The 72,089-nt window shown below is 34.4% G+C and overlaps 1 protein-coding gene and 2 pseudogenes across 1 annotated transcript; all 3 read right to left on the bottom strand.

The window, feature by feature from the left end:
* Window positions 1-8,403: 8,403 nt before the first annotated feature.
* LOC148193612 (WAT1-related protein At1g25270-like) lies at window positions 8,404-14,415 on the bottom strand (annotated as a pseudogene).
* Window positions 14,416-28,562: 14,147 nt separating this feature from the next.
* LOC124841397 (WAT1-related protein At1g25270-like) lies at window positions 28,563-35,313 on the bottom strand (annotated as a pseudogene).
* A 15,366-nt stretch (window positions 35,314-50,679) lies between these two features.
* LOC124823039 (WAT1-related protein At1g25270-like) lies at window positions 50,680-52,667 on the bottom strand. Its single transcript, XM_088098999.1, has 7 exons — window positions 52,474-52,667; window positions 52,319-52,381; window positions 52,112-52,228; window positions 51,680-51,935; window positions 51,445-51,603; window positions 51,201-51,352; window positions 50,680-51,054 (listed from the first exon to the last, which is right to left on the bottom strand). The coding sequence occupies exons 1-7, from the start codon at window positions 52,665-52,667 to the stop codon at window positions 50,877-50,879; spliced, it is 1,119 nt and encodes a 372-aa protein (XP_087955125.1). The 3' UTR covers window positions 50,680-50,876.
* Window positions 52,668-72,089: the final 19,422 nt, after the last annotated feature.

The following is a 72,089-nucleotide window of genomic DNA, read 5'->3' on the forward strand; positions in this document are numbered from 1 at the left end:
AAAGGTTTAAGCACACGTGTGACCGCTCGCGTCTTCCTTGTGCTAAAAACCTTTTTCTTCTTCTTTAAATAAAATTTACAAAAATACGTTTTAAAGGTTTAAGCACACGTGTGACCGCTCGCGTCTTCCTTGTGCTAAAAACCTTTTTCTTCTTCCTTAAATAAATTTACATAAAAATTAGGTTTTGAAGGTTAAGTACACGTGTGACCGCTCGCGTCGTCCTTGTGCTAAAAACCTTTTTCTTCTTTTCTTAAATAAAATTTCAAAAATACGTTTAAAGGTTGAACACTCGTGTGATCGTTCGCGTCGTCCTAGTGTTCAATACTTTTCGCTCTTATTTACGTAATATTAAACGAGGGTATGAGTGCTCGTGCGATCGTCCGCATCAGCCTAGCACTCAATACTCTCAAGTTTTCTTAAATAAGTAAATAATGGTATGTGTGCTCGTGCGATCGTCCGCATCAGCCTAGCACTCAATACCCTTAAGTTTTCCTAAATAAGTAGATAACGGTATGAGTGCTCGTGTGATCGTTCGCATCGGCCTAGTGCTTAATAACGTTATCTCTCTTTTCAAAAATAATTAATTAAAAGTATTTAAATATCATTTTAAAGGAATGAGTACTCGTGCGACCGTTCGCGTCGGCCTAGTACTCATTACCTTCTTTTTCTCGAAAATATTAAAAACATAAAAATCTCCAAAAATTAAAAACATCTGCTTTTTCAAACAAACAAACAGTCTTTCAGCTAGAACTACGTAACCCTGATTTCTCATTTTGAATGAGAATACGTAGGAGCAAGGTCAATCCTTGTCGGGCCCAAAAAACTAAAAAATATATTTTGTTTATTTATAATTTTATTTTAGGGGATAGTTAAACATTTTGAAAACCACATCATATTCGCGCATTTAGTTAAAGGTACTGCCTTAGGGCAGGCGTTGTAGGGTGCTAACACCTTCCCTACACGTAACCGACTCCCGAACCTAGAATATGGTTTTCGTGGACTGTGTCTTATCATTTTATGGTTTTTCCGTAGTTTTTCAAAATAAACTATGGTGGCGACTCCAAATCTCTTTTTAAAACCCGTTTCTTATTTGGATCGTCGTCCCGTCGCGATTCCGGTTGCGACACCTTGTTTCTATGCTAGATTTAAAGTTAGTTGGTTTAAAGTCTCACGATTTTCATGTCTTAATGCAAAGACTTTTACTAGTAGCTATTCGAGTCATATTACATGGTTCTATTAGAGGTGTTCTTACACGTTTGAGTTTGTTTTTAACATTATTTGTAAGAAAGTTATTGATCCTCGACTGTTAGATAATTTTCAAAATGAGGCCATTAGACTATTGTGTCAATTAGAAATGTATTTCCCACACTCATTTTTTGATATCATGGTTCATTGATAATTAATCTAATGAGAGATACATGAATGTATTTCCCACACTTATTTATGATGTTTAGATTCAATATTGATTGGAATATTCAATTATGGAGTGCGACATTGTAGAAGAAGCCATTGAGTTCGACTCAAGTTATATGCTAAGTTGTGAACCAGTAGGGCTTCCAAAGAATAGACATGAAGGTAAATGTGATGTTAAGGGTGTTTGAGGAGTGAAGATTGAAAGTGTTAGTAGAAAAGAAGTTAATCAAGCTCATTTGTACATCTTTAACAACACAAATGATTTTATTCCTTACATTTCGTAACACATTGATGAAATAAAGTCTGCACACCCATAGATGAGTGAAAAATGGTCACTTCATAAACATAATAGAACTTTCTTAACTTGGTTTAAGAAAATGATTTACATGAATCCAAATGTTTGAGAGTCTATATAGGTTAGGTCGTGGACCTAACACCAATGTGGTCACATACGACGAATACTAAATAAACAATTATTGTTTCTATTCAAAGCTGGAAGATGACAAAAGTAGGATGTACACTTTGCTAGTTCTAAGGATAAAAATCCAATTACAACATTCATGAGTTATTTCGAATTAATAAAAGAAATATGAGAAGTTAACTATGTCAGTTTTAGAGATAGAGTTTTCGAGTGTAAATGGGTTGACAAGAATTCTAGTGTGGTGACAGATGACCTCAAGGTCACTTTGGTGGACCTTAACAAGATGAGTTACATCGATAAACCATTTATTACGTCTATTCAAGTAAGATAAATATTTTGTCACTGATCCAGCGAATTATAAATGGTTAGTGGTATTGGAAGGTAGAATCATGCACGTAAATGATGATGAAGACTCTTGAGATATACTTGAGACAATGTCTTTCTCATTAAGAACCATTGAAAATAAGGTTGATGACGTAGCTGATAAAATCCATGCAATTTGAAGTGATTATAACAAAGTCATATGAGGAAAAACAATTCCCTAATAGGTGTTTTTTTATTATTTTTGCCACATTTACAATTTCTTTATTTTGTCTGTTCTAAATGTATAGAAATAATTTGTTTTTTTCATCATGTATAATTTACTAACATTGTGTTTTTAGGTATGACAAGCTCCAAATTAAGAAAGAGTGGATATGGTAGATCCGTGACTTGGTTACCTGATTTCACATCCTATCAGATTGCCATGAAGATGTTGGTTGATGAAGATTGCTTTAAGGAGGCTCCTTCAACATAAGATGATCTCGATGATGAGTTGATGAAGCTTCTTCAAAGAGGTAGACTCCATGATGATCAATGAAAGTACTGGAAGAAAATAAAGATGAAGAGATGAAGATCTTGGTGTTGTATGGTCTTGGTAGATGTTCCTCTACGAGGTTAGGTGTTGTATGGTCTTGGTAGATGTTCCTCTACGAGGTTAGGCCAACCATGAAGGAGGAGGAATGAAGAAGTCTAGAAGAAATATCCATGAAACCTATAAATAGAAGATCTCTCAAGAAGAAAATCAAGAGGATAGCTTAAAAGAATATAAAAGAAAAGCTTACAACGATATATTCATCCTAAAAAGAAGAGAAAGAGCTCAAGAAAAAAAATACATTTGAGCTGTAGAAAAGAAAAGAGAAGAGAAAAAGAAAGAGATACTCTCAAGCTTCATTGTCATATTGCTTACCATTGTAAGAGAGAAGAGAGAAACTACTGTGGGTGTGTAGACTGTTTTGTACTGTACTCAAATCCTCTGTGTGAGAGAAATAGTCTGAAGTACTTGTAAGCAATTGTTGATTCGAATTCTGCAGAGAATTAAAACAGTTATAACTAAACTCTATTTGAGTTGAAGAATCTTGGCAATGTTGCTAAGTACTTCCAAGCTTTATATTTATGAACTTACAAGCTAAATGATTATAACTAAACTCTATTTGAGTTGAAGAATTTATGTAAACCTTCAATCCCTAGGTGTGTCTTTTCATCCGCTCGGTGAAATGCAGTTATGGACGTCCATACCTCCTCATTCAACTTAAGATTAACTCCTTTAACTCTAGAACATAAGATGTCATCAACAATCTTAAGATTTGCATATAATACATTGACTAAATATGGATACCAAACACCATCGAATTCTAATAAAGTCTTGAAACCTTGGTGCTTCAACCAATCTTGAAAGCTAAAGCCTCCTCAAAATTATTATTCCAAAGTCATATATTAGAGTAATTTGACTTGTATCATAGCAGAATTTGATTAATATAGTAATGATAATGTCATGGTACTAAATGCTAAGTATGTCAAGTGATCTTTGCAATGTTTAAACCAAGTATGATTTACAAATCTAAACATTGAAATTACCATGTATTATGTAGCAGAAAACATGATAGATGTACTAGCAACGTTGCAGCAGAGTAATAAGTGCATAAATATAGTCAAAATGATGCATATTACACTTTATACCATGGTATTCAATGTGAATTTGTGCTATATGCAACAAATAACATGAATTTTACTCAAAACATGAATTTAATACAATCTTAGACTTGTGCAGCAGACCAAAAATGCAGCTAGATGCACATTAAAACAGAGTTTGTCACATAACCGATTACATTATTGATTTAACATATTAAATTCTACAATAATGGCCATTTAATATATTTTAATTTGTTAAAAAGTGCAGTAATGGTCTGAACAAAACATAATGATGTCTGAGTTTATTTCACTCAAGTTTTGATATGAAAAAACATCTTTCACTATACTGAATCATGTTAGTAGCTTAAGAACAAGTATGTAAAGTAGTTTTTGCTACTATGCATGAATATTGCATAACAATGAGTATTGAGTCATATTACCAAGTGCTAAAGAACAAACTTACCATACTATAAGAGGACAAACTTGATAGTCCAATATATTTAAGCAAGAATAAATCAGTTCACTCAATCATACATGATAGTTAGTATCAATTTGAGTTGGCACAACTTTCAAACACAATTCTTTCTGTTTTAATCGATTATCAAACTTATGTAATCAATTATATTGACACTTAATCATATTAGTCATCCATTTGCCATCCTTAACAGATTATGTTACTTATATAACATATTATGATTTTCTCTCTGTTTTAATAAGTTATGTAACTTATATAATCGATTATAACAGAGTGATTTGCTCCTGTTTAGCTTTCTAAGTGTTCAGGCTAAATCTAACCGATTATTATACTTATGTAATCGATTATTTATACTAGATTTTTGATTTGTTTTAGTCTTGATTCACTTATCATTAATGAATTCAAACATCTAGCACTAACATAGTAAAAATATAAGCAATTGTTATGCCATTTTGTTGTGCAAGAAACCATTTAAGCAATTTAGCTATTCATCACAATTTACAAAAAAAAATTAAAAAACTAAAAAAAATGTCAAATAAATATAAATATAAAGACTTATGTGTCTAAATATATATATTTTAACAACAATTCTACATAACACAATTCTCAACACCTTTGTCCTCTTTAAGGCGGTTCGCAAGCTTAACTTTTCCGAGCTATATAATAGACAAATGAAATAGTTCATGCATACAATAGATTTGCAGGAAAAAAAATTACTCACTGCTTCTGGATAAAAAGAACTTCAAAATAGTTGTTTTTTTTATAAAATTAAATATCTTTTAGGATATTAAATTTGATAAAGAAATCCATGCATTAAAAATAAATAAAACTGGAGTGATAAAAGTAACCACAGGAACGACATTAAAAAGGGAAGTAGCAAATGTTGCTGATACCCACGCCAGGAAGAGGTGAGAAGTAGAAAATAGAAGTCAAATTTTCTTTCTTGAAAAATGTCAAATACAACTTAAGAATCTCCAAGTGATGAAATTTTTCAAACTTAAAATCAGTCTTTTAGGACGAGTATGTGTAAATATTAATGTTTTAGGACATTTTTAATATATATTAGATAATTGGACTTAAAGTTGTATTTTTCTTTTAATTATTAGTTGTTAGGTTAGTTGAGTGAATTTATAGAAACAGAAATAGGATGTATTAGATTTTCATAGTCTAGCTTATTTTAGTATAGACTTAACCTAATTTTCGTCTTACCAAGGGTAATCTAGTTAGCTCGTTAATAAGAGGATAGTATATTAGTTTCTTTTTGTTGATTTTAGTTTAGGACTTTATCAAGTTTTTACTTTTTTTTATTCGTTCAAAAAGACCATATCCTTTCTAATAGCAAGTTACTTACACTAGTGCAGAAAGGGGAAACAACACCGGTTCTTTTGGGCCATAGACAGCGGTTTCTGAACCGAGACATATCTAGGCGAGATAAAAAGTGATAGCCTATTTGCCTCGGTTCTTGGACCGAGGCATAAAAAGACAGAATTTTGACTCGGTTGAAAGTTAACCGAGGCCGTAGGTTCTTTTGTTTTTATTCCAACGGTCTCATTCATGTGCACCAGCATCCACTCTACTCTTCTCATACTCTAGTGCTGCACATTTCCTTTTTGTCATTTTCCATGTGCCCTTGCTGCTGTTGTCCATCACGTACACACATTTCTGCTGGACATTCTACTCATTTCTTTTTGGACACCATTGTTTGCTGGCCGAAGCTGGAGCTGGAGCGTGAAGTGTAGTGTGCTTGACTTCCACCATGCCGCCACACTCCTTCTTCTTCTCCACGGGACACTCTTCTTCTCCAAAGTTGGCGGCTGCTCTCCCTTCTTCAATCACCATTCAAAAACATCATCAACCAGCCGCTCCATCTTCTTCTAGCCGCTCCATCTTCTTTTGTAATTGATCAGGAGCAATCCAGAACAGAGAACAGATAACTGATTTCAAAATTAACATACCCAATTGAACATCAGAAAGAGCAATTTTAACATACCCAATTCAATTCAAGATCATAAGGAGCAATCCAGAACAGATAACTGATTTGAACATACCCAATTGAACAGATAACTGATTTTAACATACCCAATTCAAGAGCATCCACTCTCCGAGCTGTCTTCGCACTCGTGTAAGCCGCACACCTTCTTTGCATCTTCTCTGCATACCCAATTCAAGCATCTTCTCTGCACTCCCTCATTCCGATCATCGCCACTACACGAACCTTCAAAGTGTCCGGAACCTTCACATGTGCCACCTCCACAAACCCCTCTCTGCTTCCACACCTGGACAAATTGCTCTTCCGCATGCAACCACCCCGACCCATCTTGAAGAAACCACTCCCTCTCAGACCTCGGTTCGAACCCCGACAAACAGTCGCACCGCTTGAAGGTTGATGCCTCCCCTTCTCGCAGAAACGCCATCGCTGTAGGACGTCCTCGTCGCGACCTCGCCGCCACCTCGTCACGACCTCGCCGCCACCTCGTCGCGCTTGCCGCCAACATTGAGTCTGTCGTGGTGAAGAAAGAGAGAAGAAAGAAGATGGAATTTAAACCCTTTTAGAAACCCCACCGCTGCAGAAACGCCATCGGTCCAGGATCCCCTCGCCGCGACCTCGCCGCCACCACATCGCCACCTCGTCGCGGCCTCACTGCGGTCTCGCTATGACCACGCCGCAACCTCGCTGCGATCTCGCCGCCACCTTGCTGCCACCTCGCCGCCACCTCGCCGCCACCTCTCCATGCCTCGCCGCACTCGCCGTACTCGCCACAGGCGCCGTACTCGCCACACTCGCCGCACTCGTCTGCCGTGGTGAAGAAGCTTTATGCTGCTTCTGGGTTTCGTAGAGGATGCTGCTTCTGGGTTTCGTAAAGGAGAGAAAAGAATGGACCCAAGTCGAAATTAGGGTAAATTACCCTTTTGATTTCGGAATATGCCTCGGTTGGTGAGAGGACCGAGGTAGTTGGACAATTTCAAAAAATTACAGGAATAAATTACAGGAATATGCCTCGGTTTTGCTTTTAACCGAGTTAATTTTGCTTTTATGCTTCGGTTCTTTTGTAACCGAGGCGTATAAATTCGTCAAAATTTCAAAAATGCCACCACCTCTATATATGCCTCGGTTTTCTTAAAACCGAGACGTATAACCCGTTTTCATATCTCTTATTTGCACTAGTGTTAGTTCTTTAGATATTCATTTTAAACATTTCTATGATAATCTTCTCTCATGAAAATTCTTCCAACTTTTAATAAGCTTCGATGCAACAAAAGCTATAAATGAGCAACCAGTTTTGGAAGTGGCCAGTGCAACTAAAGCTAGAATTAAATCTGATCAACTTGCACTTGAAGGGAGAAGGCCGTGAGCTGAAGCTTATGCCAAATGACCATTAAAAGGTTGAACCAAGCTGTGGTGACCTAATGTTTCAAGTTAAGGACTCCAATGAACAATTTGAAGAGCTGGAGCAACCTATCACATCCAGTAAATGAAGACAGATTCACTTGCTAGACTTGCTACTCGCTGGACAAGATCAACCAAATGCACTGGACAGAGGAATTTACATTGAAGTCTACCTACTGTAGGAAGTCCTTTTAACCTGTACTTGTAGGTTAAACCATGTTTATAGGTAACTAGCTATAAGTAGTGAAATCTGTAACAGTGTGGAGTTCGGGAGATTTGTCTACGAAGCTTGGGCAAAGAAGGAAAGATTCAAAGTTGCTGAACAAGGAGAGCTAGAGACATACCTTTTAACAGCATTTAGTAGGATCATTTATTTATTTTGTCATAATTTAAGAAAAAAAAAAACGCTGTATAATTGTATATAGCTTACTAAGTATTTAATATAATGCATGCAAAGATTGTTCCATATATTTCAATAAGCTATAACTATTCACAAAATGGTTTTGTGCAAGGTAGAGAAACATGAGAGGCTGCATCTAACTACATCTGAAACTATACATTTTTTTAACAAAAAAATGGTTGGTCCTCAAGTTTTTGACACACTAAGTTGAAACTCTTATTGTAGTATGGCAAGTATGAAGTGTGCTATTAGGGTTAGGACGTATAAGCTGTTTGCTTAAGTAAAAAGAAAAATAATATTTTCACACACACATCACATTCATCTTGCATTACTGCTCCTTTACATGCATGCCTACATCAATTTCTTTCCACTATTATTTTCAATGTCATTCATTTGATGATCTCACCTATTCCCAAAGATTCATTTAAGAGCCTTTGTTTACAGTGTTGCTATTACTATTCACCTGGTTATTGCTAACATGATCACTCTTATCGTTGGCAGAGACTACAACAACCTCAGTCGTACTTAATTCTGTCTCTGATAACACCAAATCAGTTTGTGGTTTAATTTCTTTGCTTTTACTCCACAGCACCATGTACAAGCCACACACAATTAGCGATGCGCCAAGTACACTGAACATATTAAAAAATAAATAAAAATCAGTCATACACACACTAGAGAAATTAACACGATATAATCTTGTATGCGAGTTTTTTTTTCCTTCTCAGCAATAACACACAATATAGAAGAAGAGTAAAATAGCATAAAGTACATAATTATGATGCTACCTTTTAATTAACTACCAATTCATAAATATATATCGTTTTTTATCTTCTCTATTTAAGGTTTACCACAAGTTACCAACAATTTTACCAAACAAGGTCTAAATGTTTATTAAGTCAAAATATGGTGCAAAAGAAATAGTGTATACCTTCCAAGGTATAGTTTCTCTTGTAATAAGAGGGGAGCAGTGGCAGCCACGAGCACAAGCTCAAGGGGATTGAATACAGATACATATAATGGACCTTTCTTCCGTACACACCATGAAGTGATAATATTCACAAATGCAGTGACTGCAATTCCCTGCCACAGAATTTTAGTTTCCAAATATGAAATATAAGTAAATGGCAAATTTCCATTTCATTTTGGAGTTAGCTAAAGTATGAGAAAAACAAGCGGAAAGAGAGCGCAATAGGTAAAATGTGATGAAAATTGAAAATATGAAGAAAATAAAATAAAAATGATATAGAAATTGAATAATTGTTATTAGCGTACCGAATAGAGTGTCGCCAAAATCCTAATAGCTGAAGGCAACTTCCATTGATTCCAATCTTTTTCAACACAAAGGGCAAAGAGTGTGGCTTGTACTGCCGCCATTGAATTCATTAACGATGTACTTGAGTGGTGGCTTGGATATTCCTTACTCAGCTTAGCCTATATTGTACATTCACAGCTTCAGCATTAATATGTATCCAAAACCACACCAAACACATGCCTACTTGTATTAATTAAAGAAAAAAGGGCACATCATATATATAACATGTCTAAGTACTCAACTTACTAGAATGAGAAAAAAACGAGTCAAGAAAAGTAAACTGATGGGTATAAAAGTTTTCTAATTTTTTATGCTCAAACAATGCTACCTTCTTGAAGGAATACCAAACAAAATTACAGAGTGTGTTAGAGGTTATATATATATAGTAGTTTCTTCATGTTTTTTGGTTTAAATTTAACACGGGTGAAAGGAAGTGTTGGTTTTTAAAGTATAAGAGACAAAAGAATGAAAGGAAAACTGATATATTTTAGAGTGTGTTAAAGGTTATATTGTAATTTCTTCATGTTTCTTGGATTAAATTTAACACGAGTGAAAGGAAGTGTTGGGTTTCAAAGTATAAGAGGCAAAAAAATTAAAGGGAAACTGATATATTTTATTGAGCTTAAGTAATAAATATTTATATTACAGAATTTGTAACTGATTTGAGAAATATCTACTAAACCTAATTAATTAAGTAATCCATAAAATCCTCCTAAGAAATAGGATAGGAATATATTTTTATTTAACTTATTTGACTTCTTCAACCAAATATTGTTTGAGTCACAAAATTCCAACAATCTCTTCCTTGACTCAAAGTCAGCATACACTAAGTTTTTTCATCCTTGACCGTATCATCTAAAGTTCCTTCACTTTTGGAAGTCCCAATTACAATTTCTTGCTTAGTCTTCATGTCCTTACAATCTTCCGCAAATATCTCATTTACTTGTAGTTGTTCTTTTGCCTTTTTTGCATTTTCAGCTTCTGCTTTAGGAAGAGTTGTCGTATGATGTTTTTCTTCCTCTAAATTTTCTAGTTTAATTTGACTTTCACCAACTATAATACCCACTAACACTACTTTCTTGTCATTCAGAGGTGGGGTTCTTTTACGTCTTCTGACATCCATATGTATTAACTGCAACTTGTTTGTTGCTCTCCAAGATTTGTCTTTTGGAAAAGGCAACCTTGTTTGTTTTCCATATTGCAAAGTTGCGCATACGGGTGATTTCTCTTCTAGTTTGGGAAGCCCTTGTACCTGCATATTGTCTTCAACCTTGTGCACAACAAACTGCTCTTCATCAATCAAATTCAAAGCAAAGCTCTTGCCTTTCATTTGAACTCTAAATAATTCTTTATTATCTGAATCTTTAATCATGCAGGTTTTATCTTCAAATAGAAGTTTATAGCCTTTCTCTAGAAGTTTGCCAACACTCAACAAGTTTTGGTCAATTTCAGGAACGTATAGAACATCGGTAATTAATTTCAAACATGTGCAACCTTTGATCGCGATGGTTCCTTTGCCTTTCACTGCTATTTTTGCTCCGTTTCCAATTCTGACATTTGTATTGTAGGTTGCATCAAAATCTTTGAATAATTCTTGATCGTAAGTCATGTGGTTTATGCAACCACTATCAATTAGCCAACTTTCTTTTGATCTTGCAGTAGCAAAGCAAGAAACAACAAAAAGTTCTTCTTCTTTACCCTCTTCAACAACAACTTGTACATTCTCTTGTGTTTTTTATGACTTGCAGATTTTCTCCACATGCCCTAATTGTCCACATTTATGGCATTTCACATCTGGCCTCCACCAACACTTTGTATGTGGATGATTGTTTTTCTTACAAAAAGGGCATGATGGAAAAACATGAGAGGATTTACTATCATTTTTGTGGTTGAAAGACTTACCCTCTTTTTTCAGAAATTTAGTTGCCAAAGTCCCTTCAATATGACATTCTCCTCTCATGAGTCTTCTTTACTCTGGAGCCTCAAGTGCGGTCAAAAGTTCTACCAATGTCATTATCAACAGATCATAACTCTCGGTAATTACTGACGGCTTATAGTTGTCGGTAATTATCGACGGCTAGTCTATTAGTAAATGTTTTTCAACAAGTATTTATTGACGAAATTTTGTACGTTGATAATTCGTCTAAAAGTTGACATCAATGACGAATTTTGATAGTTACCGACGAATATATTATGTTAGTAAATCAAGTTTTTTTTGTAGTGTTTCGCATACCAATCTGAGTACAAAAACAATCTTTTAAGTCTTTGAATTTAAGTTTGTTTAAAGGAAACAAGCTTAAAAAATACATTGTGGCCATTTTACAAATAAAAGACAATTATTTAAGTCCGTTAGTCTCGTAAGAAACTTAAATAATCAGTTTTTAAGTTTGTCGTTGAGTAACAGACTTAAATAGTCCCTTTCCAAGTTTGATCAAAGACCAAAAAACTTAAATAAGCGCATTTTGACATTCGTTGATCGCCCAATAGACTTTAATTGATGTTTTCAAGTCTATTGATTCTACAATGAACTGAGGTTGATGTTTTGACTATCTCAAAATTTTATTTGCAACCTTCCACACACAGATTTACACAACACATAATCAACTCCCTCCTATTCACAACACATTTTCAATTATGCAAAATAGATTTGTTAGCTCCATCTCCTACAACAACAACAACATCCACTTCCAACAACAATGACATAGTGAAAAGCGGACCAAGGGTGACTAGTGTTGGTGTTGACCTAAATCGTGGAACTAAAAGGAGAAGAAGAAATACAATGACAAACCATCATATCTCGCTGATAACTAGCTCCGTTTTAGCTGGTGTTGGGGTTTTAGATGTGTAATGCAGCAATGTCGATGCAGGATGAGGTTAAGCAAAGGAGCTACAATGATTGTGAACGAGAAGCCTTACATAAAGAAGAGGCGCCACTCATGCTTCTAGTAACTCCGGTGATGGTAGAAATTTGATTCCAACAAGTCAACAATGATAATGAATCTAGGAGGGTATAACTCGGTAGTTGAATCTCGTGGAATGGCAAAGAAGAATCTCATTTATTTTGAGGAAGAAAGAGAAGACTTAGGCATGAAAAGAAAATAACCCATATATAGCATCTGTTTTATTTTGAAGACTTGGTCAACAATTGACTTAAAATTTAAGTTTGTTAGTCAATAATAGACTTAAAATCTAAGTTTGTCGAATCTAAGTCTATTTTAAAAAATAGACTTGAAAAACACAAAATAACAAACTAGGAAAGTTTGTTTTGGGGTAGCTATACCCAGTTAATGCGAGGATTCCTCATCAAAATAGAGAAAAAGTTTGAACAATATCCATGAAAACATGTTTATTTGTCATTCCTAGTGACATCTCTTGTGATAGATGTAATTCCCAAGCAATCCATTTATCCATCTTGTCTACAAGACGTGCTTAAAATTCTTTCATTTTACTTCTTCTCTTTATTCTTCAGGTTTAATGCAATAAATCCCACCCTATTATCGTGTGCCTTAGTTGTTTGAAGCATTTGAAGTTCTTTAGTTCTTGTTGAGTTCTAAACTTCCTCCAAGGTAGTAGTTTGTTCCTTTTTGAACAACAAATAATCCTTGAAATGCTCAAACTTCTTATGCAAAAATATTGAGGAACAATAAAACCTTGTCTTCTCCATTTCCTCATTCTTCTTCTTCTAGCTTCATTTGGATATTTTCAAGATCATCTAGAACCTTATTAAAATATGTTAGTTGTTGGACCGTCCTTTTTTATTTTTTCATCATGAGAGAGTATAATTATTGTTTTCAAGACAATCTATGCACTATGATTTCATCATATATAATTATTTGAGCTTCATCTATATTGTTTTAAAAAATCTTTCCTTCATGACTTTATTATGGTGTTGATTTCTTTTTATTGATCATACCAGTCATTTCTTTTTGGTACAGAGAAGATGAAATGTTCACCTTGTCCTTTAGTACAACCTTGTTTTATCAATTCTTAATCGTGACTTTTTCTTCTTTTTTATTTCCATAGATGATACCAGTTGTTGGATTATTTGGAGAGAAAAACATTAATATTTAGATGTAACATGTGTATATATATAAAAGCAAAAGGAAACATATACCTGAATGATGAGCCACACTGAAAAACTGAAGCAACATCCAATACCACTTAGAACACCTATCCATTCTTTTCCATCAGATGCTCTTATCTCATTATTGTCTTTTTTATGCATGAGATTAATGTGAATATTTTTCCAAATATTTATTTCTACCCCTTTGAAGAATGACAACATCATAGAACCGCTAACTCCAATTATCGTTCCCATCACCTTAGCTTTCCCTGCGGTGGTTTGCAAATTTAACTTTTCATAGCTACAAAAAAATCAGAAATCACTACAATACTTTTGAATTCTCTTCCCACAAAAAGTAAAATAGCACATGAGTGTAAAAATTGGTGAGTGGTGACTACCTACCCGCACAGGAAGGAGAGGATAAAAGTGATCACAGGAACCATGTTGAAAATAGCGTTAGCATATGTTGCTGATACCAACGCTATGGCGGTGAAAAAAAGATTTTGGAATAAACTCCCTCTGTTCATTTATATCATCAACAAACATTATTTGAATTCAAGTTATTTTATAAATTAATTTAATAATAAGAACAAAGAGGTGAATGCTGAATAGTTTGCATCAATTATACTCAAATAATCCGCAAAGAAATGTCATCAAGAGCACCCTCCATGTCAACTTTGGCCTGTTCTTTCTACTTTGATTATAAAAAAGAAGTAAAAAACATTGATTATCCAAAGATGCATAAATTATGATGTCAATATTATGAAATAAAACAACTTATGGTGTGTTAATTCACCTCTCAAAAATAAGAGCAAGAATAATAGTGATAGCTGCTCCGAAAATTTGACGGTAAGCAGTGAATACTTTAATGCTCATTCCATCAGTTATGGCGAGGCTAGTACTTACAGTATTTCCAGTATATGCAACCTGCACCAGCATCATCAGTAAGAGAGGCTTCAACTCTTGCACCACTTTCAATATACGGTTCATTGTATTGCCTTTTGTATGTTGGTTTGTTGAATGAAAGAAACAAAGAAAATGGAAAAAATAGGGAAATGTGTGTGGAGGTTCTATATATCAACAAACAAAGGTTATATTTGTTCACAGGGATTACTAGTTACTACTCAAACTATCATTCCTTCCATGCTCTTCAATGTATTAATTACACGGCTTATCCTAATCTGTATATGAACATAAAAATGTGTTAATTATGTATTATTAAACATTGACGGATTTGTGATATTACTGTTAGTATTAAAAGGGTTGTCTTTTTAATACAAATTATTGTTCTTATCAACGAATCCGTATATGTCAATCGCATCACACTCTTAAAGACCATGTTAACTAGAAGATGTAATTTTCTAAAATAATTTAAATAAGAAAGAATAAATATTTAAATAATAAATTATACTCTCTTTTTTAACTTTAACTAAAAGTTTAGATATTCAAACTATACGTCGACATACAAGACGCTCCATTATTCTTGTTATACTTAATAAATTAAATGATGAAAGATAAATAAAAATATATGAATTATGGTTTAGAAGATGTCACTCTTTCCTAATTCAGCTAATGAGACAAAATGAATAATGATTTTTGCCTAAAATCCCTTGAATAAGGAAGAAAGAATCATTTTTCTCTTTATCTCTTTAATGAATACCAAACTAGACATATATATATATATATATATATATATATATATATATATATATATATATATATATATATATATATATTTATACGATATAGGTTTTTTTAGTATGAATTTCATCCAACATAAATTAAATTAATTTTAAATTTATCAGTCTTTATTTTAATTTGGAGATATGAATATCATTGATAATATGTACCTATAGGGTCCACACAAGTTGTCTGAAAGCTTATCACAACAAAATATATACAATTTATTCAGAACAGATAATCCTATAAAAAGCAACGAATTGTAAATATCCTCTACAGATTTTCTTTTAGTCAGATATTATCAAATTAATTATTTTGTAATGTTATAAATATTAAAAAATGATTATTTACAGTAAAGGAAAATTAAGTTTATGAACTGGCTGAATGTCAACGTATTCCTAATTAGGAGTTAATGTAATAAGAGAAGAATAAATATGAGAGAAAAATGAATGTTAAATATGAGTGGAAAGTGAGGTTAAATTAGGTACAACAGCAACTCTTAAGATAACGATTACCACAATAATTTACAAAAACAAAAATAAAAAGGCAGTATACTCCTGGAGTTTATTAAAATTTGTATAAACGAGAAGCCTATGGTAACTAACTAGTCAAAACACTAACGTGGAGGATTATTGTAGCTAGCCCCTTCCAAACCCAAAATGAAACCATTTTGGAGTTAATTATGTTATTAAGGTGATGATGCACTACTCTTAAGGACACCAAACCTTTTAAACAAAGCTAAACAATGTTCTTCGCTAAATACAAAGCCTAAAATGAAACTATATTACATATTTACAAGGCTTAAAAAGAAAGAAAAAACAAGAATAAACTTGAAACCACCATCTTTCACAAGATTGAAAGTCCTTAAAGTCTTTATACTACTTCCATTCTCCAAGCACAAACCTAAGGTGTTGCTCCTTGGATAGATCTCCATTAAACTCTTAGGATGGTTTCCATCAATATCTCATCAAGAATTACGATTTCACGTATTTGGGTGCAAAGTGTTTGTCTTGTTTTTGAGCATGTAGGAAAAATAAGCACCTTCATCAGGAAGATCAATATACAGTAGAGAAATGCCCCTTCATAGTAATGTACTTGCTACCTCTTTTGGATACAATGTTCCTCAACAAGTTCATATAACACTAGGTGACAATGTGGAAACGACCATGATCGTATCATGGGTGATCATGGAAGAACCAGTTTAGTACGTTACTAGAGCAAGGATTGTCCATCCTGAAGTTCACCTAGATGCATCATTAACATTTGATATCACTAGGCATCTGCTTGCAACCAAAGGAAGGACGAATATTGAAGTTGGAGTGTTGAAATTGTAATTTAGTCACTACAGTTCTTCTTCTTATAAAACGCTGACAAAAGATAATATAAAAAAGAAAGAAAAAAGATTTCTTGAGGCGTGTAGATCCATTGTCCTTTAAGACTTATCATGCAAGCTCCTTAGGTTACTACAAGAACTTCCTAAGGGATAAGTCAGATGATTTTCTAAATTTCGTTCTGACTTCACATAATCAATGGAAGTAGTTCCCCTCTTTAGCAACTATTTAACCAAACTGTGTCTCAATTGTATATGTATATTATTTCCACTATAATTCTTATTTTTAGCTATAGCTATAACCGATTGACAATCATAGTGCATTGACATTGATGGGTTTGGTTTCATTTCAAGTGAAATGTTTGCAAAGAAGTTTTCCAACCACTAAGCCTCACTACCAGTCATTTCAAGAGCAACAAACTCAGATTCTATTGTTGATCTTGCAATATTTGTTTGTCTGACTGATCTTTAAGTAATTGCCAAGTTTGAATAAATAACCACTAGTGGATTTTGTCTCATCTGAATCAAAATATTTGTTAGCATCATGGTACCCTTCTAGTACAATAGGAAATTCACTATATTCAATGATATAATTTATTGAACCTCTTAAGTATCTTATAAGCCTTGTAAGTGCATTCCAATATTCCTGATTTGGACATTAGTGTACCTACTCGATCTACCTATTGTATATCCAATATTAGGTCTAAAAACGTTTATCAAATACAATAAGCTCTCCATTGTCTGGGTATACTAAGGTTAAGATATATATTCTCCTTCATTTTTCATTAATTTAGAATTAGCATCATAAGGGGTACTCACGGGTTTGAAGTCATAATACCTAAACTTTTTAACAAGTTTCCCAATGTATTGTTCTTGGGATAGTATTATACTATCTTCATTTCTTATGATTCTAACATCTAAAATTACATTGGCTTTATCCATGTCTTTCATTTCAAAGTTCGATCCTAAAAACAATTTAGTTCTAGAGACAATGTCATTGCATGTGCCAAAAATTAACATGCCATCCACATATAAGCATATAATGACACAATCACCATTTTAAGAATTTATCAACATAAATAGGTGAAAACCATCACATAACAATATATTATCAAGTTTTTCATGTCATTTTTTAGGTGTTTGTTTCAACCCATACAAATATTTTAAAAGTTTACATACATTATTCTCTTGACTAACTACAACACACCCTACAAGTTGAGTCATATAACTTTGCTCCTCCAAATCCCCATTCAAAAAGACTGTTAGGGCTAACAATGCTCAACTGGAGGAAATTCTAGTCATAGGGGCAAAGGTGTCAAAGTAATCTATGTTAGGTTTTTTAGTAAAACATTTTTCTACTAATCCTGCCTTATACTTCTCTGTAGATCCATTAGGGTGATACTTTTCTTAAAGATTCACTTACAACCAATGATTTTTGCTCCTTTAGGCAAGTCTACTAAGGTCCAAGTATTATTTTTTTGAATTGATTCAATTTTAGTTCTAATAGCCCCATAGTTTTGTATCAGAAGCATTAGTAGCCTATACAAACCTAGTTGAATCATTATTATCAAGATAAGCATAAAAATAATTACTAACGAAAGTATCCTTCCTTTGTGTTTTACTTCTTCTTAAATCCTCACACAAGGCATTACTATTATTGTTATCAACGGGTTCATACGTCTCACTAACCTTTAAGAGAAACACATGTTTAAAAAACTCAACAGTTTTCATCTCCACTATAGAACTACTCTCAAGCATATCACTTTTAAGAACTAGAAAACCTATAGGCAACATTATGTTCAACATAGCCTAAGAACATGAAATTAGAGGTTTTACAGCCTATTTTCCTTTTCTTAGGATTGAGTAACATCACATTAGCTAGGCACCACCCATACTCTTAGATATTTAAGGTAAGGTTGATAACCTTTCCATAGCTTATAAGGAGATTTACCAGTTTTCTTATCAGGTATTCTAGTTTGTAAAAAGCACATAGTAAGCAAGGCTTCTCCGCAAAGGTTATTAGGTGCACTAGAACAAATAAGCATGGCATTTATCATTTCCTTAAGAGTTTTATTCTTTCTCTTGGCTGCTCCATTAAACTCAAGTAATTATGGTGGGGTTACTTCATGGATAATACCTTTTCTAACACAACATTCATTAAATAGTACCTATTCACCACCTTTATCCGATCTAATCCTCTTAATTTTCTTATTCAATTGATTTTCTACTTTTTCTTTGTAGGTTAAAAGCACATCAAATGTTTCATCTTTATTTTTGATTAAGTACACTTTTGTGCATCTAGAATAATCATCTATAAAGGTTACAAAATAATTTTTACTACCTCTAGACATGGTTTGTTTTAAATCAACTGGATCTGTGTGAATTAATCCTAACAATTTAGTTTGAAGATCTACAAAATAACATGTTTTCTTTATTATTTTATAATCTACACATATGTCATATTTACTACTCTATTTATCATGCATATTAATTAATCCTAGTTGCTGTAATTTCATAACATATAAGGAATTCACATTGCTTAATCTAGCATGTCACATGTCATATGAATCAACAATATAAGAAAAAGAACAAGATTCATAGATATTTTTCAGATATGTTGAGTACAAAGAGACCTTGATCACAATATCTCTTCCCCACAAAAACATTATTTTTTCATTACAATATTGTCAAACTCGAGTGGCTCTTTAACACTTACTTTTTGCAATAGAGATTAAATTAACTCTGAATGCTGGAAAGTATAGCACATCACTCAAGTGCATAGTCTTTCTAGATGTGAGTTTAAGAAGAACTTTCCTTTTTCCTTAAACAGAAGTTATCCTGGAATCACGAAGGTAAACATGTTCTTCACCATCTCCTACACTAGTGTAAGAGGTAAAGACACTTCTATTTGCATAGATATGTTTGGTATCACCAAAGTCTATCACCCATTTGCTCACATTCGTCATCAAATTTACTTGTGAAATGAGCACAACAATAATATCATCTTCTTTCTATCCAACTATATTTGCCTTAGGAGGCTTGTCGTTTCAATTTCTTTGCATGAATCTAATCTTCAACTTGTTTTGAATTTGAAGGGAGATTGGAGACGAGTTTTGGAGATGAAAGAGCAAAAACAACTTCTTACATGTCTAGAAGGATATACACACGCTCTTGCTAGCGTACAAATTTTTGACCAGAAAAGAACTCGATTTTTGATACATCCTGAAAAGATTTCGCGAAGACCGTCTGAGTTTTTGAAATAATATTATGAAGGTTTGAGTTGTTTTTGTTTGTCATAAGTCCTTAAGCTTATTGTTAAATGTTCACAAAAGATAATAAAAAAATCACGAAACAAGATTTTCCGAAGAGTGTAGATCTTGTTATAAAATCTTAATGTTGATTGCAAAAGAATAACCTTAGATTGCAACATTCAAAACTTTAATCAATGTTGAAATTTCAAGCAACGTTAAAATTCTTTAAGTGTTGCAACCTTAAATAATTTATTGTTTTTTATTTTCTTTTAATAATTTTATTCTCTCCTACCTCTATAAATAGAGAGTTCTTCCTTCATTCCAAAATCAATCTCTCTCATTCTCCTTTGTTCTTAGTTTCATTCTTTAGCTCTTTTTCTCTTCTAAAAATATTCTGGGTTATTTTTATACTCTTTTTAGAGATCCTTGTTAGTTTTGATATCCTTAGAAATATTTTTGGAAGTTCCTGGGTTATCCTAGGGGACTTACGCAATACACTACAGATAAGTCCTTAAAGACAGTGAAACTACACGCCTCAAGATACTGTTTTGTCAGCTTTTCTTCAACAATCTTAACGACTTATGGCTTAATTAAACAACATGCCTTCGGGGAGCCAAACCATTTTTTCCAAAACTCAGACAGTCTTCGCGAAATCACTTCCCGACATGTCAAAAGTCGAGCTTTTCTTTGGACAAAACTTCTGGTGCTGGAAAGAACGTGTGTCCATTTTAACGACTTATGTCATTTGAATCTAACAAGATCATTATGACGAAAGATAGTGTTTTCGTGGGAAAGGGATATTGTGATCAAGGACTCTTCATACTGAATGTTTCTAAAAATATTTTGCTTATATTGTTGACTCATATGGTATATGGAATTCTAGATTAGGACATGTGAATTCCTTGTATGTTTTGAATTTACAATGACTAGGATTAATTAATATGCATGATAAACATAGTAATAAGTGTGATATATGTTTAGAGTCTAAAATAACAAAGAAACATGTTTTTTTGTTGAATGTCGAACTGAATTGTTAGGGTTAATTCATACTGATCCAGTTGATTTGAAACAAACCATGTCTAGAAGAGGTAAAAATTATTTTGTGACCTTTATAGATGATTATTCTAGATACACCAAAGTTTACTTAATCAAACTTAAAGATGAAGCCTTTAATGTGTTTTTAACCTATAAAGTAGAAGTAGAAAATCAATTGAATAAGAAAATTAAAAGGATTAGATGAGATAGAGGTGGTGAGTATGTACGTACTGTTAATGAATTTTGTGTTAAAGAAGGTATTATTCATGCAGTGACCCTACCATATTCACCTAAGTATAATTGAGTAGCTGAGAGAAAAAAAAGAACCATTAAGGAAATGATGAATGCTATGCTTGTTAGATTTGGTACACTTGGTAACCTTTGGGGAGAAGCCTTGCTTATTCCATGTTTTTTACAAAATAGAATACCCCATAAGAAAACTGGCAACACTTCTTATGAGCTTTGGAAAGGTTACCAACCTAACCTTAAATATCTAAGAGTGTGGGGGTGTCTAGCTAAGGTAAACTTACTCGATCCTAAGAAAAGGAAAATAGGCTCCAAAACCTCTAATTATATGTTCTTAGGCTATGTTAAACATAATGCTACCTATAGGTTTCTAGTTGTTAAAAGTAACACACTTGAGAGAAATTCTATAATGGAGACAAAAAATATTAAGTTTTTTGAACATGTGTTTCCCTTAAAGGTTAGTAAGATGTCTCAACTTCTTGATGATAACAATAATAGTGATACCATGAATAAGGATTTGAGAAGAAGTAAAAGATAGAGAAAGGAAACTTTCTTTGGAGATGACTTTTATACTTATCTTGTTGATAGTGATCCAACGAGCTTTATAGAGGCTACTAGTGCTCCTGATGCAAAATAGTGGGATAAGGCCATTAATACTGAAGTTGAATCAATTCAGAGAATCGTACTTGAACTTTAATAGATTAGCCTAAAGGAGAAATACCATTGGTTGTAAGTGGATCTCTAAGAAAAAGTATCACCCCGATGGATCTAAAGAGAAATATAAGGCAAGATTAATAACAAAAGGTTTTACTAAAAAACCCAACATAGATTACTTTGATACTTTTGCTCCTGTGAATAGGATTTCCTCCATTTGAGTATTGTTAGCTCTAGCAGTTATCCATAAACTTGTGATACATTAAATGGATGTTAAAATAACTTTTTTGAATGGTCATTTAGATGAGGAAACTTATATGATTCAACCTGAAGGGTATGTTGTACCTAGTCAAGAGAATAAAGTATGCAAACTTTTAAAATCCTTGTATGGGTTGAAACAAGCACCAAAACAATGGCATGAAAAACTTGTGTTTGATTTGTGATGGTTTTTCACCTAATGATGTTGATAAATGTGTGTACTCTAAATCTGAAAATGGTAATTGTGTAATTATATCCTTGTGTGTGGATGACATGTTAATCTTTGGTACATGCAATGAGATTTTCGCTAGAACTAAATTGTTTCTAGGATCAATTTTTGAAATGAGTTTAGGTACTAGAATGATAAGGAAGGCAGACAATATATTATTATCTCAAGAATAATACATTGAGAAACTTCTTAAGAAGTTTGGATTTTATGACCTAAAACTAGTGAGTACTCCCTATGATGTTAATTGTAAATTAATGAATAATAAAGGAGAATCTATATCTCAGCCTCAGTATGACCAGATAATTGGGAGCTTACTGGACTTTATGAGCTTTTCTAGACCTGATATTTCTTATGCAGTAGGTAGACTGAGTAGGTACACTCAATGTCCAAATCGGGAACATTGGGATGCACTTACTAGGCTTATGAGATACTTAAGAGGTTCAATGGATTATACCATTGAATATAGTGGATTTCCCACTGTACTAGAAGGGTACAATAATCTTAATTGAATCTTTGATTCATATGAGAAAATCCACTAGTGGTTATGTATTCACACTTGGAGGTGGTAATGAGGCTAAATGATTGAAAAACTTCTTAGTGAACAATCCAGTAGGAATGAAACCAACCTCATTAGTGTCAATACATTGTGATTGCCAATCGACAATAGTTATAGCTAAAAAAAAGAATTATAATGGAAAGAATAGACATATACAATTGAGACACAATTTGGTAAAGCAGTTGCTAAAGAGTAACTTCATTAATCATGTGAAGTCATAACGGAATCTTGCTGATCCACTGACAAAATCCCTAGGAAGACATATGATATTAAAAACATCGAGGGGAATGAGACTTAATCCACTTGCAAACAAACAAGTGATGGTAACCCAACCTTTCTGATTGGAGATCCCATGAATAACGTTTATATGGGTAAAAACAAGTAACCTTTTAGTTGTAATAGCACTAAATTGATTTTAATCAATTATGTCCCTTCCTATGGTGTGTGTGTTTGTGAAAGTGCTAAAGACTACATTATTAAGAGGTTAAACTTTGTCACTAAATTCTATATGGTGAAAGAATTTTAGCTTAAACAATGTTTTTAATGATTTTCATATCCCTAATGAGTGGTGTATGATTTGAAGCATACACTTGATGAAATCACTTATATGAGTGTCGAGTGGGACCGCTTGCATGAGATCTTGGCATGATCTCTAGTGCACTCATGAATATCGGGCACACGCATGGCCTAGTAAGCACAACACAGCGATAACAACAAGGATTTTGGGGGTGTACTAAACCTCTAACACACGTCAAGTGTCTTTGATTCATATAGCTTTCTATACCAACTACACTGTGTTAAGTTTCTAAATCTAAGACTGGTTCATATAACTTGCTATACCAACTTTGATGCATTACATCCTATGAGACCCAAGATAAAAGTTTCGTATCTTTTCCTTCAACTCTCTTTTGCAATAAGTGGAGGATTGTTATAAAATATTAATGTTGATTGTAAAAGAATAACATTGGATTGCAACATTCAAAACTTTAATTGTCAACGTTGCAATTTTAAGCAAAGTTGAAATTCTTTAACCTTAAATAATTTATTGTTTTTAATTTTTTTATTGATTTTATTCTACCATAGTTCTATAAATAGAGAATTCTTCCTTCATTCCAAAACACACCAAAATCAGTCTTTCTCGTTCTCCTTTCTTCTTATTAGTTTCATTCTTTAGCTCGTTTTCTCTTCTAAAAATATTCTGGATTATTTTTATACTCTTTTTAGATATCATTGCTAGTTTTGAGATTCTTATAGATATTTTGAGAAATTCTTCTTATATCCTGGAAAACTTGACCAATAAGCACTTATAAGATTAATTAAACTACACCTAAGGAAATACTAAAAAATATTGTTGCCAAATTTTCTATAACAGATCTACGGTTCTTGAGAACTTATTCGTAATATATAGCACACTGTAATATAATAGAAAGTTTCCAAAAATTTTGAAAGATATTGTAAGTAACAAAAAGAACTCTAAAAAGAATAAAAAATAAATCCAAAATATTATTAAAAGAAAGAAGAGAAGGAAGAAAATCCACGGAAGAAACCGCACTTTACGATTTCAACAAAATCTATGTTTTAGAATCCCACTTGCAAGTCTTGCGGAAGGGGATTTGACCAACAGAAAAGTAGCCCTCACCAAGCAACGTGCCCGTTGCTTTGGGCTGAGAAGATTTGCAATACAGTTATAACACTTTTTCATGCTGAAATATTATAGGTTTTTAATTTTTGAAGTTATTTGACTGTTTCAATAAATTTAGGAGTACTTCCATATTTTTAGGAAGGTATAAAACATGGAATGTCTGTAGTTCCTATTTTCTGGCTTTCAGATTGAGTTAAGATCTATTTAAAGTCTTTTTCAATTCAATAAAAAAATAGACTTAATATAACAATTTCTTTGTTTTACTTTCTACTAACCCATTCCTTCAATTCTTTTAAAACTCCAACAAATAATGGAAGTAGCAAATGTTGCTGATAGCCAAGCCAGGAGTAGGGGTGGGCAAACTGCACTATCTGTACTGTATTATAACCAAACTATAATTAACTATATAATAATTCAAAGAAACTGAATTGAACTAAAAAGTAGTTAAGAAAAACTGATCTGAACTTAATTTTAGTGCACTTAGTGCAGTACAATCCAGTAAACTGCTTAAGTTCAAAGTCACACTTTTCATCACACGCAATGCCTTCCTGGACTGTCCTCCTCTGGATCCTCTCCTGTTTCCCTGTCACGTGGTCTCCCAGCGCCTCCCCTTCTCCGACCACCTCCTCCTCCCCGCCGCGCCTGCCTCCCTACGTTCCTCGCCGCCTCCCTACGCTCCTCGCCGCCAAAACCATCTTCGTCACTGACAACTCCCTTACCAACTTCTCCCTCGACCACACCCCCTTCACCCACCCCGACCTCTTCTCCGCCTCCTCCCTCGCCGGCGTCCAGTCCTTCCTCGACTACTCTCTCTTCGGCGACGGCCTCCCGCCCTCACCCTCTCCCCCCGCCGGCAACTCCATCGACTCCTTCTGGAACTCAGGTGCGTCCTCCTTCGGCTCCCGTCTCAACGACATCGTTTTGCTCCCCCTCTTCTCCTTCGTTCTTCCACCTTACCATGCCAAGGTTTTTCAATCTCTTTTGAAAGGGAAAGGGAAAAACGTGGGTTTGCAGATTTGCTTCTCTTTCCAACGATAAGTGTTCTCAGAACCCGAGTCTTCGACAACAATGGTGGCAGCAGGAAATTGTGATGGAAAAAGAAAATAGAAAAACCTACGATTGAGAAAGGAAACAGGAAAACTGAAACCATAGTTAACTGTATTCAAAATGAAATAGTTCAGTATTTTTGAACTGTTAACCAGTATAATTAGTTTTTAGTAAAAGTAGTTTTAAGTTTTTTAAGTTTAAAACAGTACAGATAAACTATAATTTAAGTTTCTTAACTTAAATGTGCCCAGCCTTAGCCAGGAGGTGAGAAGTGGAAAATAGAACTCAAATTTTATTTCTTGAAAAATGCCAAATACAATTGACGAATATCCAAGTGGTGAAATTTTGCAAACTTAAAATCACTCAAGAATGTGTAAATATCTTTCTGTTGATTTTAGTTTTAGGACTTTATCAAGTTTTAACTTTTTTTATTTTTATTCGTTCATATAGACCATAATCCTTTCTAATAAGCTTCGATGCAACAAAAGCTAAAGATGAGCAACTTGTTTTGGAAGTGGCCAGTGCAACTAAAGGTGGAATTAAAAGGTTGAACCAAGCTGTAGTGACCTATTGTTTCAAGTTAAGGACTCCAATGAACAATTTGAAGACCTGGAGCAACCTATCACAACCATTAAATACATTTGCTAGATTTGTTACCTGCTGAACCAGATTAACCAAATGCACTGGATAGAGGAATTTACATTGAAGTGTACTACTGTAGGAAATCTTTTTAACCTGTAATTGTAGGTTAAACCAGTTTATAGGTAGCTAGCTATAAGTAGTGAAATCTGTAATAGTGTTGAGTTCGGGAGATTTGTCAATGAATCTTCACTAGTAAAAAATGACGTTTTTAACTCGTACATTATGACTCGGTTTTTACTGAACCGAAGCATATCAAAACGCGGTGGCAGTCTCGTAATTTTAAAAGCATTATATGCCTCGGTTGTTAAGCAACCGGTGTCTAAAAGTAATACTGATTCGGTTATCAGAGTGAACCGAGGCATAATCCTCACGTAGCAAACATACGGCCTCGGTTGGCATGAACCCGAGGCATATTGGACTCTAAATCGGCCTTGGTTGGCATACACCCGAGGCATATTGGGCTTTAAATCACGCTTCCCTGCTCATTTCCCCCGAATTAACACCTCTCCTCTTCTTCTTCTCTGCCTCTTCTCTGCCTCTTCTCTGCGTCTTCTCCGCCTCGCTCCCTTCCTCCGCGATGTGCAATGTGCGACGACGGTGGACGCAACGGCGGCAGCGAGGACGCGGCACCGAGAACGCAGCGGCGACGAGACGCGGCGACGACGACGCAGCGGTGACGAAGGGCAGATCTGGGCGCATGGAGGGCAGATCTGCATCGACGGACTGCATTCTTCGTTGGTGGCGGTGAAGGCGACGGCGAAGCTGAGGCTGTTGGCGAAGAACAGAGCGGATGCAGGAGCAGCGGTGCCCTGATTGGCGAGTTTGGTGCGGTTCCCGGTCTGGTTTCGTTGCTCCGGTGCAGCGATCTGTGGACGGACTGCGGCAAAGACGCAAGGGCGCAGTGGTCGTTCCTTTTCTTGCGGCGGGGCGCAGTGGTCGTTCCGATTCGTCTAAGGTTCCGATTTCAATTTTTGGAGTTTCTGCTTGAGTTTTTGATTGGATTTTTGATTGGAGTTTCATTCTTGTTTCACTTTTGATTGGATTTTTGATTGGAGTTTCATTCTGGTGGAGAATCATTCTTGTTTCACTGAAAATGTGGAATTGCGTTGTTGTGTTGGTAGCTCTGAAAGTGGGAAATCATGCTGGTGGCAGTGGAAGATGGGTGATGGCAGTGGAAGATGGGTGATGCATAAGAACAAACATCAACAACATCCTAAAGCTTAAAAAAAAAAAACAAGTTACTGCCTCGGTTACGTAAAAACCGAAGCATAAATCCTATTCTTTTTAACTCAGTTCACGACCGAGGCATAAAACCTACCCCTTTTTACCTCGTCGGTATATGCCTCGGTTGTAGAACCGGTGCAGTATCCTCTTAGTGTACTAGTGCTTGGGCAAAGAAGGAAAGACTCAAAGTTGCCGAACATGGAAAGCTAAAGACATACCTTTTAACAACATTTCTTGAATTTCTTCCATTGTAGTACATTTTCTCTTGAAGATACATAGAATCCTGGACTACATAGTTAGCTAGGAGTATTTGAACTTCAGGTCTTGAGTTTTTTTTTTTTTTAGAAATAGTTTGCTGTTTTTATAATTTAAGAACTACAAAGTTTGGCTTAGATCATGAATTCAGTTCATTTTATGTGAAATTCGTGATTTCTTCAATCTCTACATTATTATTATTCTTGGTTTCCACCAATTGTTTACTCAAATCGTATTGTTCAACATATTGTAAGGTGACGTTTGCAATTATATACATTTTGACACGAGACTTTCAATGCATTAGTGTAGTATAAATATTTCGAACATGAGACTAGACATTAATATATGGTCTAACAACGATAACATGTAAAATAATATGTGCAACAAATAACAAATCTCTCTAGAATATAATATAACAATGACTCATGACTCTAATATAATGTTAATAAAAGAAAAAGTACATATGAAATTAATTTATCTTATGTTGAATATATAGATAAAATGTTATATTTATAATAAAAGAAATATAGACTAAATTCAAAATAAAAACAAAAAATAATAACAAATTAACTAAAAATAAAAAAATAAAATAAAATATTTATATAAAATATCTAATATTTTAATATATGTAGCAGATAAAAAATTTTGTATAATGAATGCATAGTCATTGTTGTAACAAAGTGATCACATAGATGTCTCTCTCTATCTCTCTCCCTCTCTCTCGTGTGCGTGCGAGCACGTTTGCGCACATGTGTGCGTGTGTGCGTGCCTGTACCTGTGTGCTTGTGCGTGTCTGCGCGTGTGCGTGGGGATAGGGACAACTAAGTAGTGTGTGATATGATTTGTTATGATAAATTTTTTTCTTAAACATGGTTCCCATTTGCGCAGTGCTGTAATTGAATTTAATTTGAATCTGTCCAATGGTATTCTTAGTTGCTTTCTTTGTTGTTGTGCACATGACTGCCAAATCATAAGTTGGAATATGAGGGAAGAAGATGGAAAAGGGAAGAACTATGACTGAAGTTAACAAGGCCATCTGGTTCAATATATAGTACAACATAATATGCAGTGGAAACTCTTAAAATACTTTATAAGAACACACGCGCACACAGATTCCCAAATATTCATTTAAGAGCCTTTGTTTACAGTTTGCTCTTACTATTCACCTGTTTTTGCTAACTCATTCTTATTGGTGGTGGACACTACAACAACCTCAGTCGTACTATTTAATTCTGTCTCTGATGACACCAAATCAGTTTGTTGTTTCATTTCTTTGCTTTTACTCCACAGCACCATGTACAAGCCACACACAATTAGCGCTGCGCCAAGTACACTGAACATATTAAAAAATAAATAAATATCAGTCACACGAGAGAAATTAGCATGACAATTTTTTATTCAAGGTTTTTTCTTCTTCTTAGCAACAAGACACAATATAGAAGAAGAGTAAAAGAGTACATAGTACATAATTATAATGTCACCTTTTAAGTAACTCCCAATTCATAAATATATATTGTTTTATCTTCTGTATTTAAGGTTTACCACAAGTTACCAACAATTTTACCGAACAAGGTCTAAATGTTTATTAAGTGAAAAAATGGTGCAAAAGAAATAGTTTATACCTTCCAAGGTATAGTTTCTCTTGTAATAAGAGTGGAGCGGTGATAGCCACGAGCACAAGGGTAAGGGGATTGAATACAGATGCATATAATGGACCTTTCTTCCGTACACACCACGAAGTGACAATATTAACGAATGTAGTGACTGCAATTCCCTGCCACAGAATTTTAGTTTCAAAATATGAATTATAAGTAAATGGCAAACTTCCATTTCATTTTGGAGTTAAAGTATGAGAAAAAAAGGTCGGAAAGATAGCGCAGTAGGTAAAATGTGATGAAAATTTGAAATATGAAGAAAATAAAATAAAAATGATATAGAAATTGAATAATGGTTATTAGTGTACCGAATAGAGTGCCGCCAAAATCCTAATAGCTGAAGGCAACTTCCATTGATTCCAATCTTTTTCAACACAAAGGGCAAAGAGTGTGGCTTGTACTGCCGCCATTGAATTCATTAACGATGTACTTGAGTGGTGGCTTGGATATTCCTTACTCAGCTTAGCCTATATTGTACATTCACAGCTTCAACAAATATGTATCCAAAACCACACCAAACACATGCCTACTCGTATTAATTAAAGCAAAAAAACATACATCATATATGTAACATGTCTATGTACTTATCTTACTAGAATGAGAAGAAAATGAGCCAAGAAAAGAAAACTGATGGGTATAAAAGTTTTCTAATTTTTCTTCTTAAAAAATGCTACCTTCTTGAGGATTACCAAACGAAATTACAGTGGTAGGGGTTATATGGTAGTTTCCTCACGTATTTTGAGTTAAATTTAACACGGATGGAACGAAGTGCAGATTTATTAGTTTGTGAAGGTATTTTAAAGAGAAGTAGAAGAAATATATTAGGATTTTATTAGGAGTTTCTCTACATTTGTGGGAATTCAAAATGCTTTTTTTTTTTTCGAGTTAAGTGTTGGATTTAGAAGTTTCTAGCTACAATGTGATTTAACTTTGGCTTGTCAAGCTTTATCTGATGAAAAGATACTTCCATGGTCTGTTAGAGGTTATTGCATAAAATGTGTAAAGTTTTGTAATGATATTGATTTTAAAGTGTAACATTTTTCGAGGAGGAAATTGTTGTATGGTGAGTTTAGGCCTTTTATAGGGAATGTTTCGGTGGTATACAATTATACCAAGACTTTTATCATATAATTGGTTATGGTTTTGGTTCTGAGTTTTGTTTGATTCTTGTTTATTTTAATAATATTTTATATGATGATATATTATAGATGTAATTTAAGATATTGTTAATGTTAAGGAGTATATTGATGTTTATCATGGATTTTACAAGTTAAAAAAATATAGTGAAATTACAAAGTGACAAATATTACCTCACGCAACAAAAAGGTTGCATAATAGAACATAATTCTTCACAATATTGTTAAGTGTATAATAAGTTATGTGCTCATTCTCCTTCCAAAGGTGCAAAGTAAGTTGAGAATTTCTAGCTTGAAAACTAAGAGTTTAAAATCTTCACATTCAATCCATAATTATTCAAATCTAAAGTAGTTTAAATTTATTTTGATGTTTTTAAGCTCAAATTCAAATTTATATTCATAAACTCTAGATTTGGTCCATTCAATTGTATATGAATTAAATATAGATTGAAAAACCTTTCTTATAAGTTTGAATCAGTTTATTTAATGAAACATTAGGGTGGGTCTCTATGTATGACAAGACCAAGTGAGCTTACCTCATGTAAGGTCGATTTGGTGACAAATCCTAATTAAAAGTCCAATTGTAAGAAGTATGATTAAGCAAATATAAGAAGAGTTATCAATAGAAGGTGAAGTAAAGCTCTCTTTCTCTTTTAGACCATCATGGGTGGAATAATTTTGGACTTTGTATTATGAATCTAGTAATTGTAGGACTTATTTTTTGATCTTGTATTTGGACCAAGTAAAATAAAGTTTTTGGCCACTTAAGTCAACAAAGGGACAAGGTCCAAAGTTGATCCAAGTGGATGTCAAAGAGCTAGTTTAACCAAGGGGTCAAAGTTTTCAACCTTATTTGGTGAGCAAGTGTATGAGGCATCCCACCTATGTGTGTGTAGTCATGTGTGATGCTCACATTAGAGATGATTTCCCATAGATGGTGGCCACATCCTCCTCTTAATGGAGAGGAATTTTGACACATTTCCTCCTCCTAATGGAGAGGATTTTTCATCTTGTTCTCCAAGCTAGCCAAGTTTGGGTTTTTAGGTCTAGCTTCTACAATTTGGAGACACCCTTAGCCTATAAATAAAGATGTCTCTCACTCCTGTAATCAACTTTGAATTTAAATTATGCTGTCATTTTTGAGCCATAATACTCATCTTAGGTCACCCAAGGTCAGCATCCCAAGTGGTCTTCTCTAGTCACCTTCCTCAAGAGTTGGCCTAACCTCTCTTTGAGCATCATCAAACATCTCTCCCTTCCATCTTAAATCACATAGGTCGAGATTCTTAGCCCTTTCCCCACCAAATTCCGCTCCATACCTTTTGTCTTGTTGAGTTTCATATTCTACTTTTTTATTCTATATGCTTCCTTCTTGAGCTTTCAATTTCAAAATATCAACTCTGTTTTTGTGTGTGGTGGTCTTGTTTTTCACTTAAAAAGAGTGGAAAAAGAAGTGATAAAAGATTCAAAGAAAAGGTTACAAATAGTTCCCAAAGAGCCTAGAAAAGGTACTTCAAATTGTGTGCATTTGATCACTACCACTATCTTGTTTGATAAATATATTTTACTGCACTTGTGCTCTCTATTTTGTGAGTTTTGGGCTCTATCCAGCAGCTCAAACTCTTGGAAATTGATTTTAAAGGAGTGGTCTTAGTGTCCTATTTCCTCAAAGCTTGCCAAAGACAAGAAGCACTAATTTCTATTTTAGTAATTTTTGTTTTTGTGCTTTTATTCTAGTGCCTTTCTTTAGGTAACCTTTTTTGTGTGCTTAACCTTCTTTTCCTACCCTTTAATTTATTGCTTGTCTCCTTTGGTTTTCTTCTTTTGTCATACATAAACTCCTTTTGGTAACCTTGATTCTTTTTTAGACATTTTCTTGCTTTTGGTTGGCCTACTTCTCGATTTTGGTGATTTCCTCGTGGTGTAGGTTATCTATGAGGTGATCCAACATTTGGAGGTAGCATCCTAGGTGATGGATACCTAGTGGGAGCTTCAAAGTCTTGTGTGGTAGCCAAGAAGGAAGTGAAAGAAACACTTAAGAAGAAGATTAAAGTTTGTGTGTATTTCTTTGAGTTATAATCTTGCTTTGTTTTCCTTGTAAGTTTCAGCCTTGTTAGGTTGCTTAGGAGAGTCTTTGGTGCTCAATCTCATTTCCTAAGAAGAACCTCTAAAAGATATTAAATTTCTTACTTTTAGTTGGTAAGTTGGTGGTCCAAATTTCTTTCTCACTTTACCATTAAATAGGATAGTTTAGGTTAATTGCTTTCCTTAGTTGTTTGTATCTTAGTACGTATCTACATTTATTTTAAGTCTAGTTCCCTTTGATATATTTGGTGCAAGAAAACTTGAGATAAACTTTGGCTAAGAAAGACTTGGTTCTTAAGCAATCTATTGTGATTCACCTCCCTTTCCTAGAAGTGAACTTAAGTAGCTTTTGCCTCCTTAAGTCTCTTAAACTCCTTTTGAAATACTAAGCAGTTTGTTTGTGCATAGCATATTTTTGAAAACATTAAGAATGTCTAAGGCACCTTCTTACCAAATTTGTAATGATTCTAGTGAAGAAATCCAACCAAGTTTAACACATGTGGCCAAGGAACTAAAATCACTAAATTTTTTGCTAAAAGTAGAAACCCTCTTTAAAAAAAAAAGAAAAAGTTGAAAAGAAAAAATATCTTGCTTCCTTAGAACAAAAGCTTAGGATTCTTAATGAAAAACAAAAGAGAGTCCAAGAGGAAACAATAAGAGTTCAAAATGGAGTTGAAAAAAAAGTAAAAGTAGGAGTCTCTCTTAAAAAGGATTAAAAAACTCTAACATAAATCACACACACTTTGAAGAGGAAATGTTTACCTTGTCCTTTAGTACAACCTTGTTCCGATAGAGGACGTCTACCCAAAGTAGAACGTCCGCCCGAGGATTGTACGTCCGCCCAAGGATTGTACGTCCGCCCAAGAGCTGGACGTCCGCCCAAGGAGTGGACGACCGCCCAAGAGCTGGACGTCCGCCCTAGAGTGGACGACCGCCCAAGAGCTGGACGTCCGCCTGAGAAGTGGACGTCCGCCTAAGTTGGCGTGTCTGCCAATAATCCGGACGTATTCACGAGCCGGACGCCCGCCCAAGGATTGTACGTCCGCCCAAGAGCTGGACGTCCGCCCTAGAGTGGACGACCGCCCAAGAGCTGGACGTCCGCCTAAGTTGGCGTGTCCGCCCAATAATCCGGACGTATTCACGAGCCGGACGCCCGCCCAAGGATTGTACGTCCGCCCAAGAGCTGGACGTCCGCCCAAGGAGTGGACGACCGCCCAAGAGCTGGACGTCCGCCCAAAGAGTGGACGACCGCCCAAGAGCTGGACGTCCGCCCAAGGAGTGGACGACCGCCCAAGGAGTGGACGACCGCCCAAGAGCTGGACATCCGCCCAAGGATTGGACGTCCGCCCGAGAGCTGGACGCCCACCTAGGGTAACATCCCTGACCGACCATCATTCCCAACCGACGCACGTTGCTGATTACACGGTTAAATGCTAATGACACATTAAAGTCCTTAACGAAGATTAAGGTATTATTGGGCCGTCCCCAGGCCCCCAAAAGGTAAAAGCCCATTACAACTCACTATAAATAAAGGTCTCAGGTATGAACTCTGACCGACTGGAAGAACGATGCATACATGCATCACAATCGCTCTGTCATAATACTGACTTGAGCGTCGGAGTGCCTTTAGCAGGTACCCGGCCCCTCCCCAACTGGGAGTATGGAGCAGCGCTAGGAGAGGGAGGACGCCCGTCCAGGAACAGCGTTCGTACATCATTAGACCGTCCGCCCAATCTGCATCAGCTGGAGAGAGGCGTCCGCCCGTTTCCAACGTTCGTGATCGATCGTCCGCCCGGCTCCAGCAATCGCCATCAGTCGTCCGTTCGTTCATCTTCGCCGCCCGCCCGTTCGTCTTCGACAGTAAGTTTGTGTGTTTTTACAGGGTCCCCACCGATCCAGTCGAAACAATAACTTTTTCTTCTTTTTCATTTCCATAGATGATAGTAGTTGTTAGATTATTTGGAGAGAAAAACATTAATATTTAGATCTAACATGTGTACATATAAAAGCAACAGGAAACATATACCTGAATGATGAGCCATATTGAAAAACTGAAGCAACATCCAATACCACTTAGAACACCTATCCACTGTTTTCCATCTGATGCTCCTTTCTGACCGATATCCTTTTTAGGCATAAGATTAATGTGAATATTCTTCCAAATATTTATTTCTACTCCTTTAAAGAATGACAACATCATTGTCCCATTAACTCCAATTATCGTTCCCATCACCTTAGTTTTTCCTGTTACAGTTCGCAAGTTTAACTTTTCGTAGCTACAAAAAAGATAAAAAAAATCAGTGCATTTTTTCTTAATTCTCTTTCCCACAAAAAGGAAATAGCACATGACTGTGAAAACTGGTGAGTCATGACTACATACCCATACAGAAAGGAGAAGATGAAAGTGACCACAGGAACCATGTTGAAAACAGCGTTAGCATATGTTGCTGATACCAACGCTATGGCGTTGAAAAAAAGATTTTGGAATAAACTCCCCCTATTCATTCATATCATCAATAAACATTATTTGAATTCAAGTTATTGTACAAATTAATTTAATAATAAGGACAAAAAGGTGAAGGTTGAATAGTTTGCATCAACCATACCCAAATAATCCACAAAGAAATGTCATCACGAGCACTCTCCATGTCAACTTTGGTCTGTTTTTTCTGTTTTGATTGTCAAAAGAAAAGTAAAAAATTATCCAATGATGCATAAACTATGATGTCAAGATTACAAAATACAATAAGCTATGATGTGTGAATTCACCTTTCGAAAATAAAAGCAAGAATAAAAGTGATAGCAGCTCCAAAAATGTGCCGGTAGGCACTGAATACTCTAATGCTCATTCCATCAGTTATGGCGAGGCTAGCAATCACAGTATTTCCCGTGTATGCAACCTGCACTAGCATCATCAGTAAGGGAGGCTTCAACTCTTGCATCACTTTCACTATATGGTTCATTGTATTGGCTGTTGTATATGTTCGTTTGCTTGATGAAGGAAACAAAGAAAACAGAAAAAATAGAGAAATATGTGTGAAGGTTCTATATCAACAAAGACTTATATTTGTTCATAGGGATTATTAGTTACTACTCAAACTTTCGTTCCTTCCATGCATTGCACGTGTTCGTTACATATCATAATCTGTATATGAACATAAAAATGTATTAATTATGTATTATTAAACATTGACGGATTTGAGATGTTACTGTTACTATTATTATTATAGTTTCTTTAATCTAAATTATTGTTCTTATCAAAGAATCCGTATATGTCCATCGCATCACACTCTTAAAGACTATGTAAACTAGATGTATTCTTTATAAAATATTTGTAAAAAAAGCAGGAATAAATATTTAAATAATAAATTATACTTTTTGTTTTCTTTTTAACTTTTACTAAATGTTTAGATATTCAAACTAATACGTCGACATAAAAGACGCTCCATTATTCTTGTTATACTTAATAAATTAAATAATTAAAATGATGAAAGATAAATAAAAAAATGAGTTATGGTTTAGAAATGTCAGTCTTTCCTAATTCAGCTAATGGGGTCGAAAATGAATAATGATTTTTGCCTAAAATATCCCTTCTATAGCAAAAAGTTGAAAGAAAAGGGAGGAGGAAGAAATAATTACTTTTCTTTTTATCTCTCTAACGAATACCAAACTAGAAATTAATTAATATATATACGTATGCACATACGTCATACGAAATAAATTTTTTATTAAAAATAAAATATAACTTCTTATGTTATATTTTAGTGATATTTTATAAATGTTATATATATATATATATATATATATATATATATATATATATATGATATAGTTTTTTTAGTATGAATTTCATCCAACATAAATTTAATAAATTTTAAATTTATCAGTTTTTGTTTAAATTTGGAAATATGAATATAATTGATAATATGTAACTAGGCACCACACAAGTTGCCTGAAAGCTTGTCGCAAAAAAATTTATACAATTTATTCAGAACAGATAACCCTAAAAAGCAACAAATTGTAAATATCCTCTACAGATTTTCTTTTAGTCAGATATGTTTATCAAACTAATTATTTTGTAATGTTATACATATTAACAAATGATTATTTACAATAAAGGAAAATTAAGTTTATGAACTGGCTGATTGTCAACGTATTCCTAATTAGAAGTTAATGTAATAAGAGAAAAATGAATACAGAGAAAATTGAATGTTAAATGTGAGTGGAAAGTGAGGTTAAATTAGGTACAAAAGCAACTCTAACGATTACAACATTTACAAAAACAAAAATAAAAAGGTAGTATACTACTAGAATTTATTAAAATTTGTATAATTTATACTATAAGTTTTTTCTATATAAAAAGTCGTAAAAAATTATTTTCTTACAAATTTTCACATGAATTTTAAAAATTCCATGAACTATTTACAGAAATATTTCATGAAATATAATTTATGTGAAGTTGTGGTCTTTAATAATTGATCTAATAATGAATGCAATAGTCTGTACTTCAAACCACCAAAGTGTTATCCCTATAAGATGGCAGTTTAGTAGCCAATGGCTAAACTTATTAAAGTTCTTGAAGTTGAAAATCGTTTGTTTATTAAAAAAGATAGGATTTTCTAATCTAATTAAGCAACTTAATTCTCCTCAAACTCCCCCATCATTCTCTTAAACAAACTTTGACAGTAATATTGTTCTTTTAGGAATTTTTCACTTTCTTGAATTATATTTTCTCATCTGTACACTACAAGAACACTGATAACTCACTTCTAAATCTGTCAAAACGGGTCACCCGGCCCGACCCGATCCGGTTCACTCTGGGTTCAACTCGTATGAGTCGAGTCTAAATAAGTCGGGTTGAAATCTGACCTGCATAAAAAAAATATAATTTTTTTAAATCTAATTCGACTCAAATTCATGATGAGTCAGATTAATCCAGGGATTGTGACCTATTTTGAGAGCTGAATTCACTTCTACGATACTGTGTAGGTGTTGTTGAGATGGACAGTAGAAGCGTCGGTCTTGGAGATGTTTCATGTGCTTGAGTTGGTCCAATAATAACAAAAACTAATTTTTATTTTTAAAACGCTAGCATTAATTAGCTGGTCCATGCTAAAAAATAAAAATAAAAATTAATTTTATTTATAAAAAAACTAGCATTGGCCAGCTCACAATATATAATAAAAAAATTAAGTTTTATTTATAAAGTGCTAATATCACTACAAGAATGATTGAGATTATCGACGGTCATAATTCGTCGGGAATGTATAAAATCCGTCGGTAATTAGCATTTACCGACGGCTTACCGACGGCCAAAATACCGTCGGTAAAAACGTTGTCGGTAAACTTTATCGACGGATTTTTGGCCGTCGGTAATTACCGAAGACTTTTGGCCGTCGGTAAAGCCTTCGGTAATTACCGAAGGATCTAGGCCTTCGGTAATCCGTCGGTAAATGTCGCGACCTGGTTCATCTTCTTCCTCTTCCTTCGTCGCTGTGTAATTTTTTTTTTTCATTTCCACAAACTCCGCCACCAAAACGGCATCACGCTTCCAGCAAGCTTTGAAGAGGCAACCTTGGTCCAACAAGTTTGAAGATGGGGCTGGACACGCTGGCAACAAGGAGGGTGCACACGAAAGTTGAGCTTGCAAGGAGAATCCAGTAGCTTGATTGCAGGTCTAGCTTGACGGTCCAGAAGAGGGCAGCGTATCCAGCAGAAACCCACGTACAACCTTCACGTTTCCAGCGTCCAGCGTTGGGAGTGTCCAGCAACACTTGGAAGCACTTCACGGGCTGAAGGGGATTGAATGGAAGGGGGTGCATCAATTAGAAGAGGGGAGCGTCCTTGGAGAATTGCACGTCCACAAGAAGTGATCCAGCAGGCTGCACGTCCACGAATACCACGGTCCAGTAGAGCAAGGGGCTTCCGCGGGAGAAGGAGAGGCACGTATTGGGTTGCCACGTCCAGCGGTGGTGGAGAGAACGGTGGTAGAGAGAAATGAGAGGAGAAGTGTTTGATACATATATTGGCACTGGATGCGAAGCTGGTTTCGAAAAATTCTGATTTTTTACCGACGGTCAGAAGCCTTCGGTAAATCCGTCGGTAATGTCATCCGCAATTCCCGCTCTTTTTACCGACGGCCCAAAGCCTTCGGTAAATCCGTCGGTAATGCGCATATCACTTACCGACGACCCAAAGCCTTCGATAAATCCGTCGGTAATGCACATAAAAACACTGTCGGTAATTCCGTCGGAAATTAAGATATATCGACGGATATGGATCCGTCGGTAATATTAATATTTTTTGTAGTGTATCGGTCTAACTTATGCTAAAGAAAAAAATAATTTTTATTTATAAAATAATAGTATCGATCAAGCTACCACTGAATAATAAAAATATAATTTTTATTTATAAAATAATATTACTAAATAATGATAAAAAAATCAACATTTTAATAAGTAATAAAAAGATTAACTTTTATTTATAAAGAGATTAGTCAGTTGAGTCTATGCTGAAAAATGAAAAGATAATTTTAATTTATAAAGGAGTAATGTTGCTCATCCTCAAGTTAAATAATAATAAAAAATTAAAATTTTATTTATATAGGAATAATATTGAACAAGTCAATAAGAATATGGATTTTATTTATAAAAGGGTCGCATCGACTAAGTCGACACATAAGAATAAAAAAATAATTTTATTTTATAAAGGATTTGAGTTGAACAAACCTACCTAAACGCTCAACTGAACATAATCACTAGTAAATAAATAACTTTTTAACTCGTACATTATACTTTAGTTTGTTTAAAATCGAAACGTATAAAATTGTAATGGCAATTTTGTAATTTTAGCAACATTATATGTCTCGATTCAGTATGAACTGATGTCATTACAAAAATATATAATTTTAGTAGGAGTTATTTTAACGTTAGCGGAGTTTTAACCTCCAGAAAATACAATTCCCGGGGATACCAAAACCCCTAGAAAAAGTTGCGTCAGAATTGGCAAGAGTTTTGCTAAAACGGTCGGGGTTAGCAGGGGTTTTTCAAAAACCGCTGGGATTAGCAAGGGTTTCTACAAAACCGCCGAAACTATCCTATTTTCACCATTCTTGTTCATCTTTATCATCTTTGTTCACGAAATCATCTCTATTTCCAAAAATATAACTTATATACCATTGGTTGGAAATGATATTTTATATTCATTTTCATAAAACAAGACTAAATAGTTTATAATAATATAAAAAGTAAACACAATTTTTAATAATAATTTGTAACGCATAATAAATAAAAAATGAAAAGGTAAACAAATAATTTTACCCGTAAAAAAAGTGATTTTTTTACTATTTGATTCTCTTCCCATTTAAACCTACTACCTCGGTTCTCTGACTAACTGAGGCAAAAAGTCCTGACAGCTTTCTTGAAATAGGTCTACTGCCTCGGTTCTCTGAGTAACCGAGGCAAAAATCCCTGATAACTTTTTTGAAATAGGCCTACTGCCTCGGTTCTCTGACCAACCGAGGCAATATGTCCTGCCAAAAACTGACAATCTCTGATTCTGAACGTTTCAAATCTATTTCTCAACATCTACTACCTCGGTTCCATTTTAACCGATGTCATAGACCCTTTATGCCTCAGTTTAACTACGAACTGAAGCCTATAGTTAGTAGATTTTTTAAAATTTTCGATTTATACTTTTATTTTGAATTTTTTCTGGAAGGTTTACGCATCGGTTGTATTTATAACTAAGGTAATAGCCTCTTCGATAGTTAAATTCAAGAAGCGTAAAAGAGTAAGCACATTTCACTCTTTCTTCTTCTTCTTTCGCTAGAGAGCCGCTTCTCATCTTGTGCAAACAACTTCTTCGTGTCGCTTCGCCGCCGGTGCCTCTACCACTAGCCGCTGCCTCCATCACTGGTCGTCGATTCTTCCTCCACCACTGACCGCCGCCATTGCCTCCATCATTGGTCGTCACTTCATTTGTCGTGTGAACGTTGATGCCTCTACTTATCCTTGCCACTGGTCGTCACTTCCTTGTTGCCACCGTTGTTTGTCGTCGTCACCGGCCGTTCCTTGCTGCCTTCGACCATTTTGTCGCTGCTTTTTGCTTCGTTTGCCGCCTCTGTTGTCCCATTGAAATAAAAAGAGAAAAAAATTGAATAGGCAAAAGACCCAATTTCTCAGAAAAAAAACATCTACCGCCTCAGTTTCAAACCAACCGAGACAAAAGATCCCCACATACTGCCTTGGTTTAGAACCAAGGCAAAAAGGCCTTTTTGCCTCGTCTGTATATACCTCGGTTCATGAACCGTTGTTTATATACGAAAATAATCGGTGTCGTTTCCCTTTACTACACTAGTGAATATTTGTCATTCAAAATTCACCTAATTTTGCTGATGTTGTTCCTGAAATTGTCGTGATAAACAACAATCTTCTCTTCACTCGATCATTGTCGAAGAAGACGCAAAGATCAATACTTCTCATTGAAAAAGCTTTTAATGAAGATATCAATACATCTTTGATCAACCAAAAGACTGTGGCTGAAGTTCAAACTTGTACCCCTACCCCGCACCCACAAAACCCTCCTAAACCTTCTAATCATACACCTTCCTCATCCACCCAACTTGCTCTCACTACAAAAAAAAATGTAGTTACATATAGTGAAAATCTGTATGTAGCTCTCAAAATTCGTATGCAATGTCTTATATATGGATTACTGACGAACCAAAATTCCTATGTAATATATTCGTAGGTAATGTTACATACGGATAAATCTATACATGTAACTGAGTTGGCAGATTGGCAGATTGGAAGATTAAACTTGTTACAAAGACTACACATACATGTATAACCAATTCAATGATACAATGTAGACAATTCAATGTTACAAAGACACACAATACTGAATAATAGTTTCATATATTGATTTAATAATAATCTTTATACATAATAATTTATAAATTCCAAACATGTTTAAAATGTCTAAGTGTTAATAATATAGGATAACTAACAAGTTACTAATATCAAATGTTTGAAAGTCCTAATACTAAAAGGATTTTCTAGATCTTGTTGTTGGTCTTCATTCATGTCTTAGGGCTGATTTTGTTGGTTTGGCATTGGAAAGAATCTTTGTGTAGTCGTTGTTGCCGAAGGTGGAAGATATCATGTTAATGCACCAATAAAACTTTGTAATGTGTGTATCTGTGTTATTCTTCAGCCCTCAAAGCATTTGTTTCACACTTCTTAGGACTGCATTTTTATTTTGTTGTGTTTTATTTTTTATTTGTAGTTGCTGATTTGTTTTTGTATGCTTTGCCTGAAGTCAATGATGGTTTTGTCTTTAAGTTATAAGTTTTCTAGTATTAGTTTTCTGTATCTTCACACTTGAGAGTAAATTTTGAGATTTGAGCATCTATTATATATGAGTATTAGGAACTATTTGTTTGCATTGTGTCTGCTTTGTTTGGCTTAGTTGCTGCTATCTTGGAGACTGATTGATATGGGATGTCAAAACTGTGAGTTGTCAATATTTACATCATATTGTTTTGTTATATGGTTTGGTATTGTGACATGGTCTTCTTTTAACTCATATCCACCATTTTGGCATTGCAAGGGTTAATGGGTAGACAAGAAACTTAATGGGTAGACAATAGACTTAATGCCTCTGAAGCAAATTACCTAAAGAAGTCATGGATAACTTGTAATTGAAATGACTACACCTCTTGTACTCAGAAAAAATATATATATATGAAAATCAATCAGTGTTAATGAGTTTCCTTGACTATTGTGAATGAACTAGTTATTGTTAAGGAAAAGAAATAAAAATACTTATATTTATTGAATCCCCTTAATTGGTCTGTATCTACATTAGACATTCCATAAGTTAACAAAAAACGTTAATTTAAACGCATACATACTAAATTTCAGAGAAGACAAGATATACAACAAAACGTAAAAAGTCATTCAAATATCACATTGTATAGATACTTATCATTATAACTAAACATAATTACCAGGTTTTAGATCGTGGTGAATAATGTCATTTGCACGCAGATACTCCATGGCTTGAGAAATATCCAAAGCAAAACTTATGGATTGCTCTAAACTAAGAGCATTTGGATAAATGCTCCCTAGGTATTTATGTAGCGAACCTTCCAAAAGTTCTGTAATTATCATCATTGTTGGCTCCACAGAGGCGCCTATAAACTGCAAAATGAGTTTAAATTACTAATACTTGTAGCTAAATTACTTCTCTCTAATCAATCATCCAGTTAACTAAAAAAGTCTTTAAAATTCGATCATTCTAATATCCTTTATGACTAACCACAGTAAATCTTAAGAAGCAAATTGTTATGAAGGTCTGCAGTATAATGGAACAATATATATGTGTGAGGAATTTAAATGTATAGTTAGAACTCTCATATAGAATAAAAATAGTGAATGAACAATATATAAAAGAAAAACTATAAATTGATTACAGGTTTTATAACCATTAGAAGAATAATAACAAAGAGTGCAGAGAAGAAGACAAATTATGAAGCACTTAAGTAAGAAAAGAAATTAAGAAGTACCCTTATTATATTTTTATGTTTAATTTTGGATATCAAGTTAAACTCCCGCTGAAATTTTGCTTTACAAGAAGAAGGAACATTTGATGTTTGCATTGGAAGCATAACCTTTATAGATATTAACTAAAGATGTTGTGCATTTTAGTTAATAATTATATACATTTTTTGGATTTGTCACAGATATTGTAATAATTACATTACAACAAAGTTTGGACAGTGAATCAAAGAGCTTTACTTTGACTATTCAAGTGAAAAATTATTATAGCTTTAGTTTTCATTTCTTTCCTCTCTCTCTCTATATATATATATATATATATATATATATATATATATATATATTTGATTATTCTCTACTCAGAAACAGAATTAGTTTTCATTTTTTTCCTCTCCCTTCTCTTCCCCCTCTTACAAAGGTTTTATTCATAAGTGTTTTACTCAGAAACAGAATTAACTAATCTCTACTTAGTGTTTTATTCAATCAACATTTACTTTTAAGGTTTACTACTTAGTATTAAATTATTCCAAGCAACAATTTCATAACTAAGTAGGGGAACTACTTAGTTTTGAATTCTTCAATTCTATAAACTTAGTACTACTTAGTTTTATAATCAGTTTAGTAAATTCATCTTATGTAGTGTTTCGTTGAATATCGTCACTTATTCTAACCTTTCAATCCTCATGACATGAACAAAGGTCGTTTTAATGGATAAATCATGGATAGACATGCCTCGAAATATAAGTCAATATATGAGAGGATTGGATACCTTCTTGGACTTTGCATTAAGTAATAGTGGTGTTAGGGGAAAGATAATATGTCCATGTCAGAAATGCAATTTTAAGAAATGGCAAAGTCGTGAAGAAGTATATGATCACTTAATTATTAAACCTTTTCTAAAAGGGTAAATAGTGTGGTTTCTACACGGGAGAGAAGAGTAAATACGAAGCGCCTCAAGTAATGGTCGAAGCTCCTCAAGTAATGGCCGAGAAAAAGATGGTGGAAGAGTTGAAATTAATGATAATATGTGTGAAATGATTAATGATGTATTTGCACATCATTGCTCTAACAATGACATGGCGGATGATGACGAGATGGGTGCAAAGTCAAGCCATACTAGAAGTCATGATGGGACCAATATTTTTGAATTAATGCAAGATGGACAACAAAATTTATATGAAGGATGTGATAAATATTCAAAACTTTCATTCTTGGTGAAGTTGTATCACATCAAATGTCTATGCAGAATAAGTGACAAAGCTATGTCCATGATACTAGAGTTTCTAGCAGATGCATTTCAACATGCTAAAATTCCAAATTCATTCTATGAAGCCAAAATAGTCATTAACAAGCTTGGTCTTCATTACACCAAAATTGATGCTTGCCCGAATGAGCATTGCAAGGAAGAGGGAAGAAATGGTGAAGTGTTATTGTTCTTCAGCTTTCTATTTCTCATTATATTTATGACATACTTACTATATATGCATTCGTCCATTTTCATAGGAAAGAGAGTGTGGGCACAAAGTTAGCAGAGGAAAAGTCTGGATAGGTACCCATAAGAAGAGCAATGGAGCTTTTGTTAGTGATAAGGCAAGAGAAATTGGAGTAAGTTTTATTCCTGGTACAGATGTATAACAATTTAGTGCAATAAATATGAAATTTATAGATGTAATTATGAGTTGTTGTTCACATTGATTGACGTTGTGCCATTGAAAATTGCATTCTTAAATATTGAGTTTGTTTGAACTGTGAAACAAATGAGTTAATATGATTAGTAATGCTTATGAGTATTGGTTTAATATTATAGATAACTTGATTATGTATGTCTGGTATTGCATGAACTCATCTTTAAACTCTAAAACTGTGTTAAGTGTCGAATGTATGTTATTATGTGAACTGTATAAATGGTGTAATATGAACATAAGATAGGAAATTGATGGTCAAAGCCTAAACTAGCTTGTGTGTTATCATGTACCTAAGTTGTAGAATGGAAGTGTGTGGTTATTAGAACTTTGTTCTTATGGTGAGTTATAGGAAGTATTATACTGGTGATGAGTGCATATTTATGCCCACATTTATGCTTTAAAATTAAATTTTTTGATGAAATTCATGTGCTTGAATGATTGATTTAAAGAGGATTTGGGATGATTTGATATATTGTGTTTGGAATTAAAAGGGACTTAAAAAGTGATTTTAATTGCATAAATTATTCTTGGAAATTCTTACGTTTATTTGTGCAGCTGAAATTATAAGTTCTATTGGTCCAAATGGCAATTCAAGGCCCAAAATTAGGTTTTATTTGGAAAATAATGTACAGATGGGCCAAACAGATAGACTTTACCCTTGCACCTCCTAAAATCCCTACATACACTCCTATTTCTGAAACAGGCCAACAACCAAGCCCAAACACTAAGCCTTTTCTACTACACCTCCCTAAGTTTCCTATACACACCCCTCCTAAACTAGACTCCACCAGATCATGCCATATGGCAATCTAAAACCTTAAGTTCTATCCAACCACATGCTGCCACATCACCCCCCTCTGCCACATTATCATCTTCTCCCCAGAAACCCTAATTCCCAATGTCGCACCGCCGCTATGAACCCTAGATCTGACCAACCACCTCATCGCCAGCGCCGTCGCACAGCAACCACCATCAACCACCAAGGCTGTCGCCACCAAACCTGTGAGCTCCTCCTCCATTCGCGAAATGGTCTCCGCTTTCAAAACCCCCTAATCCGGCCACCACAATGCCTCAACCATGGCAGTTTCTCCCTCGCCGTCATCTCCTTCACCTTTCTCGCGTACCATCCTTGCCAGAATCGCAAGGCCGCGACACCAACATCACGAGCCTCCTCCATGTGCCGCCGCATGAATCATCCTCACCACCAGTCAGCAGCAAGGTCGTCGCCTAATACTGATCCACATCGCACAAGCCGCCACAACCTCCTCGCGCAGTTCACCTTCGCCAAACCTTAGCGCCGCTGTTCGAAAGTCATGGCGCGGGTCATCTTCTCCTTCATTCATCAGACCTGCAAACAAACCCAGAAACATAGAAATCGCCGCCATCTCCATTCGAAAATTCTGGTGCGAGAGAAGTGGAGTTCATTCAAGCAGGCGGCACAGGAAGAGGCATAGAAGCTCCCTCTCCCCCCAATCTTAAACCCTAACTTTGGGTGGGAAAGGGGCTGACACGTGTTAGTCCCTCATTGGGCGCAACATCTCTGGTCAACAGATTTGAATCTGGTCAAGGTTGGTTAAACAGGGGTTCTGTTTCAATTTTGGGAAATTCAGTTGGGGCTAAAGTGCAGATAGAGGAAATTTCAGGGCTTATGTGTAATTTTGGAAATTCAGAAAAGCTAAAAGATAAAATTCAATTGTTGAATTAATTTAATTTGGGAATATCAACAGAAAATATCTTCCAAATAATGTTATAATTATCTAAATCTTTTAGTTATTTGGAAGATATAAGATAAAAGATTCTATCAACTGAATATTTAGAGTCCAAGCCCAATCAAGCCCTATATATAGAGACTTAGGGGAGGCAGAAGACTATTCATTCATTCATTCATTCACTACTTCTCTCACTTTTCTTTCATCTTGTATTCATCTCCATTCATGGAGAGCTAAGCATCTAGGGCTATTCTGCTGTAATTCCATTATGGATTCTGAGGTTAGGTTGAGTTAATGCAATTGTTTATTTTGATTATTGATTTAAGTTGTTCTCTCTCTATGTATTTCATCTCTCTATCAAATTAAAAGCAAAGATTTTTGCATCATAATGTGTTTGAATCTACATGCATATTGATTATATGAGTTCTAGGGTTTCTAGGTTTAATTGAGAATCTACTTTGATTTAATTTAGGAACTTTCATATGATTAAATGATTTTTATTATCAATTGAGAATGTACTTTGATTGGTAGTAATAATTTCAACTATAATCAATTAAGAATTTACTTTGATTGATTAGCTTTTAATTTGGTCAGGAGATTTAAGAATAGACATGATTAAACACAATAGGATTTGATTGAGAATGTACTTTGGTTGAATTCATTGTGAATAATCTAGAAAGGTTTTGCATTTGATTGAGAATTTACTTTGGTTAAATGCATGATCGTCCTCAAATTAATTAAGAATGTACTTTAATAACCGATGATGAATCTATCTTGGAAAAGCAGTGGAATTAGCTTGTTTCATCATAACTATTTTTAAGTTTCTTATTTGTTCTTTAAACGTTCTCCAAACATACTTTTATTCTTGAGCATTACATTGCATTCATAAGATTGAAATATTGAAAGACAATTCCGTATTCATTGGGAGACGACTCAGGGTTACTTTAACCCTATCTACTTTCTTGAATACTACTTGGCAATACTGAAGTTGCATTGAAAAGTAGTATTAATTTGATAGCTTCAACGACATCCTATCAACTGGTCAAAAGTGACGGATGAATATAATTAGTTAAACCTTTGTCTCACTTATTCTCTCAACCGAACAAACTGTTGCTCTTTTAAACTCTTCTTCTAATTCGTGCATATTTAAGTGATGGATTAAAACAATTTTATATCTGTGGAATAAACAATTTCGATACTCATTCAATATTAAACCATTGCTATCATATCAGTTCATAAACTAAATACTTGAACCAAAGAAAATTGAATTGAATGTCTTCTGATAGTGTAGTAAAAATAGTCCTTTGAAATCTGGTTCTGGAAATTAACATCGCAACTCTTTAATCTGGTGTTGTTTCTGTTTGGACTTAGAATCAAATTGTTTGTGCATTGATAATTGTATATCTATTGATAATGAAATTGGGTGAATTGTTTTATCTGATTTAGATGATTTCACTATTTTATTAAATGTTGTATGTAGGAAAAAAATTCAAGCATATGAATCTACAATATCATCGACTCAATCAAAAGAAATATCCAGTTCAGATTCATTGGCTCATGCTTTAGGAATCAAAGAGCATTGTGGATGCGTTCGCGGTTTAGGTTTGGATCCTTGCCCATCTAAAGTCTTTGGAGTCCATGCTCGTTCTCATGGTGGATCATCTTCAACTCCTGCTTCTAATGTTGAATTACAAACTCAGGTTAATGAATATTTTATCAATTACTTGGTTTGTTCTTTTTATGATCAACTTCTTAGATATCATTTTTCTTACTTTTTTAATAATTTCAACTTTTAAAGGTATCTTCATTTGACAACACAAGTCAATGAAATGAAGACAGTGATATCATTATTGTTGCAAAATTATCCGGGTCAATTGTCTTCACAACTTGCTACATTTCAACCATCATCGGTAAGAATTGCTAAATTTATTTGTATGATCTTTTTTTAAATATATAACCGACTAACTATTATGTTATATTGTAGGTGTTTGATCAAGGAAGTGTGCCAAACGATAGATGTAATGAAGAAGAAGAACCTTAGACATCTTTGTATTTAATTTTTAGTATTGAACATCTTTGTCTTTAATTTTTTATAGCAGAACTGTGTAGAGAATTTGAAATGCCATAACATTGAATTTTGTTTGGAGTGTGGCACTCTCTGAAAACAAACTTGATCGAGAGGCTACTTTCAGATGGTAAAGTACTTCTCTATATATCCTTATCCTCAAAAATGATATTATACAATTAAATTGTGCTATAAAGTTCTTACTTTCATTCTGGTTTGTGGGAACTAAGGTGCATGAAAAATCTATATTGAAAAGAAACAAAAAAGGTAAAAGTCATTGTAAGCAGAAGTATAACGCATCCTGATACATTTAGATTTTTACTGCACTAATGATAATGCTATATATAGTTAGTAATAGAGTATGAATGTCAGATAATTTATTTGTTCCATTGAAGGTTTAGGGATCCATTAACAAAAGGAGATTATCCAAAATTTACAAAGAAGCATTCTAAATTTCTTATTAATTCATTTGATTTTATTAGCATAAACTACTACACTGCTAGATAGGTATCTGATGCATCAAAATTAAGAAATTCTCCAATTTCAACCCAAAAAAAAAATTGTATGCATTTCCGGTGGTTTTGGATAAAACCTCGGATAATTTTCGAACCCAGCTACTTCCGACGGTTCGTAGAACCCCAGTTAGTTCCGACGGTTCTCCAGAAACCCCTGAAAAAGGAGCAGTTTGCAGAACCCATTGGGTGTCGACGGTTTCCCAGAAACCCCTAGTAATAGGGATGGCTTTAGGGAACCCCGATTAGTTCCGACGGTTCCCAAAACCCTTGGAAATTGACAGAAAATCGTCGGTAACTTTGTGACGGTGGTTTCCCAATGGTTCTTGTAACCCCTCGAAACATATTTTTCAGGGGTTAAAATCCCCGGTAACGTTAAAAATAACCTCTATTGGATATTTTTGTATTGGTTACGAGGAAGGCTTCAATCTAATTTGTTAATTAGGAGGAATAATGCTACATAATGTATGGTTGAATTAACTTCTTCTATCGTTCAATATTTAACATAAACACTAGTGCAGTAAGAGGAAATGACACCGGTTACTTTTCCTTATAGGCCCCGGTTCTACAACCGAGGCATATACAAACGAGATAAAAAATAGTAGGTTTTATGCCTCGGTTGCTGGTCGAGTCAAAAAGAATAGGATTGTGCCTCGAGTTTCAGGTAACCGAGGCAATAACGTATTATTTTTTTTTTCAGCCGTCCTCAACCGTACTCAGCCGTCCTCAGTCGTCCAGCCATTTGGGGTTCACAGCAAAAACAACAACATATCAGAAATGCACAACACAGAAAAGCCGTTGGGGGAGAAACGCCGATGGTGGCCGGGCCGGAGGCGACCCACTCGCCGTTGGGAGAGAAACGCCGATGGTGGCCGAGGCGGAGGAGACGAACTCGCGCGAGGTTGAACGCTGATTTAGGGCTTCGCGATTTGGGCTTCGCGATCTGGAGCACTGTCGGAGGCAGAGGCAGAGGCAGAGGTCGTGATCTGGAGGAACCCGCGACGCAGAGGTCGCGATCTGGAGCATTGTCGGAGGCAGAGGCAGAGGCAGCAGTGACGGTGGCGTGGTGGAGGAACCCTATTTCCGGCAGAGGGAGAGGCAGAGGTCGCGATCTGGAGGAACCCGCGACGCAGAAGTCGCGATCTGGAGCACTGTCGGAGGCAGAGGCAGCAGTGACGGTGGCGCGGTGGAGGAACCCTATTTTCGGCAGAGGCAGAGGCAGAGGTCGCGATCTGGAGGAACCCGCGACGCAGAGGCAGCCGTGGAAGAGGTGGAGGAACCCGCGACGCAGAGGAAGAATGGAGAGCAGGAGGAAGGAGAAGCTGAGGAAGGAGAAGCCGTGGAAGTGTTGATTTGACACAAAGACGCTAAGTGCAGAGTGGCAGCGAAAATAAGCTTTTGTTTGGGCACCGGTTAAATGGCCAACCCGAGGTATAAAGCGCTGGAAACCATTTACGATTTCGGTTCCTAATGAACCGATGCCTTTAAGTCTGACGTAGCAGGTAAAGTTGCAGGTGTAGCAGTGATATAGGCCTCGGGTCTCAGATTAACCGGTACAATATCGTTATTTTATCGCGGGTCTTAGCTTAACTGAGGCATATATGTTAGCTTTATTTACGATTCTGCCACCGCGCTTTTATATGCTTCGGGTTTACTTAAACCGAAGCGTATATAGCGATTTTAAATCTTTTTTTTACTAGTGAAACAAAACTAATTCAGTATATAATATAAAATTTTCAAAACAGGAATTAGACAATTAAAAAAACTCACAAGAAAAAATAATATACTGATTTAAGTTACATCATGTGCAAATTTAATGGCATAACAAATGTGGAGTATCACTTTGTCACATCAAAACAATACTGTTGCTGGCAAACTCAATCGTTAAGGTAATAAATTTAAACTTTATTAATCAGATAGCATCAACACATATACTTAGCATGATTTAGGACCTGACACCATGACGAGAGCTGTATATAAATGGATGTCATATTCATGTCCGTTCTCGGATACTTTCATTGTCAACCATGTAACTAATATCACTGTTGGTAATTTTAACTCCTGAACTCGCTTCAACATGTTTCGTTTTTTCCGATGATGTTTTTATTTCTTTGCTTTTACCCCACAGCACCATGTACAACCCAGACACAATAAGCACGGCTCCAATGACACTGAACATCAAACCATCATAAAGTAGAATAAGATAATAATAAAATCTGCAGGTAAACTATGTAACGATAGTAAATTTCGTAAGCAAGTTTAAAGAAATTTTTGGATTGAACAAAGGTGCACTCATATATGTAACTTTTATGTGTACCTTCCTAGATATAGGTTTTCCTCCAACAGCAAAGGAGCAAAAATAGCCACAATGACAAGTGAGAGAGGGTTGAAAACAGATGCATACAATGGACCTTTAACTCCTACACACCAAGAAGTGACAATAACAACAACTCCAGATAGCACAATTCCCTGCCACAGCATTTTTGTTTCTTAATAATTAGCAATTGGAATGTATACTATTTGACCCTCAAATGATAAATACGAAATTAGCATATATATACAGAGAAAGCTGCAGTTAGAAGCCTGATACTCCAACCCAATCTCCATTGGCTCCAATCCTTCTCAACACATAGAGCAAAGACTGTGGCTTGAATTGCCCCCATTAAGGTCATCAATGCAGTACTTGAGAGATGGCTTGGATATTCTTTGCTCATCCTTGTCTGCATCATATACTGATCATTCACCAAATAAAACCACAATTTACTCGTTTATGTATTAAAAAAACAGTTTTCTAACCTGAATGATGAGCCATGATGAAAAACTTAGAACACTTCCAAGACCACATAAAACACCTACCCATCTTCTTCCAGAGTCAACGTGCGATGATCCTAGGTGCCCCTTTTGATTTTTATGTAAGAGACTAGTGTGGAATCTCCACATCTTAATTTCTTCCCCTCTGTAAAATGTCAACAGCATTGACCCAACAATTCCTATTATTGGTCCCAACACCTTCACCCTCCCTGAGGCGGTTCGCAAGCTTAACTTTTCCAAGCTAAAAAAGTACAAATGAAATAATTCATGCATGCAAACTGCTTTGGGATGGAAAGAACTTCAAAATAGTTGTTTATTTTATAGAATTTAATATCTTTTAGAATATTAAATTTGATCAAATAATCCATGTATTAAAAATAAATAAAACTGCAGTGATGAAGATTTGTGACTACGTACCCGAACAAAACGGAGAAGATAAAAGTAACCACAGGAACGAGATTATAAAGGGAAGTAGCAAATGTTGCTGATACCCAAGCCAAACCGATGAAATAAAGATTTTGCGCTAAACTGCCCCTGTTCCATTGTCAAAATCACTTCAGTTAATGATTTTCCATTACAAGGCAAATTAAGGATGAAGAGGGAAGAATCATCAACCATGCATACCCAAATAGACCGCAAAAAAATGCCATCAAAAGCACCCTCCACGTCAACTTTGGCCTGCTCTTTCTGTTTTAAATATCACGTATGCGATACCAGCGTGTGTTCATGCTTCATATCAGAAAACAGAAATAGACGTTAAGGGGATTTTAAATGCATACCTTTCTATAACAAGAGCTAGAGAAAGAGAGAATGCAGCTCCGAAAATGTGACGGTAGGAAGTGAGGACCATAATGCTCATTCCATCATTTATGGTCAATTTATAAAGCACGTTCGCAGCCGCAGTTGCAACCTGCGACAGCACCATTAGCGACGCAGGCTTCAGCTCTTGCACTACTTTTCTATGATATTTCATCTTTGCTCAGCTGTTGCAATAGTTTGAGCTTCAAGAAGACCAAAATATATAGAGGTTATGTGCCATCCCAACCAAGCTAAAAAAATTTCGGATTAATTTATTTGTATATTACAAAAGCCCTAGCATTCAATATCTCAGCATTTCATTTAACCTCATCAATATCAAAATTTCATATTTCTATTTGTTACATTTTTTTTTTCAAGTTAATAAGTAAATTTTCTTTTATTTTCTAAATAAATGTAAGTTGTGTTTAACAAAAACTAACGGGACAAAAAAACTATAGAAATTGAAAAATTAATCGGCTGAAAGAAAGTTGATACCTAACGTTTAAACCACTTAGTTTATAAAATTATAAAATATTTAGTGACATTTTCCGTTAAAAAGATTTACGATGGTGAATAAAATAAAATACTTTTACTCGATATTTTATATAATTTTTAATCTTTATTTATAATTTGAGAGTTGTTCTAATTTTTTGCTTTAAATTAATTTAAACTCCTTTAAAATTTATTTCTACATAAAATGTTTTAATTATATTTATTTTACATTCAATTTGACACTCATATTTTTGTTTACAACAAGACATTTAAAAATATATATTGTGTATTTTTTATTAAGTATATTTTATATCTTGTCATGTTTTTTGTTCAAATTTGAAATAACATAAAAAAAGATTATTTTTAAATGGAAATAAGAAATTTTAAATAAAGAAAAAAATTAGCATACACAATGTGATACCAAAATACTTAAATATAAAAAAATATACCATTAGTTAATATTAATGTATTGCAATGTAATTATGAAATAATAAAATAAATATTATAGATAGTATAATAATTAAACTAAATTACATATTATAATAATAATAACTTGTGTTTATCGTTGTTAATATATTATTAAGTAAAATCACTAGCTTCAAACAAGTCTTCTACATATTGTGTTCAATGTCAGTATTGGAAAAGGTAAACGCTAAAAATGAGTGGTGACATTGTTTTAAATAATTCTTCTATTTAGATAAAGAAAATTTCCATATTTTGACGTCATATGTTTAATTGAGGTTTGAAAAGAGAAATTTCGATGTCAATTAACGTTGAAATTTCACTTTTTGGACATTATATGATTGCAAGAATCATGTCAACCTGTACAAAAATGACATTTGGGTTGTCTAGTAAACAATTAGACGTATGAAAAGGGGAATTCCAACGTCAATTAACACTGGAGTTTCACCTTTTAGACATTAAAATGTGTGGCAGCTAGTTGTAAAAATTTACTACCATAAGAAGTCGAAAGTCCTAGATTCTGACATCAATTACCTACAAGATGTCAGAATTACTCTTTTTTTAAATGTCTTGTAAAAATTTGTAAAAACAAAATTCACGCACATTGTTTCACGCTTTCATTTATACTTAAACCTGAATTTTTGAATACGAGTGTAAGGAAGAAGAAATGTTAATTTTTTATCACTTACATCTTGCAAAAGTGTTTCTCTTGCCTTTATTACTTTATTAGTTTTGACCAATTTATATCGTTTTTTTGATTATTTACGTCCTTACACGAGTTGAAACTCTATACCCCCAAGTGAACCAACTGGTTCGTTTATAAGTGCAAGGACAAAATATGTCAGATTTGTATTATTTACCATAAATATATGTGTTTTCACAAGTGGAGGTTACAATTTTGGTTTTGTTTATTGATTCATTTCGTGTTTTCGTTCTCCATTGAAGATCTATCACAACGAACAACAACGTAGAAAAGTTCTCCTCTCTCCACTGTTGCCAATGACTCTCTTCTATCAAGGTTAGTTTTGTGGTTTTGATAAACATTACAATATAGCCATATATTATTCGATACGTGATTTTTAGTTTTCTTATTATATTTTGTGTGTCGTTTCTTGTATTTGTCTTTGATATTTATCAAAGCGATGCAGTAGAATGATTAGCCTATACAACAAACCAAGATGGGGATGAATTGGTTTCTTATCGCAAATAATACCTTAATTAATTTTCTCATATACTATAAATTTCTTAATAACAATTTAAACAAATAAGAGAGTAAGAAAGAGAGAAAATTGCAAAAGTGATTTTTATAATGATTCGGATTACACAGATTCTACGTCTAGTTATTAATCTTAAACGAGAATTAACGCTTCACTGTCACAAACCAACAAACTGTTACAATAAAATAGAAAATAACATACTTTAAGGTTAGAACACCTCTCTTGTTACCCCCAAGAAATGAAACTCGTTTCCCTTGAAACCCACAAGGGATGAACACCTCCTCCGAATGCTTCACGAATGATGAATACATCCTTTGAATCTTCACAAAGGATGACAGAATTTAACTCAGCAATAACAACAACACTCAATCACAACTCCCATGAAATTTCTCGCTCTATGCCAACACCAAGTTCTCAAAGCCAAAACACAAGGGTTACACAAACCCTAGAACACACTTATCACAACACACAATAAAATATATAAGTTTTTCGAAATTCAACTATTTTGTATGTTAGAATGAGAGTCCCAATCCAATTTATAGAGATCTCACTCAAGGATACCTTCAAAAATTCGTTGTCAGCTATTTAACATGTGATAATTGATTATCCACTTATGGTAATCGATTATGCATTGAATGAAAGTACAATAGTTAAAAACTTGCTTGAAAATTCTCATGATTGCTCGTGATAATCAATTATGGCAAGTCAAAATCGATTACTAATAATCGATTATTATAAGTTGGTAATTGATTATCTTCAGAATAAAATGAGGTTTTTTTTATTCAAAACAAATTTTAACGTAACCTAACGCAAACAATAATAGAATCAAAGATAAACCACAACCTATACAAAAATATACTAAATTACAAAAGTTTTACCACAAGACAAGTCTTCATGAAGGTCTTCCTTATAAAAAATATGTTCTTTAAAAATCTTTTCAAAATCTTTTGATCTTTCTTGAAATGCAATCAATAAAGAATGAATAACAATGCAAGAGTAAAGGGAAAGATAAATTCACACAATGATAAATACTAGTTCGGCCAAGCCTACATCCAGTCTTCTTTTAATCAACCTTAGATTGAAACAAAATCCACTATAATGATTGAGTTCTTACAAGCAAGATACAGAGACAACCTTTTCAATGTACTCTCCTCACAACTCTAAATCACTTATAGCAAATATATCCAGAAAGAACAATCATCTTTCTGTCAACCCTTAGATACCCCACTCTAAGTCACAAGAACTCCTCTAAGTCCTTCTTCCTGACAAGCAGCAACAGGGAACCACAATCACTTGATTGTAAAATGAAAATTGATCTGGTACAGTACACCTTGTTGTGTAGAAAATGATCATCCAATGTAAGCTCTTCAATTCTTCAAAGAATCTTGATGAAATTATCCAAATGTATGAATTCTTGATTCTTGAAGAGAGTATGACCACTTGTAATAAAACTCAACAAACAATGTTAGATATGAAAGTTATGAATCATCAAAGTTGTTGAAAATAGAAAACAATGCATCTATTTATAGGTATATCAGTACAGATGCATTTTAATCGATTAGCTAAATAATGTAATCGATTAAGTAAATCATTATGCTTTACCAGATTTACATTTTAGAGCATTTAACAGATTAAGCAAAGCACATAATCGATTAAGCAATTAATACAAGTCATAAAATTTAAAAATATGACGTTAAGATAGTTATGACTATTCTTGAAAAAAGTTTTCAAACAATACGCATTTTAACAGATTAAAGAAATAACATAATCGATTAAGTATCATACCTAAACAAATTTTGAAAACTTTTTCATTCAAATCACATCAATGCATTCATTAAGCATGTGCAGGCATAACCACAAGTTTTAATCGATTATACCCATAATGTAATCGGTTAAAACTTTTTGTTTTGCCACAATTAAGTGTGTACTGATATTTGATGAATCTAACAGATTATTCAAACTATGTAATCGATTAATTCATACAGATATGTAATGTGAAAATTGTTGTCAACAGAAATTCATTTGAAATTAATGAATGCATGTCACAGATAGTTCAAACACATAGACAGATATAAACAATCAATAGTTTTGTCATGTGCAGGAAACTATAAAACATTTACGTTGTCATCATAAAAAACTCATATGTGAGATATGGGTTCAGCTTTCCATAGCTCCCCCTATCAACAAATATGTCAAGACTTGGACAACATACATGATCATCTATTCATCTATAGTATAATAAGGAGTTATATAGTTTGGACTTGGCATGGAGAAGTACTACACAAGTATACAACGTCAAAAGGAACATATTATATTGATGAATGGATGAGTGATCATTTAGAGAACATGGTACATGATGTTGGTAAAGAAAATTTTGGAAGAGTTGATTTATATGATTCTCTTAAGAACGATATAGAGGAAGAGTTGTATCTAGGATGCAACAACTTTACACGACTGTCAGCAACTTTGAAATTGTTTAGTTTAAAAGAAAGGAATGGTTTGACCGATAAAAAATTCAAAGAATTATTATAGTTGTTGAAGGGGATACTTCCAGAAAATAACATGTTACCTATATGTAATTATGAGGCAAAGAAAATTTATGTCTAATGGGTTTGGAATACCAAAAGAGACATGCATGTTTCAAATTGTGTATTGTATAAAGATGAGTATGTTTCACTAAAGGTGTGCCCAACATGTGGTTTATCATGGTTTAAGAAGAAAATTGATGGAAATAATGGTGATGAAGACAATGATGGTCCATCTGTTAAGGTGATGTGGTACTTGCCTACAATACCTAGTTTGAAACGATTGTTTTCTATTAAAGAATATGTGAAGAACCTTAAATGGAACGTTGATGGAAGAAAGTGTGATAATCTTCTTGACACCTAGTTAATTCCCCACAATGGAAGAAGATTGATGAAACATTTCCAAAATTTGGTGTAGAGCCAAGAAACTTAAAACTTCTACTTGCTATCTATGATATGAATCCTTATGATAACTTAAGTAGAAAACATAGTTCATGGCCATTGTTGTTGATGATTTACAATATATTTCTTTTGTTGTGCATGAAGAGAAAATATATGATGTTGTTTATGATGATGTCAGGTCCTAAACAACATAATAATAATATTGATTTGTATCTGAAATCGTTAATTGATTATTCGGAAATGTGTTGGGAAGAGGGCGTTGAGGTCTTCGATTCATATTCTGAAGAAACTTTTCGTTTGCATACAATGTTAATTTCCCAACATATGGAAACTTGAGTTATTACAGTGTTAAAGATTATTTTGCATGTGTCATTTGTGAAGAAACACTAATTATCTTCAATTGAAGGATGACCAAAAAATTGTATATGCAAGACTCCTTCCTCGAAATCAACCTTATTGTAGTTGAAAAAAGCGTTTAATAAAGTCTTGAAGATGATGTTGTGTCGAGACCTCGTAATGGGAAAGAAGTATACAACTAGGTGAAGAACATTGATGTTGTGTTCGAAAAACATCAAAAGTAAACCATTGAGAAAAACATTTGAAAGAAACGATCAATATTCATTAATCTTCCATATTGTTATAAACTTGATGCACGAAATTGCATAGACGTGATGCATATTGAAAAAAATGTATACGATAGTGTCGTCAAAACTTTACTAAACATAAAAGGAAAGACAAAAGATGGAGTAAAAGCACGACAAGATTTAGATGACATGGACATTCGTTGAGTTACATCCATAATCAATTGAAAGATGCACCTACCTTCCTCTAACTTGTCATACTCTTTTTAAGAAAGAAAAACACACTTTTATTAATGTTTAAGTAGTGTGAATGTTCCACAAGGTTACTCATCAAATATTAGCATTCTTATTTCTAAGCAAAATTTAAAGTTAGTTGGTTTAAACACTCAACCATTTTTACCAAAAAATATCACCTTAAATAATTATATATATATATATATATATATATATAACGTAATATTTTAAAAGCAAAATATGATGTGTTTCAAATTAATAAAAAGACTTCTTTACCAAATAATATTAGGATGTCATACAAATAAAAGTAAAAGTAGTTAGAAGCTAGAATCACATGTAAAACATATATTTTTAAGCATCGATCACTACTTACTTTACTTTCCTTTAATGTGTTTTAAACATAGGTTGAGTATCCATTGTCAATGATGTGTCACATTTTTTTTCTCACTCTTCGAGTTATGTATGTAGCGATAAAAAGAAAGACAAGTCAACTGGTTTTTCTTCCTATTCTTACTACTTTCATGTGTTCTAAACATATTTAATATGATAATATACTTGTTAAGATGTATCAATGTAAAAGAAAGCATAAAGTTGGAAATGGAAGTAACAGATCAGAAAATAAGGACACCTAATTGATAATCAGTACAGAACTGTTGATAAAAGCAACATCTCTAATTGTGGCACAGCAACACCAATCTAGCCAAAGCAAGAGCATTTACCTCGATCTTACGAAAGTTTCAGCTATGAATAGATGGAAGATACGCATACAAATAATCTTCTTCACCTAAAATAATGCAACCAAATGATACGTGTAAACTCACACTAAACTTTATTTTCATCACGAACTTTTGAAAATTTTATATAATTTAAAAAACTTAATAATTATCATTGTTATGATTAATACTTTTATAAACTATTAATTTTATGAGTAAATTTACAGAATGATTTTTAATATTATTACATTTATTTATTTTAATCAGTCTTTACTGTTTTATACGCATAAATACAACTTATCCAAATGAAGATTAATGAGGATTAGTATTCTTAAACTAATATCAACCGAGAAAAAACACAAATTAAATAGAAATTTGTGTTTTTAATTTTTTTTCCTAATTCTTGTACTAAATTAAATAAATACCAAATGTGATATTATGTAAAACATAAGTATACTTCATATACATGTGTATATTGGAATCTATTCTTTATCTTAATGTTCTTAATAATTATAAAATTTAAATAAGGTAAAATACACATAGAAGATACATAATGTCAAATAATTTTTTATTTAAATATATAGTGTTTATTATTATTATTATTATTATATATATATATATATATATATATATATATATATATATATATATATATATATATATATATATATATATATATATATATATATATATATATATATATATATATATATATATGAGTATCATATGTTTCACATTAAATATCATCATATTTTTTTAATTTTTTATCATGACATATTATTGCGTTAAATAGAGTTTGGCGTTTAGTAAACATAATTTATAGTTGATTTTAAATCATTTAATTTTGTAAATATATATACATATATATATATATATATACATATATATATATATATATACATACATATATATATATATACATACATATATATATATATATATATATATATATATATATATATATATATATGAATTTCATATGTTTCACGTTAAATGTCATCATATTTTTTAATTTTTTTATCATATTATATGACATATTATTGGGTTAAATGGAGTTTGGCGTTTAGTGAACATATTTTATAGTTGATTCTAAATCATTTTGTAAAATTTTTAAATTGCGCTTTTAAAATCAATATCAAACCGATTTATAAATATCTTATTATAAAAAAAATTATTCAGTGGAAGATATTTTGTAAAAGTGATAAAAAAAACTATCACAAATAACATGATTTAGGACAATTATGGTGTATTGTCTAAATGACAATAATAGTGAGGTTTTAATTGTTTTCTAAAGAGGTTTATATCCTATTCAAATTAAAATATATTTTTTCTTTTCCTTCTCATATTTTTACATTTTCTTCCTCCCAAAATTTTACACTTCAATTTTTTTTTCCCAAATTCCAAAACAACATCTGTACATAAGCATTAGTTGCCAAATTTCATCCCTTCTACATCCCTCTCGAATTTTCCAAATTTCTCGTCATTTCCTTCTTCCCTCCCTTTGTCCTATTCTCTTTCTTCCTTTTTCAATTTCCCATTTAAATTTTCCTTCTTCCATTTTCCCTTGAACTCTCCTTCTTTCATTTATCCTTCTTTCATTTCTCCTTCTGATTTTCATTCTTCCATTTCTCTTTCTTTCATTTTCCCTTATAATTCTCTTTCTTCAATTTGTCCTTTTGATTCCTAGTTCAAACAACAATCATCGTAGAACCACCACAATGACGATGGAGTTGTAGACGACGATTGCATGGAGCGATGAAGTCAATACCAAAAAGCGGAGCTCTCACTGATAAGGTCACGGTCCACCACAGGCAGAGAGGAATCATTCAAGAGTGGTTCGTACCTAAGGTACAGTCTTTCTAAAACCTCATTTACTCTCCAATACTGCTTTTTTTTTTATATTTTCTTTTGTTTTCCTCATTTGGAGTTCAAAATTTGAAGCCCTATTCTGAAATTCATATTCTCATGTTTTAAGACCCTGAAAAATTAGGAATAATTATAAATAATATTTGTATGAATTTACCATAGCTTAAATGTGTTGGGTGAATGCATGTAATATTATATAAGTGATTACTATTTTGTTATGATGTTGGAGAGCTACCAAAAGAGTTAAAAAGGGGTTATATGTGAATTTGTGCACTTTTTATTAGTTTAGGCACGTTATGCACTAGACAGACTATCTTTCGCGTGGGGGAACAAGGTTCGAACCCTGGCTGTTGCGTTTGGGAATTGAATTTCCTTTAAATGTTGTTTGCCTCTATGTGACTGAGTTGTCGAGCTAGGTTCTAAGGTTGGCTAGAAGGGGAGATGACCGAGCTCCTTGGGCTGGGTTGGGATGTAGCTACAGTGGGAACTCGACCCAATTTTCTGAATGTTTTGAGTTTTTATATTTTTTTTAATGGTCCAAAACAGTGAGCACCATTAAGTAAATGTATTTTTAGGTTCATCGGCGAGAGGGTGACAAATTTAGATCTAGTTTAGGGGGATAAATACTAAATTAATGATGGTTAGCCTTATAATTAAAACCTAACAACCTTGATAAAATTTTCAGAGAAAGAGTGAGGGTTTTTGGGTTTGTCATGCCAAGGTGTAGAAGTTGAAAGTGTTGGAGATTGAGTACGGATAAAGGTTGCTTGGAGTAGAGGTAAAGAGAGCTAGCCTTCAATGTTTATGATCAAATAATTGTGTGTGAGTGCATGTTCAACCTATTTTGTGTGTATGCCGTGAAGATGAGATATGATATTCATGATTGCCGAGTGGTTTTCTCAAACCCAACATTATTGTGTTGTATGTGTTCCATTCAGTGGAATAGGTATGTAACCTTCTATGATTTTAATTGTGTGTTTATGTATGTGTTGATATTCATGTTGCCTTGTGGTGCTGTGAGGTTGTATGAATCTACTCATAATTGTTAAGTTTGTTTCATCCCAAATGTCATTGATTGGGTTGAGTAATGGCCATGAATTATGAGATGTTTGTTGTAGCTCTTACTATTATTTGTATTGATACCTTGCAAATGCTTGAAACTTTTGTTGACATGAGCAAGGATAAGAAGAATTTCATGCACACTTGGAACTCGTTTGTTTAGAAGCATGGGTAAATCCTTGTTTTCTACTGAAGTTATCACTTAATATATCCTTGAGCTCAAACTGATATGCATTTCTAGTTTGTTGATTCAATTATTTTCTTATGGTGGTAGTGTGATTGTATATGATTACATTTCATGCGAATGTGAGCCTTTCTCGAAATTTCATGGTTTGTTTGGACAAACTTTTGTGTAAAAAGTTCTTGGAAAGAAAATAACGTGTACGAAACAATGAACCTTAATTTTTTACAAGTTAAAATTAGTTTATTTACATGAAATTAGAGTTCTTGTGAAGTTATAGGAGAAAGCTTCTATAAGTTTTCTTATTCATAAGCTAATTTGAGCTTATGGACAAGCTCGTCTAAATAATTCTGATTTTATTATCATAAGTTTAATCATGAAAAGAAATTAGTTTCGTTAATCCCAAAGTTATTTCTTTGCTCTTTTGGAGAACTATCAAAGTGTTTCTTGACTATGATTCCAGCAAAATAAAAGAATGGGTTATCTAAGTATTTTTAGCAAAATAATGAAGATGCAGTTTTGATGATGTCCAAATCAAGTCAAGAGAAATCAAGATTCAAGAAGATTCTTTGAAGACTTGTATTGATATAGAAAGCTTTTGTAATAATTGTAATTTTGTGTCTAGGACTTAGGTTCTTGGCGGTTTTGATTCCATGTATCTTAGAATTATAAAATTTATGTTCATAGTAAAAAACACACTGTATTATTCGATTAAACCTAGTATTAATCGATTAATCCTAGTAAAAGGTGAAAACTCAAACTGTCTCTGGAATAATAGATTAAAGTAGCTTTTAATCGATTAGTTAATTGATTAATAAGTAGATTAATCGATTAAATGTGACCGTTGGAGATTTCTAGCCGTTGTAACTAGCCGTTGTACTCATTTTGCTTGAGTCAATAAATAGGCTCTCATTTTCCTTCAATAATAACTCTTCCTTGTGCTCTAGAACTCAAAAACTCTTGAGAATTGTGTGATCTTGTTCAACTAAAGAAACTTTTGTTTGTGGAGGTGTTGAAGTACTACTGCGGTGACAAAGTGATAACAGTTGAAAAACTGTTATTTTCATACTTAAAATTGATACTAAAAGCAACCTTTATACTTAGAAACTAGTTTGAAATCATGTTTTTCTTCATATTTTCAGAAATAAGAGAGCTGGACAGGTTTATGCTTGATTTCAGTGTTTTTGTGCAGGTTTTAAGGTGAATTTGGTGAAAGAAGTGAAGAAGGAGAGATATGGAATCAGAAAAGACATCAAAAAGTGCAAAAGGAGAAGCCGAAATCACCGCTCAACGGTAGTTTACCGCTGAGCGGCACTCAGGAGCTCACGGGAGGACCGCTGAGGGGCAAAATGGCCGCTGAGGGGAAGAAACGTGACACGCACTTACCGCTGAGCGGTATTTTACCGTTGAGCGGCACTTTAATGGGCTTGGACCTAATTTTCTGTAATTTACGAATAATATATAAGCTTTAGGGTTTCCTAGGGTTTGTATCTTTGGCAAAGACGAAGCAAACACTCTCTCTTCCACCCCTTTGAAGGAGGATTTTGGATGCTGAGGCTTCCTCTTCACCTTTTAGGGTTTTATCTTTCATTCTTTCATTGTTATTCATCTAGGTTCACCATGAATATGGTGAACTAAACTCTGTATGTTTGTTGGGGAATCAATGTAATCTTTTGAAGCTCTCATATATGGAATCTGTTTTTACATCTTTTAATTAAGACTTATGCTTTCTTTCATCATTAGTTAGGGTTTTTCCTCTTTGCGTAATGCTTGCATTGTTTAACTCATTCGATGCATGATTATTGGTTTTGTCGATACGGGCGCGTACGGGGAAGTCTAGATCCGGGGAATTTCTCCCAATATTATATTGGTTGTCGTTAAGCTCCTGCACTTATGAACTGATCATTAGGAATGCTAGGAATTGTATGAACTCGTGATTAGGGAGAAGCCTTCTTGAAAGGTACTTTAGAGAGTGGCATTAACAATGATGATTTGAATGTTGAATTCCTAAAATATATGAGAGTGGATAAGATGAAATTGACCCCCAACAACATATTCATACATAAATTTCATTGAAAGTGTTTATCTTTTGCTTTTTGCCATTGATCAAAACTTCATGCATACATATTTAATTTTCGTCTTTTGCATATAAAATCCAAATATTTGGTCTTTAAGTCTTAGCTAATCAAGAAACCACACAACTAAACTAGGTCGTGAGTCCTTTGGGAAGAACGATACTTGGTCTTACCAAGTTTATTACTTGAACGATTCGATCACACTTGCCGATTGAAAAACAAGTTTGTGACATCATATTTTGGTGTTCATAAATTTGTCCATCAAGTTTTTGGCGCCGTTGCCGGGGACTCTGGTTTAACTGGTTAATTTGTGTGATTATTGATTATCTTTGACTTTAATTTTGAATTTCTGTTTTTATTTTCTGTTTTTATTTTTTTTGGTTATTATTTTATTTTATTTTATTTTCTGTTTTTATTTTATTTTATTTTCTGTTTTATTTTATTTTATTTTATTTTATTTTTCTATTTTTATTTTATTTTATTTTATTTTTCTGTTTTTATTTTTCTGTTTTTATTTCCTATCTTCTTATCTTTTCAATTATATCCTTTGATTTTTTTTTCTTTTTTCTCTATCTTTTTGTGCTAACAATTGTTTTTAGGGTTTTGTGCCTAATGTCTGCAGAATGCAATTTGGTCAAGAATTTAACTATATGGGCACTCAATTCTACCAAACTAATCTCAACCACTGGTGGGAACATGACTCAAGCATGGATCAAAGCCAATTTTGGCAAGCAGCCGGACAATTTGAGAACCAACCACAACAACAATGGCAACAACAAAGCTTTAAAATCAACAAAGGGAAGCAAGAGATCTCTTCATTTAGACAAGGCATGGAAGAATCACTGGGGCATGCATGGGACAGGTATAAAAGCCTATTACGAAAGACTCCCAAGCATGGATTTAACGAAGGAGAAGTAGTCCTAATCTTCCTTGGAGGTCTTGGTTCACAAACCAAGATGATGCTTGACGCCTCAGCTGGAGGCAATATCAAATGGAAGACTCTAGAGGAAGCCATAGAAATAATTGAAAACATGACTACTAATAACAATAAGTGGAACAGTGAAAGAGGAGCTCCTATTCAACAAAAAGGAGTTCTACAGTTGCAATCCAATGATGCCTTGATAGCTCAGAACAAGTTAATAACTCAACAATTGGAGAATCTCTCAAAGATACTTGAACAATTGCCACAAGAGTTAAAGACTGTTGCACAGGTACAATCCCAGTTATGCGAATTGTGTGGAGGTGACCATATCAATGGTCAATGTGCCTTTCCAGTTGAAGCCGTAGAGGATGTAAACTACATGACCAATCAGTACCGTCAAGGGAGCTACAATCAGGGGTGGAAACCACACCCAAGTATTGGTCAGGAACAAAGTGGGCAAGCTGGACAAACTGGGCAATTTAACAAGCAACAACAACAACCCTTTCTATCAGGAAGTTTGGATGACACCCTTCAACAATTTTTGAAAAATTCTGACGCTACTCAGAAAAGCATTGAAGAATCATGTAAAAGGATGGAGATGCAGCTTCATTACATTAGTCAGAGATTGAATGATGAGGTTAATACTGAAGTTAACCCTAAGGAGGAAGGGCAAGCCATTATCACTGAAAGTGACAAGATTCTTGATGAGAAAATAATAGGGGGCGATGAGGAAAAGATAGAGAGAAAAGAAAAAGAATAATTGGGTGAGAGAAATAAAGATGAAGAAAAAGAGAAAGAAGTGGTTGAGAGAGAAGAGAGAAAGAAAATTTGTGTGAAAATAAAGAAGTTGAAAAGAAAAAGAAAAGGGAAGAAAAAAATAAAAGAAAAGAAAAAGAGAAAATTTAGGGAGAGAAAAAGGAAGAAAAAAAAGATGAGAGGAAAGAAGAAGAAATCATATGAAAAATCACATCCTCATCTAAAGAAGAATCATAGGAAGGAAAAGAAATTCAAGTGTTTTATGGAAATCTTCAAGAAATTGGAGATTAAAGTTCCTATGATTGAGACATTGCAACAGGTTCCTGGTTTGATCAAATTTCTGAAGAAGTTCAGTAGAAAGAAGAAAAAGAAGAAGGAACTTGAGGTTGGGTCAAGCTAATGACGTTAAAAGAGCGCTTGCTGGGAGGCAACCCAGTGATTTAAGAACTTTTGATTTTATTTTGGTTTTGTAATTTTTAATTTGTGGACTTTATTTTTGTAACTATTTTGTTGGAGATAGCATCTACTGAAGGATGCTAGGTGGTTAAGTATCTACTGAAGGATACTATGTTTGTAACACCTACTGATGGAGAGAAAGGTTGGAATATACCTAACTTTGCTCCTCAATTTGGAGAGCAAGTGTTAGGGAATGACTGGGGAAAGCTAGCCACTTATCCTGCACCTGCCAACATAGCTGTGGTAAAGGAATTTTACACCAATGCTAAGAAGATTGGTGATTATCCAGCTGAGAATTATTTGGGCTATGTCAGAGGCCATGCTATCAGGTATGATCCTGATTCTATTAATAACTTCCTGGACACTGTATGGGCTGGTGAGCAGTGCCAGTTTGCTCTTTGCATGGAGGAAGGTGCTGATTATGAGGATGTGGAGAGAGTACTGTGTATACCTGGAGGACACTTCCAAAGGAATCGATCTGGCTCAGTGGTTAACATTAGGAGGACGGATTTGACTCCTCTTGCAAAGTATTGGATGGCGTTTTCTCATGCCAACATTCAGCCATGTTCACATGTGTCAGATATTACTCTCAGCAGGGCATTCTTCATCTACTGTGCCATCAGAAACTTGAATGTTAATATTGGGCAGGTGATAGCTGATGAGATTAGTGTGTGTGCTAATACCTCAAACAACAAAGCACCACTAGGACATCCCTCTTTGATCACGCATCTTTGCAAGATAGCTGGGGTGGACACTTCTGCTCCACCATTTGAGAGGCCAAGAAAAGCTATTGATGAGGCTTATTACAGGCAGTACTGTGGAGGTGAGGAAGCAGCTCAGCCAGTTCCACCACGCCGTGCTCGTAGAGAGAGAGGACCAGCACAGAGCCAGACATCTGCTGAGACACATGAAGCAGAACCATTCCAAATGAGGGACATGTATATGTCTCTTATAGGTGCTCAGTTGCAGTCCATTCACAGAGGGCAGGTGGCCACTGCTGAGATGATTGTGGGGATGTATGATACACCTCCAGCCCACAGGTGGACTATGGATGAATTTCATAATGTGGTAGCTTGGCCAGAGGAACCAGTGCATGGAGAAGGAGCTGGAGCAGCTGAAGCTTCAGCTAGAGAGATGGAAGAAGATGAAGCTGACGAGGATGATGCATTTGAAGATGAAGAAGATGAGGAGGAAGAGGAAGATACAGAGGATAGCTCAGACTGATGAGGAGTTGAGATAGCATTTACTGATAAATGCTATCATATGATTATGCTTTTGTGGTTTAAGTCTTCTGAACTTATTTGTTTTTGTTTTTAGATTAGGGTTTGATGTACTCTATTGAACACCTATTTTGTTATGATGGTTTGCTCTTCGCTGTGATTGTGTGATAAGTAATGCTGAATGATGCTTATGATTGATTGATGTTGAGATGATGTGCACATTAAAATGCTTATACAGGTGATTCACAAGCTTTGTGAACAAATGCAGGATATCATGATTGTGATTGTGAAATTAAGCAGGATGTGTATGTCAAATGTGAATGAGCTTATATGTGAGGTTTTGAGCTCCAGAGTTGTTATTGTTGAATGCTATTACTTTGAAAGCATGAATGATTTTGCCCAGGTTTTTCTATGATTGAATCAATTGTTTGTTTTGCATCATATGATCAAGGCCGTTTGTTGGAAACCTTTTCATTGGCCAAATTCGTAAAATTAGCCCACTAAAAGAGAACACTTTGTGTTCTATCCTTTTGAACCCTTAGCCTTGAACATACACTGAAACCCTTGATTGAAAATCTTTACCTTGAGTTAAGTAGAAGATCTTGTGTGATATTGTTAAATGTTCAAGTTTGGGGTTGTTAGGAAAACATGAAAAAGGAAAAAGCATTGAGCTAAGAGCTAAAAAGTAAGAATATGCAAAGAAAAAGAAAAGAAAAGAAAAAGAAGCAAAGCTCAATGCAAAGGCAAAAGAAAGTTGGGAATGAATAAGATGATTGTGTTGTTATGATTCTCTTAACTCAAGGATTTTGTGATCCAGAAAAACCAATTTTCTTGTTAGCCCAGCCACATTATAAGCCATTGAAAAGTCCTTGTGATGATGCATGCTTGTGAATGTTTTTTATTGTGGTAAAATGAAAGGCAAAGTTGATTCAGGTGACATTGTGATAGTAGAGTGAATGAGTGATTACCTTTTATACACTTGTGTGTTGAGTGAAACACTTTACCTAGTGAGGAAATATTCCATTAGCACATGAACATCCATGCTTAATTGATTGGTCATTCATGAAAAAGAGCATTTGTTGGGTATTAACTGATTTTGTGAAACACTAAAGCATGTGCACATCTTGATTGAAATCTTGATCATAAGTTTGATTGATGTTTTTACTTATCTTGAAAAGAAGATTTTTGAATGAAGTGAACCATCATATGAATTGGTTAAAGATGGAGTTACATCTTGTTTGCTTGAGGACAAGCAAAGTTCTAAGTTTGGGGTTGTGATAACAGTTGAAAAACTGTTATTTTCATACTTAAAATTGATACTAAAAGCAACCTTTATACTTAGAAACTAGTTTGAAATCATGCTTTTCTTCATATTTTCATAAATAAGAGAGCTGGACAGGTTTATGCTTGATTTCAGTGTTTTTGTGCAGGTTTTAAGGTGAATTTGGTGAAAGAAGTGAAGAAGGAGAGATATGGAATCAGAAAAGACATCAAAAAGTGCAAAAGGAGAAGTCGAAGTCACCGCTCAGCGGCAGTTTACCGCTGAGCGGCACTCAGGAGCTCACGGGAGGACCGCTGAGGGGCAAAATGGCCGCTGAGGGGAAGAAACGTGACACGCACTTACCGCTGAGCGGCACTTTAATGGGCTTGGACCTAATTTTCTGTAATTTACGAATAATATATAAGCTTTAGGGTTTCCTAGGGTTTGTATCTTTGGCAAAGACGAAGCAAACACTCTCTCTTCCACCCCTTTGAAGGAGGATTTTGGATGCTGAGGATTTTGGATGCTGAGGCTTCCTCCTCACCTTTTTAGGGTTTTATCTTTCATTATTTCATTGTGTCGCAACCGGAATCGCGACGGGACGACGATCCAAAAAAGAAACGGGTTTTAAAAAGAGATTTTGGAGTCGCCACCATAGTTTATTATGGAAAACTATGGAAAAACCTCAAAATGATAAAGCACGGTCCACGAAAACCATATTCTGGGTTCGGGAGTCGGTTACGTGTAGGGAAGGTGTTAGCACCCTACAACGCCTGCCCTAAGGCAGTACCTTTAACTAAATGCGCGAATATGATGTGGTTTTCAAAATGTTTAACTATCCCCTAAAATAAAATAAAAATAAACAAAATATATTTTTTAGTTTTTTGGGCCCGACAAGGATTGACCTTGCTCCTACGTATTCTCATTCAAAATGAGAAATCAGGGTTACGTAGTTCTAGCTTGAAAGACTGTTTGTTTGTTTGAAAAAAGCAGATGTTTTTAATTTTTGGAGATTTTTATGTTTTTAATATTTTCGAGAAAAAGAAGGTAATGAGTACTAGGCCGACGCGAACGGTCGCACGAGTACTCATACCTTTAAAATGGTATTTAAATATTTTTAATTATTTTTGAAAAGAGAGATAACGATATTAAGCACTAGGCCGATGCGAACGATCACACGAGCACTCATACCGTTATCTACTTATTTAGGAAAACTAAAAAGTATTGAGTGCTAGGCTGATGCGGACGATCGCACGAGCACTCATACCCTCGTTTAATATTACATAAATAAGAGAGAAAGGTATCGAACACTAGGACGATGCGAGCGATCACACGAGTGTTCAACCTTTAAAACATATTTTTGTAAATTTTATTTAAGAAGAAGAAAAGGTTTTTAGCACAAGGACGACGCGAGCGGTCACACGTGTGCTTAAACCTTTAAAACATATTTTTGAAATTTTACTTAAGAAAAGAAGAAAAGGTTTTTAGCACAAGGACGACGCGAGCGGTCACACGTGTGCTTAAACCTTTAAAACATATTTTTTGAAATTTATTTAAGGAGAAGAGAAGGTTTTTAGCACAAGGACGACGCGAGCGGTCACACGTGTGCTTAAACCTTTAAAACATATTTTTTGAAATTTATTTAAGGAGAAGAGAAGGTTTTTAGCACAAGGACGACGCGAGCGGTCACACGTGTGCTTAAACCTTTAAAACATATTTTTGAAATTTCTTTTTATTTAAACTATCAATATTGTATTATTAAATATATATTTTAGGATACGTAAATGTCTAAAATAAATAAATAGAACAAAATAAAATAAGACAATAAAGAAAAAATAAATAAACAAAAGAAAATTGAGAGGCTGAACGGACGCTGGGAAGAGATTCAGAATAACGAGCGTTCGTTAGGTAAAGAACGAACGTTCGTTGGGGAAGAGGACGAACGTCCATTGGGGAACATAACGGACGGACGTTTAGAAATGTGACCGAATGACGAGCGTTCGTCAAGAGATATGACGAACGGACGTTGAGAACGAAGGCTCAATAACGAACGCTCGTTGAAGGCATGACGAACGGACGTTGAGAAATTGAAGCTGAGTAACGAGCGTTCATTGGTTTGGAAACGAACGCTCGTTCGAGCGCTCTTCAGGGAGAAAATTTGAACGAACGGTCAAAAAGCTTAAGGATAACGAGCGTTCGCTCGTTTGGATAACTAGCGCTCGTTGGTGAGAAGGTTTGAACGAACGGTCAAAAAGCTTAAGGATAACGAGCGTTCGCTCGTTTGGATAACTAGCGCTCGTTGGTGAGAAGGTTTGAACGAACGGTCAAAAAGCTTAAGGATAACGAGCGTTCGCTCTTTTGGATAACGAGCGCTCGTTGGTGAGAGTGCTGAACGAACGGTCAAAAAGGCTTAAGGACAACGAGCGTTCGCTCGTTTAGATAACGATGTTGAACGAACGGTCAAAAAGGCGAGCGTTCGCTCGTTTGGATAATGAACGTTCGCTCTTTTGGATAACGAGCGCTCGTTGGTGAGAGTGCTGAACGAACGGTCAAAAAGGCTTAAGGACAACGAGCGTTCGCTCGTTTGATGAGAATGTTGAACGAACGGTCAAAAAGGCTCAAGGTTAACGAGCGCTCGCTCGTTTAGATAACGAGCGCTCGTTGGTGAGAAACGAACGCTCAAAAAAGCTTAAGGTTAACGAGCGTTCGCTCGTTTAGATAACGATCGTTCATTGGTGAGAAACGAACGCTCAAAAAGGCTTACGGATGACGAGCGTTCGCTCGTTTAGATAACGAGCGCTCGTTCATTTGGAACGTTGAACGAACGGTCAAAAAAAGGCTGAATGTTCCCGGACGTACGTTCATTTCTGGGCTTGGCCCAGTCCAATGCTTCTAACCTAGAATTTTCTAGGGGTTCAGGAGGTTCACCCTCATTCCCACTCATTCACGCTGTTCTTCCCAGATGAGACCAATGCCTCCTTCTCTCTGATCAAAAGGATTCACTCTGTCACTCAACGGCCACGTCTTCTTCCGATTGACCACAACGAACCAGACTAGCCATGCAACGAAAATGGCCACCGTATCACTGCCTTTATGGACCAACTACCATACCATCATCTCTCTCGATCTAGCCACTGCACCACGCCACGCCACACCGCGCTGCTGCTTCCTTGTT

The sequence above is a fragment of the Vigna umbellata genome, chromosome 9, assembly GCF_029865625.1.
Source record: "Vigna umbellata cultivar VRB3 chromosome 9, Vumbellata_1.0, whole genome shotgun sequence".
NCBI classification, from domain to species: Eukaryota; Viridiplantae; Streptophyta; class Magnoliopsida; order Fabales; family Fabaceae; genus Vigna; species Vigna umbellata.

Bases quoted from the DNA above. Each gene is read 5' to 3' on its own strand.
- LOC124823039 (XM_088098999.1), bottom strand. From the start codon at position 52,667: ATGAAATATCATAGAAAAGTAGTGCAAGAGCTGAAGCCTGCGTCGCTA. The intron at 51,353-51,444 runs GTATATATATGC...ATGCTGTGGCAG, and splicing joins TTCTAACTGCAGCTTTCTCT to GGAATTGTGCTATCTGGAGT. The intron at 51,055-51,200 runs GTACACATAAAA...TTTGATGTTCAG, and splicing joins GAAAACCTATATCTAGGAAG to TGTCATTGGAGCCGTGCTTA.